At 38.7% G+C, this 70,630-nt stretch overlaps 4 protein-coding genes across 5 annotated transcripts in view; all 4 read left to right on the forward strand.

The window, feature by feature from the left end:
• The window catches only part of LOC140952123 (uncharacterized), a 57,476-nt gene extending 42,586 nt beyond the window's left edge, over positions 1-14,890 (forward strand). Inside the window, exons 1-12 of one of the 2 annotated variants that reach the window (XM_073401552.1) lie at positions 346-484; positions 610-810; positions 1,981-2,199; positions 4,378-4,652; positions 5,185-5,230; positions 6,847-7,073; positions 8,099-8,177; positions 9,242-9,667; positions 10,513-10,607; positions 11,070-11,123; positions 11,769-11,876; positions 13,374-14,890. In XM_073401552.1, coding sequence (XP_073257653.1) covers positions 481-484; positions 610-810; positions 1,981-2,199; positions 4,378-4,652; positions 5,185-5,230; positions 6,847-7,073; positions 8,099-8,177; positions 9,242-9,667; positions 10,513-10,607; positions 11,070-11,123; positions 11,769-11,876; positions 13,374-13,742 — 2,103 coding nt within the window. In that variant the 5' untranslated portion in view covers positions 346-480 and the 3' untranslated portion in view covers positions 13,743-14,890. Of the gene's footprint in view, positions 1-345; positions 485-609; positions 811-1,980; positions 2,200-4,377; positions 4,653-5,184; positions 5,231-6,846; positions 7,074-8,098; positions 8,178-9,241; positions 9,668-10,512; positions 10,608-11,069; positions 11,124-11,768; positions 11,877-13,373 lie in introns of those variants that run through there. The other variant, XM_073401559.1, reaches the window with a different exon arrangement.
• Positions 14,891-16,844: 1,954 nt separating this feature from the next.
• Positions 16,845-22,706, forward strand: LOC140952145 (hydroxylysine kinase-like). The gene is made up of 2 exons (XM_073401575.1): positions 16,845-17,426; positions 21,969-22,706. Exons 1-2 carry the CDS (start codon positions 16,881-16,883, stop codon positions 22,587-22,589), a joined length of 1,167 nt encoding a protein of 388 aa, XP_073257676.1. The 5' UTR covers positions 16,845-16,880; the 3' UTR covers positions 22,590-22,706.
• Positions 22,707-25,616: 2,910 nt separating this feature from the next.
• Positions 25,617-28,378, forward strand: LOC140938798 (hydroxylysine kinase-like). The gene is made up of 2 exons (XM_073388330.1): positions 25,617-26,356; positions 27,148-28,378. Exons 1-2 carry the CDS (start codon positions 25,811-25,813, stop codon positions 27,766-27,768), a joined length of 1,167 nt encoding a protein of 388 aa, XP_073244431.1. The 5' UTR covers positions 25,617-25,810; the 3' UTR covers positions 27,769-28,378.
• A 7,772-nt stretch (positions 28,379-36,150) lies between these two features.
• LOC140938808 (hydroxylysine kinase-like) lies at positions 36,151-39,712 on the forward strand. Its single transcript, XM_073388340.1, has 2 exons — positions 36,151-37,009; positions 38,747-39,712. Exons 1-2 carry the CDS (start codon positions 36,224-36,226, stop codon positions 39,389-39,391), a joined length of 1,431 nt encoding a protein of 476 aa, XP_073244441.1. The 5' UTR covers positions 36,151-36,223; the 3' UTR covers positions 39,392-39,712.
• Positions 39,713-70,630: the final 30,918 nt, after the last annotated feature.

The raw sequence follows: 70,630 nt of genomic DNA on the forward strand, positions 1-70,630 counted from the left end.
CCAGAGTCGTGTAGCACGGCAGACCTTGTCGAACTTAATTGTTCTGCCGCACTAAATTAAAAACTTTGATTCAGACGTCGTGCTTCTGCCGTGCTTATGTCGAACTTAATTCAAGAATTAAGTTCGGCACGGCAGAAGCACGACGTATGAACTGGGCCTAACATAACGTCGTGGTTTGCAACCGCGCTGGCTGAGATAAGAGAAAAGGCGCACTGCAAGCAGCAAAAGACCCCGCCTCCCCCACCGCCCCTGCCTCCTGTTGCCCAGGTAACTGAAGCCTAATGCGCGGATGCTAAGCTACAAAATATTTCCCATAGTGTCTTTCGGCATTACTTCCGAGTACACCTCCAAGTGACACTGGAAAAATATTCCATGTTTCTGCAGTTAACAGGAATTGTTTAGTTCGTTTCTCTCCAAATGTAGGCGTCTTTTACGGCTCTAATTCAGCTGCTGTTGTCTTTGTTCTGTTATTTTATTGATATGAGTAAGTATCGCTTTGCCCTAGGCCTTGTAATCTGTTTTGAGGATGTCGTTGTCGTAATGAACCGAGGCGGTTCTCTAACCGGTCAATGAAGAGTAATTGAATCGGAGATGGCTCTTTGTTCCTAGGTCGCACAGCTCGCGTAACCTTCAGCTACAAGGCTGAACAAGACGACGAACTTTCTCTGGAAGTTGGAGACGTGATTAAAAGTATAGTTGATACGGATGTAGGATGGTGCGAGGGAGAACTGAACGGAAAAAGAGGGATGTTTCCCAGTAATTTTGTTGAGGAAATAGTTGCGGAGTCCTCCGATAATAACACCGATTCAGGTGAGAAATTTTCACGGCTTTTGCACGTTGGCATTTTTCCTTAATCCTCAGGTCGACTAAGGTTTTGTTTGGTAAAAATAACATGGTAAGTTCACTTTACAGTCATGAGTTTATTATAACTTTATGTACATAGGCTCACGTATCCGCGGACTACTCAAGCTACAATGTGCAAGCCATTGATTTTCACGTAGTTGTTATTTTTAGGTTACCCAAATAATAATTGTACAGAAATCGTGAGAAGTCACTATAAAGAGCGTCATAGATTCTTCTCAAGTATTTCCTGTTGCTTTTAATACACACGTTTGTTAATATTGACAGCTCCTGTACTCACGATCTCAGATCGTGGAAGCCTTAAATATTTGCAAACGTATAAGGTCATTCTGTAGTTTCACTTTCCTATAAGCTGCGGCCGTAAGCTTTAAGCTGACTTATGTTTCAAGTAAAGAAGTCGCAGGTCTGGTGCATTGCAAATGTTTCTTTTTCACCGAGATTCAGATCTCTTCTGGTGATTTCTTGGATGTCAGTTATAAATTGAAACGTTGGTTGAGAATGATTATGATGTTTATATAAGCAACTCAGAAAAAAAAAATTCTTCCAAATTCTTCTAACAGGAGTGTCAAACTTATGAACTTCTGGTTACTGGTAAAGATTATAAATTCTATAGTACTGAGCTGAAGCTATCATGTTAAACTATATGTTACAGCCCAGTTAAAATGAGGCAGCAGTCGACAATTGTGCTGCTTTCATTGGAATATGTGCCACCTATTCAACACTAGGGTTGAGTAATATTTAATAAAAACCACACAGATTTAGGTCTTTGCCGCCTGTTTTTGTGGTTATCTTGCCAACTATTGTAAAAAGATCGCAAAGCATCATACAATCCTACTGAGTGGTCAGTGGATCGGGTTTACAATCCAGCTTCCCAGGTTTCTCTCACCACCAGTTGGATTTGTTTCTCAACTGGGGTGAATTCAAATTCTCTGCCTCACTTGTGAAAAGCCAACTGTCTCGCTAATGACTCCACTAACTACTTTGATTTTTGATTTTCACTAATTCAAGTCATAAGGGCTCTTTAAAACTCCAACTCTGACTCCATTGCTAGTGAAAGCCAGCCTTTAGAGCATTTGTTGGTCATTGGGCGCTATTTTAATTAATTAATAATCATTTTAGTTGCAGGAAAGAAGGCAAGAGTAACATTTGATTATGATGCCCAGGACAAGGATGAATTGACTTTAAAAGTCGGTGAAATCGTGAATGTTCTGGGTGAAGAGGAAGCAGGCTGGTGGAAAGGACAATTGGCCAACAAAACTGGAGTCTTCCCTTCAAATTTTGTAGAGCTCATTGATGAAAAGGATGCTGCACAAATGGAGACACAACACAAACATTCAGGTTCGTTGTAACCTGGGAAAACAGTCAACATTTTGCATTTCCACCATTGGTGTTCCTGCGAAATGAAGTCTGAGAAACAAGCCCAGAAGTTCCATACTGATGACGTGTCACTACTCACATCAGGTGCTTCTGATTGATTGAAGTTATTTTCCTATGTGGCACGACCAATCAGAAGCACAACCCAGATCTGGGTAGGGATGTGTCATCAGTATGGAATTTCTGCACTCATTTCTCAGATGTCATTTTATAGGGAAACCAGTGGTGGTGTCATGACAATGTCAGCTGTTTTCTCAGGCTAGGTTTGTTGTACTCGTATGTAGATTCTTCATTTGCTCACCCTTGTACACCATACATGTACGTGTACACTGTATACAACTGTTTGTTGGTAATTCCATTGTATGTCTAAAATAAACCATGTGTTTTTCGAGAAAATATCTGTACAATAACAATAACAATAACATTTTTTTTTTGTATTGCGCCTTTTCTATAAAATATTCAAAAGCACATCACAATAGTAAATAATAACTAAATTTTACAAATCTTTCTATCAAAATCATAAAAAATATTTACATTAAATGAGTAAAAGATAATTACAAATAAAGATATAGATATACTAAGATAACTGAAATGATTCCTTAAATAAAAAATGCCTTAATTAAAGTCTTAAAAGATTCTAAGTTCATTGCTTCGCGTGCAGACCTTGGCAGCTTATTCTATAGGAAAGGAGCAGCTACCTGGAAAGCTCTGTCTCCCAATGTTTTCTTGGTTTTCACACTTGGTCTTTCCAACAAACGACGATTGTCGTTGTACCCAGCTAATGTAGGGGCATTGGGGCATTGGGAATTCCAGGCGGCGAAGGGGGCTCTCCCTTTTATAAGTATTTAGAAATGAATTATCCCTTTGTCTCGTAGACCATATTATGGCAAAATATTTGTCATGCTTACTTTAAAATCTGTGGATAAAATCCTCATGGTATTACCATTCAAATGAGACCCCTTTGGCAGAACTTTTGCAAAGTGCTATTCATTTCTTAGGATTTTACAAAGAGGAATTTAAATGTTTCTTACTTTTTGTGTTTACAGTTTCCATAGAAACTGTAACACTAATAAAATAAGTATGCGGTCATGAAATGTTGTGTCCGTAATGTCCATTAGTACATGTAAGAAAAGCGATAATTCTTATGGCCAGATACAAAATACTGTATGATTCAGTTCGCAAACAAGGGGAGTCTATTATGCTTTAGTCATTACTTGTCTTTTTGTCAGTTTATTAAATTTTTCTCTATAGTCAAGAGAAAATTTTGCAAAAGAGGGGTAAGTGTGCTACATAACATGAAGGTGAAGTGTGACCTGTTGCGTGAGAAAAGTAAGTGTGACCTGTTGCGTTTAAAAAAAATATTTTTCCTGATGCAAGAAGTCAGGCTTCATTTTCTCTTTGACACTAGTCATGAGCATGCTAGACATGAAGGTGAAACATAACTTAACCCATTTGCTCCTGGAGATTTTGCCGAAAAACGTGTTTTGTAGCTAGTCAAGTGGTTTTCTAGTCACTGTCTTGCTATAAAGAGCTTAAACTTACCGGTCGGTCATTTACAGGTCATACACTTCACGGCCTTCTGATCCAGATGCAAAATATCAACTTGCGAAGTTCGGGCATGTGCAGAAAGCCAAATTTCAAGATAGTTTTTGGGTTTAAAAGTGACACAGCAGTCTTGACTTTTACTTTTCGCTTTCTCTCCTCCCCTCTTTTTTCGCTTTTCTTGCCTCATTTTTTTTTCTCTTGCTGCGTATTTAGTAGGCTTCATTTTGGTGGGAAGAGTTTTTAGGAAAGCTTTTAGGATCTTAGGATTAGGTGAAAGGAAAGGTAGGTGGGGAATGGAACAAGATTTTCATGGAGATTTTCAGGTCAATGTTACATGGTTTTTTGCCTCTTTCTCCGGTGGCCTTGACTGAATTGTGCTCATTCTGGTATGGTTTGAAAGATCTCTTCACTCTGCACAAGTTAGCCTACAAAGTTGTCCTTGACCGTTAAAACTGATGATGTCACAGGGGGTAGAGAGGATGCGTATCCGCACAGGCCGTTACGGGCGGTTCAGAGGCGAATGGGTTAATGCATCAGATACAGATATATTATTAATAATAGGTTTCTTAACAATACATTGTATATTTTTTTCTTCAGTGGAAGCTACAGCACCTAGTGTGGAGCATCTGGATGGTTTATTGGATGAGGAGGAACCTGAAATAAAAAGATCCTCCAGTGTGGGAGCATCTTCCAAGAAGTTACCTGGAGGGGGTATGGGATTTGGCAACCTCATCAGTGCTGACATTTTAGCTGAGAAGAGACTCAAGAAAGTCCATCACGATGACAAGAAAGAAAAGAAAGAGAAGAGTTCTGTCTTACACGCTGAACCGAGCAAATCACCATCCACAGTGAAAACCAAAGCACCTGTGACGGTAAGGAAACATTATTCCAAAGCTTCTTCATGTCCTTCTTCACTTGCTTTTGGCCTATCATAGAATAATCCATTCTCATGGTTAAAGGAGCTGTGTCACAAAATTCAGCCAAATTAGGTAATTAAAAAATGTGCGTTAAATTAAGAGAAACATAAAAATAATCGCTTAAAACTTTTAAGGAAGGTTAAAATAACACAACAGATACAACAGATGCCATGGATGGGCAAAACTGAAGAAGACTGAAACGGATTGAAATTAGGGTTTTTGAAAACTGTTCAGCCTAACAGTTTTTCAAAGTTTATCTCTGCTGTATGCAACCTTAAAAAAAATGCTCAGGAGACATATTTGTTTGTCTTGAGTCTCTGATTTTCTCATTTACATGTAATTTCCTTGCTTACTTTAAGTTCCATAGCAATTGAGGGCGAGTAATTGGCAAAATTTAAAACAAAATGAACCGGACTGCCGTGACACAGCCGCTTTAATATCTCGGGGTTTAAAGTCACTGACTTCCATTGCTTTTTCCTTTCTTTAGAGTGCTAAGTCAAGGCCAGCACCTCCTGTTCCTCAATGTCCACCAAGTAAGCACTTTAACCCTTCAAGCCCCAATATCAACATACAAATTCTCTACGCTGATCTCCACATACATATCCTCGAAAAACTAGTTGAGAGAATTGGTTTTAAGATCAAAACATTTTTTCTTGAGTGATCATTTTAATAATTCTGATAACCCATTCTCTTGATCATGTATGGATATTGTTGGGAGAAAATAGATGTTGGTCACTCCTGGGACTAATTAAGGTACACTGTAAATTTTTAAAAGAGCACTTTTAAGACAGCACATGTTTATTAATCCATTTATTTTATTAAATCTAGATCGAAGCACCAGCAAAATAAGATTTTCAGTTACTGGAGATGATATCCTACCACTACTGTATGTTTCCTTACCTCTGATGGAATGTTTTTAGAAACTCTTGACTAGTGGACAGTCTGGACTAATACAAATTTTCATTAAAAATTCCGGTAGCAGGAGGAAGGTGTAACACCTCAGGAGAATATTTTGAAAGAGGCTCCACATCTAAATTGAAAATAGTCATAATTTTATTCCACTAAACGTCAGCCAGAGAATTCTGCATAATAAATGAAGGTTAATTCTCTAATATCCGATGCCCAATGAACCATAGTTTTCAATAAGAGCCAGTGGCCGACAAAATTTGCTGGCTCTTTCACACGAACTTGCCACCTACTTTAAATACAGTATTCATGTGAGGTCACCGAATAAAAAAGCCAAAATTTGATGATGTCTGTGTTTTGTTCAAGCACTCCAGAATGCTGGAAATGCATTCTAAGAGGCCCAGATTTCAAAATTTTTACAGGAAGGTTGTGGTGGTGGTGGTGGGGGAGTTGCATGCCCCCGGAGCCCCCTAGAATCTCTTGCCTTCAGCACTGGCAAGTTGTGCCTTTGGTGCCAGTTTTTTCCTTCCCGGCCTACTGTAAAGCTTTTGCCACCTATTTATAACCTTATTGAAAACCCTGATGAACACCCTGCTAATAAATCATAAATGTCACTGTCTGCTCTAAGTTCAAACTATATGTGCATCTGTACCCCTGCATTATAAATAATTATTGGATGAGGTTTTTTATGATTTGAATAATCAAAGTGGAGGTATTATCAGCTGAGCCAAAGGCCAAGGCTGATAACACTTATTGAGACCTTGATTATTTGGGATATCACAAAAACTGAATCTACGAAATAATATTATTGTTTTGAAGAAAAGAATCTCACGGAACACGTTTTGAAATTGCTCTTTGAAATCATGCATAGTGCGTGCAATCTACAGATTAGTCAGTAATCTGCTAGCAAATAACTGACAAATGTGTAGGTTGGGTGGATTTCCAAAATTAACTGTAGGCTCTTAGCCATAATACAAAGACAGATAGTGAGTACAATGTATAAGAAGTCTTTTTTATTTTGAATTCCCACACCCTCTACAGGTTGCTCTTAATATAGGGACCATGCAATTAGGGTTTGAACCTCTGGATATTTGTTGTTGACACATCATGTGTTACACTGAAAATTTATTTTGTATGTTTGCCAATACACTGTTTCTTCCCTCGGTTAATTCCCATGGGATTAAATACATGTACATTGTACATGTATGAATTTCAAAACTTATGATTTTATTATCATTTTTAGGTAAGAAGCCCAGTGAAAGAGCCAAAGTTATGTTTCCTTATGAACCTGAAAATTCAGATGAACTTAACTTAGTTGAAGGTGACATTATCACTATACTTAACAAGGACGTTCCTGAGAGTGATGGTTGGTGGGAAGGAGAGATCAATGGTAAAGTTGGCATGTTTCCTAACAACTTTGTTGAACTGCTGCCTGCTGAGGAAGAAGATACGACGTCAGTGAAAGACAAAGTAATAATATTGATACTATTCATACCTTTTTGAACACGGGTATAAATTTGCTAGCAAGCATGACTGACAAAAAAATGATATTTTACCTCAGTTATAGTAGGATACATGCAACAGGGCCCTATTTTGCTTTCTTTCTGTAAACAATTCAATTTCACCAGCAAGTGATAAAATCCTTCATATTTGCTTCTCAACATTTTTTTGTTCACACGTTCAGAGCACTGGGCTTCCTTATCTTTTTTGTTGCTAAACCCTTTTCTTTTTCACATAAAATGCCGTGAAATGCAATTTTCACATCAGAGCTCCCAAATTTCAACTTTTCCCGGGGAATCCCCTCATGGAAGGGAGCTAGTGCTATAATGATCAGCTTGATCAGCTGTGCCATGTGACTGTCTTTTTTTTTTCCTCCTACTGTAAATTTTCTGGAGAACCCTGCTACAATTCACTTCTCAGTAATTGGTTTCGCTTTTAAGATTTTCAGAACAAAAAAGGGATATGCTCAAACCTCCATGAAGCTTCTACCCTTGAGGAAGAGATAACTGGCCTGCTAATAATAATTGTTTAATATTTAGTGAGAACCAGTTCTAGTAACTTGCTACTTTATAGGAGGACGCTTAAGGGCTTGTCATTTATTACCTGCAAGGTGGTGGTGGAGTAGGGGGTGTGGGGGGTAAAAGGGTCAGGCGGCCATTTTGCTGGGGAGTCATTTTCAAAATTTTGAAATTGGTTCTGGGGGATCATTTTCAGATAACAGATCATCACCTGGGGGATCATTTCATGAAAGAAGGTCAAAGCAGTAATGAGCAAGAATTGAAATTGAATGTAACAGCTGTAAATAGTTAACATGGATCATAAAAGATGGCTGTAGATAAAGTATGTGGTGGGGTGGTGAACGTCAGCTTGATTTGTAGCCGGAATATTTGTAGCAATCGAGTACTCGAGGAGATTCAACTGTATTCTTAATTCAAACTTTCTTCTTGCTATTATCATTATTCATAATTATTAATTTTATTGTTTTGTTTTTCCAGGCTCCTGTTGCACCTACCACAGCCAAGAAAGGTGTACCTGTGCTACCAGTCAACTTAGATGAACTTAAAAAATCACCAAGTGAGTATTCCTACACTCAGGAGATATATCACCAGAGGCTGGCTATTTTAGGCCATTTTCTCCATTTCTGGACATAAGTGACACTCGGAGGCAATGAAACTGATGTTAAAACTCTAATTATATTGTTATCACTTTGTCGGGCATTGTGGCGCATTTTGCGCTAAAATTTAATTTAACCCACTGAAATAAAACAATAAAAAGACAGGATCAAACAGTCATAAATTACAAGCAGCCAATCACAATGAGAATCCATTGCAATGTTCATGCCACCGTTTTCTTGCATCGTTTGTCAAAGAAATCATGCTGCCATTTTCAAAGCTCAAATCACGGCTGAAAACACAACCAATAATTTGTAAATTCTTAGTCACTTCAGCTAGAGGAAGAAGATCTACAAAAGTTAGAGAAGCTTATGATGCAAATAATGCCTCTAGTATGTGCATAGTCATTTCAACCAATTATCTCAAAACTGTTAGTTTAAAACATTTGTACATGTGCACTTATGTTTCTCTTCTGGGATAACTTTGAAAATCGATGCTTTTTAGCTTGAGGCTTCATGTTTGTGTTGTTGTGTTTGTTCACAAAAAAGAAAACTAGCAGTGTTTTCCCGCCCTCTCTCATGCCACTTTCCACCATGCCTTCATCATGTGCTGTAATGTATCACGAGTGGGATACATTGCTTAATGTATCACGATCGGATACATTTGATTTTAGTCAAGGCCATGTGACTAAGAATCAGCCAATGGCTGTCCCTGTTTAGTTGAGTAAAAGTCTAGGAATATAAGATTGTGCTTTATACCAACTGTCAAATTATGCAAAGAAAAATGGCTACTACAATTTTTCATTCGAGAATAGAATAACATGATGTATATATTTTTTGATTTTAGTTTTGATTTCCTTTATCTGCATTTGGGGGGTGGGGCAAAGCGACGGATGACATTTCCGACTACTTTTACGGCGCTTTTAATTTCTGGAACTGGCTGGTCGGATCAGTTATTTTGAAATTGCCCACAACTCTCTGTTAGCAGGAGTTTGACTGAGTCACGTTTGTTTCATTACCATGTTAGAAACACATAAAAAACCTGCTCCATCTGTCTCTGCAAAAGATGACTCCGACTCAGAAAAAACAGCACACAAAGTCACACCAAAAGAACCACCCAAGAAGCCTGTTTCATCTCACCCTGCTAAAGAAGAACCCAACGTGGATCATACCCCAGAAATGGCCCACCCAGCACCTGCAAAAAAGCCAGTGGCACCACAGAAGCCTACTCTCCCACCCAAGAAACCATTACCAATAAAGGCTAAGAAACCAGATATTATAGGACGAAAACCAGAGAAAAAAGCAGATACAGAGAAATCGGCACCTCTTAAGAAAACTGCTGAAGATGCCGTAGATGGTTCACACGTTAAAGAGATGTCACATGTACAAGAAAGGTCAAAACCGGTTGACAAAAAACCAACACCTGAGATTAAGACAAGTGATACTGGAGAAGGTATGTTCACTGCTTCATAATATTATAAGAAAAAATGCGCAACATATAATTTCACTGTTTTTGCTTACTCCAAGCAAATACCAGAGGCAGATTGCATAAATTTGTTGGCACATTTCCAAAGTGTGCAATGGCTGTAGATAAAAGGACAAAAATGAAAGGAGCGGATGATGCACCTAAAAAGAACTATACCAGAATCATTTATTATGGAGGCAGAGATGACTGGAAGTTTCTTTAATTTTGATTATAAAGCATAAAGGTACATGTATAGAGAAAGTATCCGTATAAAAAATGCAAATGTCAATCATTCTGTGTTGGAATATGGTCTCCTTTAGATATCAAATAAGCCGCCTCAGCCACGCCCAGATTGGTTTTCTTTTAAGAATTTTCATTCTAACTTTTAGACTATCCCCGTGAGTCACTATAACATGGGGTTCTACTCCCCCCCCCCCCCCCGTAGTACTAAGTGTTCATCTTTTAAAGGTCTCTCTTAAAGGCCGATTAAGACGGTACGTTTTTTTGCTTACGACTATCGTGCGCGTGTAGCATATATCATGACTTTCGACCATCCACACGCGCACAATTTATACTTACGACATCCACAATGTGTAGTACGGATGTCCTGGGTCTAATTTACCCCACACGATCTGTCGTAAAGTCGTGACGCATGCCAGTCGCGCACGATAGTTGTAAGCAAATATCGTGCCGTCTAAATCGGCCTTAAGACAAATGTCTATATATGATTACTTTCAAAACTGGTAATAATTCCAAACAGTGCTGTCCTCATAGAAAAAGACTTTGTCCTTTTGTTCAATTGTTGGTTGACTGTTTCTTGTTCTCTGTTACAGCCCCCATATCGTTTGATGATCCGCCAGAAACAGAAACGTTAAATCACTTGACTGCTAACAGAGCCAAGGTGCCACAGAAGAGGCCGCCATCTAAGGTTTTGCAGAGTATTATGTCCCATTCACACGAAAGCTTAAACATGATGTTTAAAAGCTGTTTTTTCTTTACTGAAGCTGCTCACTGTACTTTTATTGATTGCAAATTTAAGGCAATTGTGTTTTTTGGAGAATGGAGAGTAGACGTTTTGAAATTTTGAACTTGGAATTTTCTTGCAACTTTGGCGCTTGCTTCATGTGAGACTGGCGGCCAAAACTCTCACACGCGCAAAAACAGTTCCGCCAGCTACGCAGGCAAGTAAGTGGGTACACTTGAGTACCCGATATGTGACTGTGTACATAGTTACTTCATTTCACCCTATCAGACGTGCCCGAATTCTCGCGTGGCTACTTGAAAAAAGGGTGCGTCCACATTAATGCCAAGCGAGTACCGCAAGTACCAAGTGTGAACGTCGCCATATTCTAGTCCAAATTGATATGTAACTTATTCCCTTTTGTTACAGGAAGGGCGGTTAGATTCGGCTCGTCTCAGTGGAAATTTAGATGACCATCTTACCGTAAGTTGCAATGTTCATATGCTGTTGATAGTTAGTAAAGCGAGGCAGCCAACAACCGAATCTTTCCGAACACCTCAGATTTGACTCAAATGTGTTCCCTATGCTTGAGCAGCCTGTTTGTTTAATTTGGAGCTGCCTTAAAAACTAATTATCTGTTCGAGTTTCTTAGGGAAACTTTTGGTCGAATCGAAAGTTTTAGGTTGTTTTGTCATCCGAAACTGTTACCTACCCAGAAGGATGCGATCGAAAGTTCCAGGAAAAGGAGTAGCAACTTTCATTAGAAAATTTAAGGGGACGTTCTGTCTTTATACCGAGATTTTCAGGAGACCCATTTTTTAGCTATAATGTTGATATCTTGGTAATAAAATGTAAAAAACACAACCTCCGGTAATCGTAGGTAAGTTACTGTACGAAACATTGAATATCTTAGACGAATGGAACGGTAATCCAGAAATGCTTAGCCTAAATCTCGAGGCAATATTTGCTCCTTTGAAGAGTTATGTTACAGAAAAAAGTCTTTGGCTCCCCGTGAAAAGAAAAGAAGAAGAAGAACAGGTTACACCCCAGCCCTAGGACCTCATGACTCGTGTGCACCTTCACCCTTTAGATTTTTGAGGTAATTGTAATCTGCTGTATTTCTTGTAGGAAACAATCAAGCATCCTCCTTCACGTCCCAAAGAACCACCCAAAGAGCCTGCATGGAAACGTGATGCAAGAGAAGCTCGAGAAAAGAAACAGCCGCTAGAAGAAAAGGTGGGCAGGGAACAATACGGAAAAAAAAGAGACTCTCGTAAAGGCCGCGCGAGAGACCTCGCGCGTCTCTTCGACCCTGTTTACACGGGTCCGGACAAATTTTTGAACGGACCAATTTTCTACCTGTGCAAACCGTTTACACGGAGCCGTGCAAATTGTGGTACAGATTACAGTATTGTTTGTCGTTCAAACACTTACACGGTTCCGCGGGTTTATAAAGGAAAGCGGGGGCGAAGGGAATGATGGGAAAAGGAGCTCTACGCTCGTTCCCATCCTTCCTCTCTCGCGCTTCTCGCTTGTCTCGCGCGGCCTGTCTCGCGTGCCCACTTGTTCCCCAATCCCCTCTTAGCCTTGGGAAAGTGTGTGGAGGGGGCAGATACCATTCGTTTGCCAAGTGTGTTCAGCAAAGAACACTTACGAAAATTTAATTAAGATGGTTCATCAAACGAAGCCCAAAAAGTTTTACTGTAATATATCAAGCATGAGACGTCGTGTTTCATCACCAGATGAAACACCGAGAAGACTGTTGTAAATACGACGCGCAGCGGAGGTGAGATGTTTCATCGGTTGATGAAACATGTTTCGAATGCTTGATATTACTTCTTAAAGAAAATGATTTTAGAAGGAGAAATTAAGGATGCAAAAATGAGCAGTTTTTCTTCTGATTTCCAAACACTCATTAAACATAAATTTCCTTTGTTTTTTCTTTATGAATTATTAATGAGTTTGAGAAGTTGACTGTCATGAACGAGTAAATTAAACCTGCGCAGAATGATCTGGGATCGTGAAATTGAAGACTGTGTGTTTTTAGGTTATCTTTGGATGGCTTAGCTTGAAATTGGAAAGTGTTCGAAAGATTTTTTCAGTGTTGGGTAGCCTCCGGGACGCATCCCTCGAGGGTGAAATGATCACCGACCCAAGCATTTCAAGAGCTATTTGTGGTACTTTTAACTACATTGGTATTCGCTGGTTGTTTGCCATGTATGCATGTACTTGGGCAAAACGGTCGGTTCACGGTTTGGGCAAATGGTAAGCAAAACTCAGGCCTGGTAAATTTCGTACGGTAATCGCGTTTCCCTTTAAAACTGGTATCAAAGATGCGTTTAAAGAAATGGAACACTAATTCAGTTTTTGGAACATTTCGACCGGGAAAATAGCACTACCTCTTCAGACATCTCATTGCTCCCGGAAACGTTCCAATTGGAACGACCCTAAAGGTCATGTTCCATCCACTTTCCAACCGGAATCTGCGGAAACTTTTTGTAAATTCGCCACTTAAGAAAACGAAAAGGGAACTGGAGCCGAAATATGTCGCGCAATTGTTTCTGGGATTGTTACAGGCCACGCGCCGTTCATTTATTGGCCGCCAATCAGTATTTTCCCTGTCCATAGTAACAGTCCCAGAATTCAATGCGTATGTTAACTCGGCCCACACTCGTTCTTGTTCCTAAAGTGGCGAATTATTGATTCCGGTGTTTTTTCCTTTCCCTTATTAAGGCTGCACTGCCGATATTGGCCTCCAAAACTGACGCGTTAGAAAAGCGAAAGTCAGTTCACAAGGAGGAGACACATGAGCAGACGCCACCGGTGCAAAAAGTAGAGCCTTTTACGACAACGAGCCCAGCCGAGGTGGAAAAGTTACGAAAAGAGGTGTCTGGCCTGAGAGAGATGCTGGACAAAATGGAGAAGAAGTTTAATGAAAGTTTAAAGAAACAAGAAGAGAAATTTATTCGAGAGATCGAGGTGCTCACTAATGACTTTGATGAAGAGAAGAAGCAGAACGCAGCAGAGCTTGCCGCGCTGAAGGTGGAACTGAACATAATGAAGAGACGCCAATCTCGGTTGAATTTAGATGACACTCAGTGATAATAGCCGATAGGTTGTGCTAAGCGAAGTGAATGAGATTTAGTTTGATACATTCAAATAGGCGTTCATTCATATAGCTTAGGAAATTTTTAAAAAAATACTCTAGAATTGTTTCAAAATACATCGAATTGTCACCTGAGGGTCTTTAAATCAATACGAAATAGAGTATAAGTAAGGTAGCATCTAGACTTAATACACGTCGTTTTCACAAACTTCTTTACAGAATCTACAGTCAAGGTAGTCACCCTCTGTTAAGCCTTCCTCTCCTTACTCCGGTCCAACCTCCGGTCTCACAAAGGTGTTCAAGTTAAATACAAGAATCACAAATTCATAGAAAAGTAGAATAACTTGCTAAGTTTCCAAAACTAGACAAAGGATGAAAGAAAAAACAAATAGCATACTGGGAAAATTATGTCCTTTGCTACTAAAGAAGTCTTTTATACATCTTCGTTAAAAGCTCGAGGTGATTCCGAATGTTTTCATCGTCTCAGAAAACAAACCGAGCGGTCCGGGCATTTCCTTGGATCAGGTTGCCCAGCAACATTTCCACTTAATTCTTACATGGGTCTAACATGAGGGGCACCCAACGACGTTTTTCTTTAAAATAATTGTTCAGTGTTCGAGGAAGCAAATATTATCCAGAAATTTCTAAAGCTGTTAGTTACCTATCAGGGTAACTAAGAGTTTCGGAGAAGACCAAAAAACCACTTAGAACTTTCGAGAGAACCCAAATTTCCCCAAGATATCTAGCCTCCCACGCAGGCGTTTTTAGGGAGCTCGTTTTATCCTGTGGGGAGGGATGAAAGACGAACTTCCCTAAAAACGCCTGTGTGGGAGGCGATACTACAAGATATCCGAACAGATAAACAGTTTTTAGCTCAACTCCAAGTTAACCAAACTAAAGCATAGAGAAATTTATTTGAGACCTTCTGACGTATTTGGAAACATTTGGTTGCTGGGTGCCCCTGTCATCGTCACACAGAGAGGAGACGACAGAATTGTTGCAGGTTATTTGGTCTTCATCCTTGAAGCAAAAATTTAACTTGACGAGAAATGTCAGTTGTAGGAAGTTATCATTTTTATTATCGGAATATCATCTGTATATATATATAAAAAATGCAATTGAAAAGTATTTTGGTCTCTCGTGATTTCAATGTTGTTGTTGTACCTTCTTGCATACTGTGTGTATACAGGATTAGCATGCGTGCAGACGATAACTAAACTCTGATTAGTACCGTCTGCGAAACAACGCAGAGATCCTTGTTCTGGACCTCCAAAGGACTCAACGAATTACCGGAAGTGCGTTTCGAATTTCCCTTCAACCTGATTGGCGATCACGACAAACAAAACAAAGGCCTTTTTTAACTGGCCAATCGTGGTGCGTACTCAAATCTGGGTACACAGCTGGAAGTCCAGAACAAGGATTTCGGCGCTGTTTCGCAGACGGAGTTAACCAGAGTTTAATTTCATCTGCGCGCAGGCTAATACAGGATTGGCTGAAAAATATCTAGGGTTGCTTTCTCGACCAATCCTCAATTTTTTGTGTGATTTTTTAGCCTGTGCATCAGGTGATAGTTCTCTGGTGAGAGTGCGAAGCTCCGGGCACAAAGTGAAGAAAGAAAAGTACTCCTTACCTTTCGTGGCTAAGCTTTTTGAGCCAATAGTATCACTGCTTAACTGACAGACGACCAATAACATCGGGACATATCAGGTCATTGACTAGAGTTTAAAATCAACTGACGCTATACGACTCACTTAGACTCTGAAGATTACTGCCGCACAGGTTGTGGAAACGTCAGTCACTGTCAGTAACAGTCCTATCCAGGACTACGTTAACCCGGACGATCATACTCAACCTACTTATAAAATGACTCCTGGGTTCAACCTTTCACAAGATGCTCCTTCTTTTAAAGCCTATACGCCACTTGCACATCTTCCATAATGCACCTTATTTGCCCCCCCCAATTTTGCATAACCTTTTTTTTTTCACAGCCGCCCCAAGAGAAATTGAAACAATGCTTATGCAAAATTTTGAGGGGGCAAGAAAATGATTTTTCATTCTCACGCAAGTTAAACTCAATTTGCACTTAGCCTCGTCATGAAAGTGAGAGTTCTGGACCTCGCAGTACTCTGGCCTATCTTAGGGCAAAGTTGGGAGAATGGGGACAAGGTGCCCAAACCCTTCCTTAACTCTTTTGTCCTATTATGCATGGTTCACCTGGAATTTACCTGGAATAGGCGAAATTCGTATTCCCGGGTAGCCTGAAATTCATCCGACAACTCGTGTCTTTTCGGCGTTATTTTTTATATTTACACTATCGTAGATTGAAAAAAAAGGAGACGAATTTCGTAGGAAGAAAACATGGAAATTGAAAGCCACGGTGAGAAAATGAGAAATGCTAGCGCCAGCAAGGTGAAAATGAGCAGCAGTGAAAAATAAAAGCGAACGTGAACACAGGAAACAAAATATTGGGTAAGCACATACGACAATTCGTCCATAAAAATAGTGTGTAACTAGGAAGTTTGACGTTTTAGAGCCTGTTTACATGGAGGTGGGGGACCCCAGGTAGGTGAGGTAACCCGCTAAGGTGGGGTAACCCACCTGTCCATATAATCTCTCAAGGCGGGTAGCCCGGTCTGCCAGACCGGGTAACTCTCTCAGCTGGGGTGAAATTTTGCCACGTAAACGTTTCAAGGTGGGTAACCCGCCTATCAGTGGTCGGATTCGCGATATTGAATTCGTGCTAAATTCACTTTGGCGGTGGCTTTGCATCATTAGTAAAGGTAACAATAGAATGTCACAGCACTGAACCTTGCAGCAAGAGCAGCACGTGAGTGTAGAAGAGCATTAATCACAAAGAAACGTGGTTTGGCAGCATTTTTCTTGTTTACATGCTTAGCGACCATTCAATAATCTTGAGAAAGTGTACCCCGAGATGGCGGGGTTGTTAAGATTGCCTGTAAAGGAGCTAGAGTTACTCACCTGTCCGGGGTCCCCCACCCTAGTAAACATGTATAGGCCCTTACTCATATTTCGAGCTGGGGCTACCTGTGGAGAGAGACGTCTGGGTACGAGGCAGAAGGAAAATCATCGAACTTTACTAATGATAAATCCTCGTTCCCCGAGAACCCTGAATAATGGACAATGATCTAACTGGAGGGCAGTTAACACTAACACGACCCTATGTTGATAAACAAGGTGCGATCAAACTTGCAGATTTATTGTTTGGTCTTCGTATTTCCGACCTTTCACATGCCAAGGAGTTTGTCAGTTACGACGACCGAAATTTCTATTTGAAAGGTGTTTTGCTTAGCCAAGAGAACAAACAAGGGAGTTCCAGTGAAGATGAATTCGTGTTGAAAATATTAAACCACGTCGATTCACAAAACATGTCATATGTTAATGCACAAAATGCACTTTTGCTTCATTTGAAAGAACATGGCTTCGTTTGCCCGGTTCCAGTGAAGTCGTTAAGTGGTGAACTCACAATGGAATGCCAGTTGTCCTCTTATGGTTTAAGTGGTAGTAAAGAAAACGCCAAAATACAGGAGATCCCACGCGAAATTAACGCCGTTCGACTTCTGAGCTACGTGCCTGGGAAGCTCCTCAAAGATGTTCGTTGCACGAATGATCTCCTCTTCAGTCTGGGTCGTTACATCGCGAAGATGAATAAAGCTTTACAGGTAAAATACGTTTTTTATACGCAGTGCGGTTCGCTATAAAGTTTTGCGTCGATCAAATTGAAAGTTCAGCATCCCTCTCGCCCCAAAGTGGTGTTTTCTCACACCACGGGTGACTATTTAGCAATTATTTCTCGAGCGCGAATGGGCTCTGAGTGAATAGCCCGTGATGCCGAAGGCCTCAATAATGGCCCTATTTAATAGGCTATTTTGCTAAAACAATAAGCCATTTGTACTAATAGGTTATTGCCTTAGAAAAACGATTAGTGGGTCATATCTTAAATTAAATAACATTGATTTGGTTTTTCAAATCATTCTGAGAAACGTATCGCTCCAATTCACAGGAATTGTTTACCTTCATTTGCATTAATTTGTACTCTTCGCTTGCAAAAACGTGGCTTTCAATAGACCTTGTCACGGTTTTCGACGCCATCTTGACGAGTAGGCAAACGCGTGAGAAATTACAGTGTTTGTATGAGAATCTAATGTCGAATAATTTCCGTAGAACGGTTGTTCTGAAAAAAATTAGATTTGTAAACTAAAGCTTCACTCCTAAGGATTCTCCTGAAAAAGTTTGAGGGCGTTACATGCACTAGAAGACCTAGAACCACTTTGTAAAATTTTCTATACATTTGTCTGTAAGAAAGTCGCGGGAAAATTACAGACAAATATATGGAAAATCTAAAGCAAGCCTCTGGAGAAATTTAAGCACAGGTACGGCCCCAAAATTTTTTAGGACAATCTTTTGCTTTGTTCCTTTAGTTTACAATTGATATTTTTTTCAGAACAGCTGTTTTACGAAAATTATTCAACATTAGATTCTCATACAGACACTGCAATTTCTCACGCGTTTGCCTACTCGTCAAAATGGCGTCGAAAACCGTGACAAGGTTTATACGAAGCAGGATATCTCCCGGGCTTTGAGTTTTCCTCGTGTGTTCTTTAGATTTTCCTTCTGAATCCGATTGACTGCAAACAAAATAGCCTCCATCCGAGGGACAAACTTGAAACGTAGTTACTAAAACAAGGAATGACCTACAATGATCTACAATGACCTACAATGACCTACAATGATCTACAATGATCTACAATGATCTACAATGACCTACAATGATCTACAATGAGCTACTATGAGCTGCTAGGAGCTAAAATAAGTATAAAATGAGTTAAAATAAGCCCTACAATGAGCTACAAAATGACAGACAATGATGTTTGTCATGTGTCACGCTTGGACGTGACACTAAGCTCATGGTATTAAATTGCCAGGCACATTTTGAAAAGGCAAAACAAAAATAAAGCCTGATCTCAGGTAACTTGAGAAACTTGAACATAAATTATTGCAATTGCGTTTTTACCGGTAACACTATTATACCCCGTATCGATGGAAGTCATCCTGCGCCTGCGTGAATCCAGTGTATTGTCAAAGTACTGTTTAATTTGTTTGAAAAAAAAGACAACACAAAACACAACTAACGGGAAAGGTTGCAAGGGATGGTTTGGACAAAAGTCACAGTACTGTGACAATACAGGATTCACGCAGGCGCAGGATGACTTCCATCAATACAGGGTATAATAGTGTTACCGGTAAAAACGCGATTGCAATAATTTATTTTCAAGTTTCTCAAGTTACCTGAGATCAGGCTTTATTTTTGTTTTGCCTTTTCAAAATGTGCTTGGCAATTTAATACCATGAGCCTAGTGTCACATCCAAGCGTGACACACGACAAACATAGCTTAACATCATTGTCTGTCATTTTGTAGCTCATTGTAGGGCTTATTTTAACTCATTTTAGCTCCTAGCAGCTCATAGTAGCTCATTGTAGGTCATTGTAGGTCATTGTAGATCATTGTAGGTCATTGTAGATCATTGTAGGTCATTGTAGGTCATTGTAGATCATTGTAGGTCATTGTAGGTCATTATAGATCATTGTAGGTCATTCCTTGTTTTAGTAACTACGAAACTTGAAATCACGGCAAATCCAGTGATAAACTTACATACAAACATATTTACATCCAAGATAGCTCAAAAGCGGATGGCATTTGGCACAGGTAACCCAGGCTGGTCACGTACGCGACTGAATTAGTGTGCTGCGAAGCCTGGTGTCTTTGCAGCAATAAGGCTGGTTACCGGCTCAAAGTGGTGTTGTGTTCACACCTCAGGTACCCAATATGAAACTGAGTGCATGTATGCCCCATTTTGCCTTGTCAAAGGCTACTTCGAAATGTGACTAATTTGTATTCAAAGGAGTGGATTGGTTTTAAGCAGAAACACGGACATTCAGGTCCCTAGTGCTAGTCCAAATTGTGGAATGGGTATTTGAAGAAAGGATGTGTTCACATTAGTGCCTAGTGAGTAAAGACATGCCTGGGAACCTTGTGTGAACTACATGTTTCATTGAACTGTTAAGTGTCTATTTGTATTGCTAATAGCATAATTTGTAGTGATATTTGGCATAAAAACCACGAGTGATATTTGAAAATTGTTATACAAAATTATAAATTTGAAACAATTTTGAAATATCACGAGTGCTATTTATGCCAAATATCGCATGCAAATCGTGCTATTATTTGTTTATACTACTACCCAAACAAGGTTTGTCATTTTCACATGTAGGTATTTCAAATTAAGCTGAAATGCCACTGCTCTAAGCCAACCAAACTGCAGAAATTTCTAACGTAGCAGTATAAACAGTGGAACCTCAATATAACAAAGGGCCAAGGGACTGACAAAATTTGTTTGCTATAAAGAGGTTTCATTATATCAAGGTTCTTTTTCATATGTTTTACTATTACAGTGGTAATGAAAGTCATTCATTATACCAAGGACTTAGTTATATAGAGGTTCGTTATATCGAGGTTCCACTATACATGGAACAGGAAATGGTCAGCCAAAACAATTCTTCAAGGTCAGGGAAAAGTCAGGGAATTTCACTTTCTTGTCAGAGAAAATTTAAATATTTGAAAGAGGTCTGTCGTGGAAAAGTGAAATTGTAAGAGTACATCTTTTCCCGCCAATGTTATTTTGTTTTAACACTTAAAATTCTGAAAATGAAGAAATGATTGCCGCAGTGAACACAATTTATGCAATTGCGTAAAGAAGCCTGAAAAAAAAAATTCAGGACTTCAACGGGGTTTGAACCTGTGACCTCGCGATACCGGTGCGATGCCCTACCAACTGAGCTATGGAGCCACTGATGTTGGGAGCAGGTCAATTGCTGGTTCATATGTTCCCGTGAAAGAAATGAGTGTTAATGATATATGAAATAAATCATATATGAACTGTGGAAATGAAATGAAAATGAACAAATGATCGTTGCAGTGAACACAATTTATGCAATTGCATAAAGAAGCCTGAAAAAAAAAATTCACGACTTCAACAGGCTTTGAACCCGTGACCTCGCAATATTTTAGGCTTCTTTACACAATTGCATATAAAATTGCGTTCACTGTGACGATCATTTCTTCATTTTCATTTCATTTCCACAGTTCATATATGATTTATTTCATACATCATTAACACTCATTTCTTTCACAGGAACATATGAACCCACAATTGACCTGCTCTTAACGTCAGTGACTTCATAGCTCAGTTGGTAGAGCATCCTACCGGTATAATCTCGAGGTCACGGGTTCAAACCCCGTTGAAGTCCTGAATTTTTTTCAGGCTTCTTTACACAATTGCATAAATTGCGTCCACTACGACGATCATTTCTTCATTTTCATTTCATTTCCACAGTTCATATATGATTTATTTCATATATTATTAACACTTAAAATTCTTTTGTACATTTTATGAAAATAAATCATGATGTATTGTTAGTTTATTGTTCATGAAATTGAACAACAAGTCATGTTAAAGAACTTTCAATTCATATACACTGTAAATAACTTGCTGAAAGCATAAATAAATGGGTGCAAGGGATGGCTGTAAGGAAAGGGTTGAGTCCATTGTCAGGACTAATTGATAAACTGTTTATTCAGTTGGTTGGGGAAATTTTACATTTCTTAGGAAAAAGTCAGGGAAAAATCTTGGGATTTTCAGAAACCTCTCACCGTGGCAACCATGATTTAGTGTCTGTACATGCAACAAAAATGCAATAGAAATGGTTGTTGCATCATTCAATACATTTTCCAAAGATTTTACATTTTAATGATGGGCACTCAATAAGGTTTTTTCTGTCTGGTCGGTTGAAACCTGAGTTTTTTTTTGGATGTCGATCAAGTGCTATCATGGTTTTTCCCACCCTCTGCTGGTGAAAGTTCTCTCATATTGTTCTTCTCAAAGAACAAAGACAAAGAGCTCAGGATTCTCTCTGATAGCATGATGAATGATAAGAAGTTCTAGGAGTTAACACTGAAAACAGTCTTATTTCAAAGGACAACTTTTTTTGTTGTTCAATACTACAGAAAGTTATTCATGACAAACCTGTTCACTTCAAGCATGCCTTTAGGACCCTTTAGATTATAGTCATTTTATACCACTTTTGCCTTCTACTGTATAGTGATAAAATGTTTGACTAATGCAAGGTTTGTGGTTTCATCCAGAGTTTTCAACATGCGGGCCTTAGTGATCTAGTGAAACAAGAATGGGACTTGGCTCAGTTAACTAACCTTGAAAGTTACATATCTGTTGCAAGCCAGGGTGTTAAAGACTCAAAACCACTCCAAGATGTCTTCAACATATTTGTCAATAGAGTCATTCCAAAGCTTGTTAATCTAGATAAACATGTAATCCATGGTGACCTCAATGATGAGAACATACTGGTCGCTCCTAGTCAGCGTGGTGATATTCATGAAATAGCAGGTATACTTGATTTTGGGGATACCTCAGATTCCTACAGAGTGTTTGAAGTTGCCATATGTATGATGTACATGATAATGCTCCGAGTGCAACAAGGTGATACGCATCAAGAAGCAATCAGATCTGCCGGCCACTTGTTGAGAGGTTATCAAAGCGTTTACAGCCTCTCTCACTCTGAACTTGAGCTCTTGTATTGGTCAGTTGCTGCTAGGTTCCTTCAGTCTTGTGTAATAGGAATATATAAACAAACTCTTGAACCAGAGAATGTATACTTGAGCCAAACTTATCACTTAGGATTTAAAGTTCTTTCTTCGTACATTGCCTCTTCAGAAGAAGAAACGCTTAATTCTTGGTTTTCAACTTAAATTAATAGTAGGGATGTTTTAGCCTTTTTTTTGGTAGGAATACATGAAAGCTGATGACCTCATAGCCATTTGTCTTTATCTCATGAATAAATTGCGGTGTAATTTCATTAAGATTTAGTCATGTGCTATTTTTTGGTGGTCTAACCGGTTGGACAGGTTGTTTAGTTATTTTTAGGTCGATGAATATAAAGTAAGACAAGTGTTCATTGTTTTCCCACCACCACCGCCAATTAGATAGGTTATATAAATGGCCCGTAATTCCTTTTCTTCCTTTGGCCTGATTTTGTCTTGAATTGGGCTTTTTGGGCCTGGTTTTGGCCTGTTTGACCTTCTCTTTAAGCAGTCTATTTGATGGTGGTGGTGGTGGTGGTAAAGCAATAGAAATGTGGTGTTGGTGTTGGTGGAAGTTAAACTGAATAAGAAAAGGGTTGATGGTTGTGGAGGAGGAAAACAATAGAAATGTAATGGTGGTGGTTGTGGCGGAGGGAACACAATAGAATTGTGGTGGTGGGGGAAGTGAAACAAAAAAGTGTTGGTGGTGGAAATGAAATAAAATTAAGCAAGCTAACAGGCTCCACTCCACCATAAGATTTGCGGTTGGACTCCTCGAAAGACATTTTTTGACGGAAATAGGTCTCAAAATTTCATAAGACACGTCTTCTGCTATCCTTAATTCAGAAAGGGCTGAAACTAATCTCGTTTTACGACAGGAAATTGGCTCAAAAACGAAAGTGCATCAGACAGTATTGCCTTTTGTCACGCAGTGCAAACTCCCTGATCAAGCATCAAACATCAAGACAACGCTTGATCATTGAAAACTGGCAACTTAGAAAAGCGGGTGGAGTATGCTGTTTTAGTGTGGAGGATTCTTCGTTTTGACTGAGCAAATATTATTTTTGCCGACTGAGAAGTCATAGGCTGATGTGCTTCCTGTACATTGATTTCCTGTGGTTTTTGTCTCTGACAGAATTTGACCTCTGAGGCGGTTTAGAGAATTCTTTGACCTCTTTTGAAGCGTTATGCTTTTTATTGCTGCTAAACGACCGTTTAATAAAGGTTTTAGTTTCTTCAGTTTGGAGTTACTGCAGAATACCCCTCCTGGATCCTGAATAACTTGCTACATGTAGTTGTTTTGTCCGTGACTTGATTTTCGGCTAATGGTTTGTCATGCTTGGCCCGGCTCGTTTGCAGTTCAGTTTCGTATTACACCGCTCTTCCTGATTGGGCGATCAAATAGTTCCAACCAAGGTGACAAATGTGTGCGGCATTCAAAACTAATAAAATGTGGCAGGCGAGATTTCACCTTGCGGCTCCTTAGTAGCCACGTGACGGTCACTAGTTTCAACTGATCGCATGCTCAACTCTAAGTGGATTTCGTTGCGATGGTTACAAGATTATTGTTTGAAGTAAATTATAAATTTATCACGGGAGCTTCGCTTTTAGCCTTGGCTAATCTATATATTAGTGCATGCGTGTGGTTGTATACTCGGAGCCATTGCAACTTGACAATGTTTCTGCGAATTCTTAACAACTTTATTTGTATCTGGTTCCGGACTTTCAGATTGCAGGGACGGCGCGCAAAGAGATGTGATCAAGGAAAACATCAAGGGAGTGGGGTAGGGAGTGAGAGCGAAGGAACGGCTTTCCATAATATCGCCCTTTCCTTCTCCTCCTCCTTATGTATTTTTCACGCTCTCTGAAGGTCTGGAACCAACTACATACACCGCAGAACCAATCAAAATTCAGTAAGTTGTGAAGACAAAGTCGTCCAATTTCAGAGGCGTAGAAATAAAACCTTTCAAGAGCATGAATTCCCCTTGCAAATATCTTTGAATTTGATATGGAGTCAGAAGCCCCTTACTCGGGGGTCTCGGAGCGATCAACCCCCCGCACTAGGCTTCTGACAAGGCCTTTCCAGACACCAGTCTATTCTTAGACCTATTTCAGAGTACTTTATCCCACGAGAACAGGGCCTTTACTCCTTTATGTGGCTTATCGCAAATATAAACTGTAAAAAAAAAAAAAAAACGAAAGGAAATGTAAGTATCTGATAAGTAAACCGTCGAAAAAAGCCTTTTTTCCGGTTTGTAACTTTCGCTGACTAGTTTATGAAAAAAAATATCGTCTACGTAAGCGCCAAAATCGATCTTAAAATAACCTGTTGTGTGAAAACGTTGTGACACGCGAAACTTGTCCGGCAATCAAATGATACGTTGCTTTGTAAATGTTCGAGTTTTTGGACAGACGAATCTTGTGCGACATTGATATATCTCAGGGTGTAATCTCAAGGCGTAATCTCTCAATCTCCGTCGCGTGTTCTCTTTCTGTTTATGTGGGTCTTTTGGCGATAATCCCATACACATGGACTCATACTCAGTCCCTCCCACGATATGAAAGTAGGAAATGGTGCCACTTCACCACCAAACCTCCGCAATATCAGACAACGTGGACATCAATTGGATTTAGAGCCACGTGTACGAATTACAGAGGAATCCGTATTACAGAAGTTAGGAAGAGGTTAGGTTGAGATGTTTGGGATCAACAGAACTGTCAGCCAACTCGTTTACCACAGTACCTCGCATATGCAGCTAAGGCGAATGGCAAGTGAGATATTGAACTATGTTGAACCGGGAAATACTCGCAATGACGTCAGTGCTAGACAAAGCATCCGGTTATGCAATCAGTTTCTATCTTTCATAATTTTTCCCCCGAAAAAACACTCTTACTTGTTTGAATCTTTATATCGTGTTTCAGGTATGATACAGTATGTATTTTAAACGAGACGGTTATTGAAACTCGAGTAAAACCACAGACAACTTTGCTATATATGGTTCAAAACTGCAAAAATTTTTGTTACCCAGAAAATATAATCACGGAAGTGTGTGGTCTAATTTTAAGCCTTTGCAACTGCCAATATTGACATTTTCGTCACGATAAGGATCTTAGCATCTAAAATTATCTTTTAAAGCCAAAAAAAATCATAGAACCTTCAAAAACACTGCCAAAAGAGTGCTGCGTTGTCTGGTCTCAAAGTCAGGAATGTTTGGTGGACTGGACAAATAGTCCAGTTGTATTCGAGGGTTGAGCTAAACTTCAGGAAACTGGACCGGGTACTAACACGTTACAGAATAACAACAGCTGTGCTATTGTGTTAGCTTCTGGTCCGACATATAGTATGTAAAAAAGTGAACGGATATTCTGTAGTTTCTGTAAACGAAAAAATGGATGAGGAAAGTTGTGAAGGGCATTTAACTTTAACAAGACCCTACGTTGATAATCACGGTGCCGTAAAGCTTGCAGATTTATTGTTTGGTCTTCGCATTTCAGACCTATCGAAAGTGAAAGAGTTTGTAAGTTATGAAGACCGAAATTTCTACTTTAAAGGTGTTCTGCCAAACCAAAAGAACAAACAAGGAAATTCCACGGAAGATGAATTCGTGTTGAAGATATTAAACCACGTCGATTCACAGAACATTTCATATGTTAATGCGCAGAACGCAGTTTTACTTTATTTGAAAGAACATGGCTTCGTTTGCCCTGTTCCCATGAGGTCTTTAAGTGATAAACTCACAATGGAATGCGAGTTGTCATCTTATGGTTTAAGTGTCAGTGAGGGAAACGCCAAAATACAGAAGCTGCCTCGAAGAATTAATGCTGTTCGACTTCTGAGCTACGTGCCTGGGAAGCTCCTCAAAGATGTTCGTTGCACGAATGATCTTCTCTTCAATCTGGGTCGTTACATAGCGAAGATGAACAAAGTTTTGAAGGTACAAAATTTTTTTTTGGCTTGGTTGTTGTTGTTGTTGTTTTTTTCAATGAAGATAATTTTTACGAACGGAGCAGATGTGCTGAACAGATGCATTTGTGTATGCAGGGGAATGGTCAAACTTCAGTCCTCTAGAGGAAACAAAACCAAGTTGTTGTCGTAACAGTCAAAATAAATGCCAATGTGAAAAGATCCCCACACTCATAGAATGACCCTTAATGTCCATCACTCGTAAAAGTTTGTAAATGTTTGGTGGGGATTTGGCTGTGCAGGTTAAATATTTTTGAAAGGTGAAGGACAAAACGAAGCCGTTGAGGGCGTTTGACTTCTTCTGGAATCTGTGATTTCCTTCCTGCTCGTAATATAGGGGTGCGTGGTATAGCAAGGTGGTCTGCAATAAAGGACCAAGGGCAGGTTTAGTCCTTACTGTCGCCTAATGATTGTGAAGGAAACGATCTTTTTTTTTCCATTTACGAGGGAAATGGAAATGAAAAATTGAAAAATTTTCCCTTTACACCCGCTTCCTATCATCCATTAAACCACCTTCACCTCTGTAAGTAGCACTAAGTATAGCTCCATCCTTCTCCTGCTCAGTTCAGATTAGGATCGGAGGTTGAGGCTTGAACCTGGCCGACACGTCACTTTGATTCTGAATCAGTTGTGAACAGGATAATTTTGCTGGGGTCGGGAACTACAACACGTATCAATACTTCTAGGAACACATATGTTTTTTTAGCTACAGATAAGAGTGATTAAATATTTTAGTAAAGTAAGGTTGCTGTCTTTACGCAGAATTTTCAACATGCAGGCCTCTGTGATCTTGTGAAACAAGAATGGGACTTGGCTCAGTTAAATGTCCTTGAAAGATACATATCCGTTGCAAGCCAGGATATTTCAGAATTTAATCTCCTTCAACATGTCTACAAGAAGTTTGTCAATGGAGTAATCCCAAAGCTTGGTGATCTAGATAAACATGTTATCCATGGTGACCTTAATGATGAGAACGTACTGGTCGTTCCTACTCAGCGTGGCGATAGTCATGAAATAGCAGGTATACTTGATTTTGGGGAAACCTCAGATTCCTACAGAGTGTTTGAAGTTGCGATCTGTATGGCGTACATCATTATGCGCCGAGTCCAACAAGGTGATACACATCTGGAAGCAATCAGAGCTGCAGGTCACGTTTTGAGAGGTTATCAAAGCGTTTACAGTCTCTCCCACTCGGAACTTGAGCTCTTGTATTTGTCAGTAGCCGCTAGGTTCCTTCAGACTTGTGTAATAGGGAGATACAAACAGTCTCTTGAACCTGAGAATTTATACTTGAGCCAAACTTGTCAATTAGGATTAAAAATCCTTTCTTCTTACAATGCTTTTTCAGCAGAAGAAACACTTAATTATTGGTTGTCAACTTAAATGCATAGTAGTAGGCAACTACGTGACATGGAGGCAGCTTTCTGATCATTTTGTATATCACATGTACGTGGATACATATAGTTTTGTTTGTTTCGCACCGCGAGTTTTGATACTATTGGATTTAAATGTATACTAGGAAAAAACGGCCCACAGGAACGTTACACTTTTTGCACTAGTTCAGTATTTGGTGCAACTTCTAACTCCCACCAAGAACTGTTAACGACTACTGTAACCATTAGTCAACTGAAAATAAAGGTATACATATCGGTCTACTAAATATAACAACTATAAATCAGAATTAATCGAAATGAAATCGACAAGCTTTGATGTGAAGTATTTTGAAAAATATTTTAATTTCTACCTCATCTTTTAAGTTTCGTTTTTGTTTCATTAAGTGGGTCAAGGTTAGTCTTGATTTGTCCACTTAAGTGTTTCCTGTTTTGATCTTTTGTTTTAACTTGTACTGGAATTTGTTTTAATCTTTTGTTTTTACTTGTACTTGAGGTTTTGAGTTTACCTAATGCCATTTTAGGAATATTCTTCGCTTGCCATTGTCAGATGTTAGTTTTTCATAAGTGGTCGTGTTTGTGATATTATAGCTGACCTTGGTTCGTTAGAGCGGTTTGCATTTGAGTGTCGAAAAGTAATTGGTTTTGCACTTTCTACACGATGCGATTGGCTTAAAAGATTCGCGCCACCTTTTCATCCAATCAGAAGTAAAACCAAAGCCAATTGTGACGCGCTCGCATGCATTTTCCCGCGCTTTGCGTCAGCCACATGTAATTACTTCGAGTTTTGATTGGTTCAATGTATTGTCTGTGTCCTATGTGATTGGCCAGAGTAATTACTTTGGTTTTGGTTTTACGACACTCAAACGAAAACCACTCTATTCTCGTTGAAGTTCCTGTTTGGGTTTCTTAACTAGCGTTTTAGTTTTTCATTGGTTTGTCTTCTTTCCGATCGGAACCATGTCGGTTCAGTAATCTCAAAACACTACCCACACCGAGTTCACCTTGATTTTATTCCCACGGTCAGTTAACCCAAACATGTCCAACACTGATGTACAGCTTTGGCTATGAAAACCGCTATACTATACTAGAACTAGCTGGTTAGGATTGAGTAGAAATGAAGAGTAAGAAGGTTAAGATTAAATGATTGTTAGCAGAAGTCAAACAAGAATAAAGACAAAGATATAAATCAGATTCCTGGTCCCTTACGTGTAGCGAACGAGTTGCTCGAACACACCCCTACAGCTTTCTGCCTGCATCACTGAACATACTTACAATTCTGTTAGGCGTAATCCAGTTTAGTACGAGTTATTTTAACCTACTTTCTGCAAGGTCTAAATCGCACTGTTTTCAATGACACAGTTCTTTTTCTATTACTGATTGCTCATGCTAAGCACACTAAGTCACTGGTAAGCTTTAATCTGACTGCCTACTTGAAATCTTACGTGTCCGATTTTCTCACTAATGAAAACAAGAAAATACAGTCAACTCTCTCGTAACGGACACCTAAAGTTGTTCCCTCTATTTCTTTACTCCCTTTACTTGACTCTCTACGAGACGGACATCTCTCTTAGGCGGAAAATTATAGTGCCGTTCCCAAATTGCCAGGTACTATGATCTTGACAAGGACCTACTCCAAGCAGACTAACGCCTGTTCAGTCAATTCAACACAATACACTTAGAGAAAAAAAATCAAAACAGCTGCAGAAGTAATTGAAGTATTCAACAATAGCCTTTTGGAAATGATCGCCGCAGAGTAGTTCTCCAAGGTCAGATCTATTCTGGCCGTCATTCCTGCAACATCATCGAAGCGTTCGTTCAGCAGCCTCCGGCCCTTGAAGACCTATCTCCGGAGCACGATAGGACAGAACAGACTTAATAGCCTGGCTATCATCTGTACTGAGCGGTTTTTCATTGCGAACAGTATGGACAGGATAATTAAGATTTTCGGAGAATGCCACTGGAGAAATAACTTTTTTGACAAGTGTCTGATCTTGCTACATCGAGTAGACTGTCGATAGTGATCATAGAGACAGTATACGAGGTTTCAAATAACTACATCTGAAATTACAACCGTTTTACTTAGCGTGATAATTATAATCGCTTTTTTCCTTTTTATACAATATTAGTGCTCTTGTATCCCGATTACAAAACTCAAGAATTCAATAAGTTAGATAATCTACAAGGAGTACTTATTTAACGCGGAATATCTAATACACAGGAGTAAGTATTTTTAGCAAAAAGACAAAAAAAAACACAAAAGGCGCACGTGGTAAATAATAATAAGAAAAATAAGAAAAATATACAACTAAAAAAATAATCCAACATTACTTGCGACATCCAAAACAAAAAAATTACTGGCGAGGAGAAACAATTCTTTCTGAGATTAGCCCGTTGTTAAGTTTCATGCAAGTATTTCGGCTTTCATTGTTTAGTTACTTTGTGAAAGAACTCATTATAGTTCACTGGTACCTGTAAAATTTTGCATTAATAAAAAAATAATGTTCATACCTGGAGAAAAAGCTTACGCAATTTTTTCTTAAAACAATCCCTCCCAAAAAGTCGGCAATTGACTATTTTACCCCTGTCAACCAACCCTTTACAGAGTTCTCAGTGATCAAAGAGCTTCTGAGGCGATCAGAGGAGGCCACTTAGGAGGTCGGTCAGGCATATTTACTGAACATGACCGGGTTGTTCAAAGCTGGGTTACGATAACCCAGGGTTAGTGCGAAATTTGAGTTCAGATATGAAAGCTTATAAAAGTAAATTCTGTCAGTTTAATTTCTTTTTGTCAACAAGTTGATGATTGGATGCTCTAAAAAGAAGAGAGAAAATTATCCGGGAAAATGCTTTTGAGCAAAAGAGAAAGAAACCCGGGTGAAAAATTAACCCTGGGTTAGCGCTAATCGGCCTTCAAACAACTGGGCCCAGAACACTTTCGACCTTGGTGGTTGCATGAAGACCCTTCCCCTCATCTGGAAATTTCCAGATGAGCTACAAGAAGCATGTAGTGATTGCAGGGTCATTCCATACTAGAATGAATTATATAGGCATGGTGACTGGCAACAAATGCAGAGGCTCAGGCTACTCTGAGATCTTAGTTGAGGCTGAGCTCGTCACCACTGGTTGCTCCGTTTGTAGATGGGGAGTACTCGATCACCCTTTGTTGCTGACATCAAACCCCGGTTTCACATCCTGTATATATAGATTTAGCAAGGGCAAAAAGCGAAGCTCTCGATAACATTTATAGTTTGCTCAAACAAAATATAAAATCGTGTAATGCTAAGCGGAGGCAACGAGAACGGCGAAAAAAAACAACAGTAGGTCTAATTGCCCGTGCAGCACACTTTTTGTGTACATTTCTTTGCCGTTGTTTTGAACGACTACAACGTGAAAGTTCTAGAAACGTCCTAGTTACACGTTTTATGGAGGAAAAGTCGTACGTGTTCTTGTTCACTTTTTTTTTTCAATGCCGCTCATTCTCACCTAGGTGTTCTTCCAACAAAAAATGTCTCCTATGTTTATTATTTCTTGCTTTAGCCCTCTGTCGCTCTTTTTCTCGTTGAGCTTCGCTGATCTGCCCCCTACTTCCTCTTTTTCTCTGTCTTTCTCTTTCTCTATATTACAAATTTGTGGACAGGACAATTAATTTACGCTTAATACTTTAGACAACACGGATACAGAAACAATTTCCGCTTTAATTTTCGTTATCGTCTTTATTGACTCTTTAGTTGTCCCTGCTTCACAAGACGCGGGTGGCTATGCCATTTCCGGGCAAAATAACCTCGAGTTGCATTTGGGTTGACCTATCTGCTGATTGAGTTATTTTACATTGGTATGCCTGTGGTGCGGACGGACGGGCGGTGCGACGTGCGGTCACGTGATTACCAAAAGTTCTCGGATGGGTAGATTACCACATTTTCTTAGGTATGGGGCTACGCCCACGCGCGCGAACGTGGAGCTCCGCTATCATGATCCCACCGGCACTCTTCACCACATTTGAGCCATGGATGTTTGTCGTTATTTTGTTCATATTGTCCCACTCAAGATGAAAACCTCGTTGCCCTCTCCGGTAATTATCAGGAAACTAAGGGAAATAAAAACCTCATCTAGGGCTTTGGCCAGTGCTGTTTCAAGCTCCAAGCCGAAGACATAGTTCTCACAGTGACGCAGCCTACTGAATACGGTAGTAAGTTGTTTACTGCTATATAAGTGTCGTACAATAGTACATAAAAGGATGTGTTCTGACAAATTCCACTCTCTCCTCGTTACACCACGGCAGATGTCCTGAAAAAGCTTTCAAAAACTCATTAACAATTCATAAAAAACTAAAGAAATTAAAGTTAAATGAGTGTCTTTATATCTGATAAAAACACGGTTAAACTTGACGTCCATTTTCTTAGACCAAAATAACTCCAAGTCTAAACATTAGTGCAACAATGAGTTGTGCTATATCAGAGAGTTTGAAGCCGTTCAAAAATCTCGCAGTTGTGTATTATTAGGTTTAGAAACACTCGGCTTTGCCTCGAGTTTTTTAACCTAATAATACACTCCTGCTGGTTTTTAAACAGTACTAAACAGTGATTAGCTCTATATAAAAGTACCTCAAAATTAACAATGGTTAAATAGTAATCTCTGGTCACCCTTTTTACAGAAGAACATTGACGCTCTTGAACGAGTCCAACGTAGGGCCTCGAAATACGCTCTCCCGATGTCATCTAGGGACTCTCCGTACGGAGAAAGACTGGTAATGCTTGGGTGGTCCAGTCTTCAATCAAGGGGGTCTTATCTATCTTTGCTAGAGTGCTACAAGACTATTTCATGGTCTTAATGGCCTTAACTGTAATGATTATTTTGAATTTAACTGTCATGGTAAAACAAGATCAAACCATTCATTAAAATTAACACAGCTATTAGCTAGAGTAAATTGTTTTTTGCACTCATTCGTTGTTAGAATTATTAAACATTGGAACTCTCTTTCTAAAGAGATAGTGCACGAACAGGAACTTCAGCATTTTTCGAAGTAAACTTAGGAAGTATTGTGAAATTTTTTTTAGCCATTTCTTAATTATTCTTAAATTTCACATTGTAGTATATTTATTTTATATTTTATGTAGAAAGGGTCCTCGATAGGGATAACTTCTGACGTTTCCTAAATTTATGTATTCTTACATAATAAATGTTTGATTTGATTTGATTTAAATATGGCCAATTGACCAATCACAGCGCCCGATTTACTTTTGTCATATTTTATAAAGCTAGGTGATACTTGAGCATGTAATGGACAAGGAATATCTTATACCTGGCCTACCGTATAGATAGAACGAGGCGTCCAGTCTTTTCACACCTCTCCACATCTGCATCACCAGGAATGACATAGTACAGGGACTTCACAAGTTCGACAGGGAGAAATTCATCTGGTGACTTTACATCCAGATCGTCGGCTGATGGAGGCTGTGGAAGAGGCTTCGACTCCGCTGGATGAAACTACGAAGGAGCAGGGCGACATCCTTGTACTTGTCTGTGGACCCCAGCTTATAAGTGTATGCTACCGCATATCTGCAACGCCGCGGGAGATGCTGGCACTGTAGACCAGGTTGTAAGTGATACAACCTTTGTCATCCGGATTGACCTTGGCAAAGGCGATGAACTGGTTAATCTCATGGTTCTCAAGTCTTGCTTTCAACTTCTCATTGCTGTTACTCTGGGTTGTCGAATCCGTGTTTTTCTAACTCTTGAATTTATAGAAGACGCAGAGATGCAAGCAACACGACGGTTTTCTGCCTAATTACACAGTCTTGAATGAAACCAAAAACAACCGTGAATGCGTTCAGATGTACAGATGCCTTACGATTCTTACAATGATCTGTATCAGTTTTCTTAAAGCTCGTGGTTCTGGCAGGCTATATCACGCAGGTAATTTGCGTACTTCAGGTTAAGTGATTTACCACAGGACGGATGAAACTGGGCTTCTTTTGCAAACAGATCTTCGTCTTGTACCATGCGATGTAGACGGCTATTACCTAGTTCAAGGGCTCGAAGCTCAATCTGTTTTCCAAGCAGGCTCCTTTAGAGCTCCATCCTCATCCTTGAACATTGGGAACTTTATGCATCGCGGTGTTTTCCCACACAATTTTAATTCAGGCTTTTCACAGAAAATACGCTCTGGAGGAAACAGCCGCGTGGCAGATGAGGATGATATCTTACGGGGGAAAGTGTTTTCTAGATTATTTCACGAGGTGTTAGCGCTACCCCTAAAACGATCCTGGTTTTTCTTAAACTTTTGGTAACAGCCTCGTTGACGACCAAGAGCCTCTGGAATCTCATTACAAACATCTTCTATGCTATAAGAAACTCGAGACCCTATGAGACTCCTCTGATGAATATTCTGTAGTTGAGAAAGCTTCTCAATGGCAAATCCCTTGACGTTACTGATTGGCGTGAAATCGCCATGCTAAATGTTACTCAGTCAAATGTAAAATACAACGAACGGCAGGATGCTTTCGAAAAACTTCTTGATCATCAGAGTTATCTATTTTTCGTTTCATTTGCTTTTGATTTTAGTCTTGAACGATACACAAGTGTTTTATACAGTCTTCAAAATCCAGTTTCAAAGATCTTACGTACGGCTATTACCTAGTTCAAGGGTTCGAAGCCATGTTAGATTTAAGGCGGAAGACGGCGCATGTTCGGTTGCTCTTGTCACCAAGCCCCATTTAATTGCGTGCGTTTTTAATTTACCGGAATGCTTGGCAGCTTTTTTGCCATCTTTTTTTAATACTTTTTAAAATTCTCTAGGTTTTGGGTTTTTTGGAAAACATAACTTCAAATTGTCCTTAAAAAAAATCACTTTAAATTACTTTATTTATGGAAATGGCATCAGATTAAAATTGTAAATCAACCGAATCATTCTCATATATATAATTCTTATTCATCAAGTGTGTTAAAATAACAAAATAACACACTTGATTGATTTCTTCTAGAAAAAATTGTTTGAAGTCAATTCAAAATTGAATGTCGACGAAAGACTTTGGTTAGAAATCCAAGATGGCCGCCAAGATGGCCGCCATGAAGGGCCTTGGGACAATAGGTTCATTTACACGCCGAGGAAAAAAAAGACGAGTCTTAAATAAGACGCGAACTTTCCGTATAAACGGCACATTTCGTCTAAAATAAGATGCGACTTAGCTAAGACGCTTCCTATTTTAGAACAGCCCTTAGATAAGACGCGTCTTAGCTAAGACGAGAAAAACTTCGTATAAATTACCTTAATATTTCAAGATGGTAACATACAAATTCGTCTACAAGACATAAGGATTACGAAAAAGTAAGTTAGAAAAATGCGTCATATGGGTGCATGGGAGCCCCACCTTCCTACTAAACTATATCTCTCCTTTGGACGATACGATTTTCTGCTTCTTGGTCAGTTACTTTTGTTTTTTAAAAAGTCTGGTTCATCGGGATTCAAATTGGATATAAGTGGGTCCTCCTTTTTTTTCGCTATGAATAGAGCTTTGTTGATTCTTCTTGCATTTGACACATGACGTCCCGTCAGCTTCCTTACAGTAATTTGTGTGGTGCCATGCTCTTAAGCACTTTCTACATCTTTGGTATCGTCCGACGATTTCCCAGTTATCTTTGACCGTTAAGACTGACTACACACTGAACATGAAGCAAATAGCTGTTAGGATGCGCACCCGAGGAGACATGACTCATCACCGTTCGAATTAGCATCTTTGGCATTAATTACCGTTTGTCTTTCTTCCAGCCACTGCCCTTGAAGCTGCTGTTCTCAGTTTCCCTTTTACTCTAGATCGAAATTTTACCTCTTGTGAAACAAAGTGACTAGATCGATCACCTTTGTTAATTTTTTTCTGTCGTTGCATTTCTCTGTCGAATTCTGCATTATCCTGGCTCTGAGTTTTGACGGACGTTTTGACATGAAAAATGAAGCTTCAGATGCTTCATGGATAGGAACCGTCACTTCCATATTACTCACAAACGCCAAAACTGTAACGAATTATACGTACGTAATGTTATTAAGGGTGTCGATTACAGTTGCTTTGCTAAATTCATTTAAGAGTATGTACCTTGACCCCGTTGCAACGGGTCCCGACAAATGTTTCAACGTACAAAACTTGCAAGGATCAACCTTTCGGGATTTCGGGACCCGCGGAAACATGCAAGTTTTTGATCGGCAAATTGTGCAAAATTTTGTGGCAGAATTAGCACGGTCCAGAGTAAACGGGTTGCACAGGTAAAATTCATCCGTTCAAAACTCTCTCGATCTAAGACACTTAAAATGCAAAATCAGCTGTAAATCAGTCATGTGTAAAAGCTACTCTTCAGTGGCTTTGAAACGAATGCCTGAAGATCATTAGTCATCATAGTCAAATAGTGAAATACTCAAAACCTCTGGTAAGTTCGAGGTGTTCAAGGTACTTGAAATGATTGCCGCATGCTCTGCAAGCAAAATTGCTGGCTGGTGGAGTGGTCAAGCAGCCTGGAGGTGTTCTCGGGCAACTAAACTTCAGAATACTCGGCCACTTATTAGCATATTAGCGAATAACAACAACTCTGCGTATTGTGTTAACCGCCAGTGTTCAAAGCGTTCTAACATTGTGTATAATTGGGTGGCCAGGTATTCAGAAGTTGTTGTGGATGATAACAAAATGGACGTGAATTCAAACGAGACGGAAAGCGGTGGAGGGCATTTAACTCTAACACGACCCTACGTTGATAAACAAGGCGCAGTTAGACTTGCACATTCATTATTCGGTCTTCGTATTTCAGACTTTTCAAAAGTCAAGGAATTTATCAGTTATGACGACCGGAATTTCTATTTGAAAGGTGTTCTGCCAAGCCAAGAGAGCAAAGAAGGGAATTCCAGTGAAGATGAATTCGTGTTGAAGATATTAAACCACGTCGATTCACAAAACATTTCATATATTAATGCACAAAACGCGCTTTTGCTTTATTTGAAAGAACGTGGCTTCGTTTGCCCGGTTCCAATGAAGTCGTTAAGTGGTGAACTAACAATGGAATGCCAGTTGTCCTCTTATGGTTTAAGTGGCAGTGAAGAAAACTCGAAAGAACAGGGGCTGCCTCCAAGAATTAATGCTGTTCGACTTCTGAGCTACATGCCTGGAAAGCTTCTCAAAGATGTTCGTTGCCCAAAAGAGCTGCTCTTCAGTCTGGGTCGTTACACGGCAAAGATAAATAAGGTTTTGAAGGTAAGATCCGTTTCTTATACGCAATGCGATTGGTTTTATAGTTATCGCAGATGAAATCAAAACATTAATTCCCTCGTGCATACGGAGCATTTAAAAGGCAATGTTCATACTTACCCAAGTACTAGTGCCTTATAGGTACCAGCACAAATTGGTGTTGTATTTACACCTCGAGTGACCTATAGGGCATTGCCGGTTCACACTTGCCTAAGTACTAATGCCTAGGTACCAGCACAAAGTGGTGTTGTGTTTAAACCTCGGGTACCCAATGTATAACTGAGGGCATTTTTGCCCCACTTTGCTTGTTAGAGGCTACTTTAAAATATGACCGATGGGTATACAAAGCAGTGGATTGCTTTTAAGTAGAAAACGTGGGTACACAGGGCGTTGGTGGTACTCAACAACAACATCATAAGCTTTATTTGCATGGGTATTGCAAAAGCTTTAACATAAAGTTACAATTTATAACAATGATAATGCAATGCAATGATTACCACAGTCAACAAATTAGTACGTAAATCATTACCTGAATGAGACAAATTTCAACAAATGTGAATTTACGGAAAAATTCTGTGAATTCATCAATTTAATTATTAATTCTGTGTAAGATAACTGATTAAAGTCGACAAAAGTTTGTTGGATTTGATTGTAGAATTTCTCCCTTGGGATTGATATTTTGGACAATGGAAGAGAAAACGAAATTCGTCTTCAATTGACCACCCCAGAAAATACCATAACATACCATAATGCTCTTTCTTTGTCACCCCAAAATTTTGCATAAGCATTGTTTTCAGTTTCTCTTGGGGCCATTTTAACTCCCAAGAGAAATTGAAGACAATGCTTACGCAAAATTTTGGGGTGACAAACAAAGAGCATTATAGTATGTTATGGTATTTTCTGGAGTGGTCAATTATACCAGAGTTACAAATAGGGCAGAATCTATCGTTACGGGAAGTTTGATTATATCTTCCCGTTTCAATCATGAGTTTGTGGTTACTTATACGAATTTTCATAAACAAAGTCTTTCCCATTGGTTGAATTTCAAATTAAGTCTAGATAACTTGAAATTTTATAATCATGTTTAAATAAGCTGTAAAAGTGCAGTTTCTTAGAATGATGGATCAGTATAATAAAGTGATCTTGGGTACATTGGGCACTGTCACCAAGCCGAAAATCATACCGTAAAATTCCGAAAATAAGCCCTCCATGTATAAGCCCCTCCAAATATAAGCCCCAGGGGGCTTGTACTTGGAAAATTGCCCACAAATACAAAGTAAAACAAAGCAAAAACGGTAATTATACTTCCAACTGTAAGGCTAGCCCAGTCGATTTGGAAACGCAAATTTCCCTCCGTAGATAAGCGCCTCCAAAAATAAGCCCCTCAAAAAGGGCCTTTGAAAAATATAAGCCCTGGGGCTTATTTTCGGAATTTTACGGTATGTTATTTTAGGCAACTACAGGTGTACTGGTGCCGTTTTCTATGGTTTGTGACTAGAATGGATGACTTAAAATCAGGCTGGACAGCTTATGTTTATTACACAACGCTATACTCCTCGTAACGAACCATTGATGCGAATTTATTAGGTAGATTTGTGAGAAAAGTGGGGAAATCAGTCGATTTCCAATTAGTACCCGGATCTTAACGTCAGGTGGTAATACTGCTAAAGGTAGGTGATTTATAGGCTACAAAAACTGGTGATGAAATATCATGTGAGTAATGCGGTTGTTCTCTTTATCCAGAGTTTTCAACATGCTGGCCTCAGTGATCTAGTGAAACAAGAATGGGACTTGGCTCAATTAAATATCCTTGAAAGATACATATCTGTTGCAAGCCATGATTCTTCTGAATTGGAACTTCTTCAACATGTCTACAAGAAGTTTGTGAATGGAGTCATCCCAAAGCTTGGTGATCTAGATAAACAGGTTATCCATGGTGACCTCAATGATAAGAACATACTTGTCCTTCCAAATCGGCGTGGTAAACGTCATACAATAAGCTTTCTTGATTATGGGGATACCTCAGATTCTTACAGAGTGTTTGAAGTTGCGATTTGCATGATGTACATGATAATGCTCCGAGTCGAACAAGGTGATTCACATGAGGAAGCCATCAGAGCTGCTGGTCACGTGTTGAGAGGTTATCAAAGTGTTTACAGCCTCTCTCCCTCTGAGCTTGACCTTTTGTATTGGTCAGTTGCTGCCAGGTTTTTCCAATCGATTGTGATTGGAATGTACAAACAGTCCCTTGAACCAGAGAATATATACTTAAGCCAAACTTGCCAATTAGGATTAAGCATCCTCTCTTCGTATATTTCTGCCCCTGAAAAAGAAATCCTTAACTCTTGGCTGTCAACTGACATGCTTGGTCCAGTGCATTTCAAGTAAAATTCGATTTTGATATTATAATCTTTATCAAGTTTGATTCTGTCTTGAAGGTTCCTTGAAAGACAGGCTCTCTCAATTTTTTTGTAAATATACTATGGATTTTCTTATTTTGAAATACAGATGGAGGAACGTAAAAAGGAATACGAAACAGTTTTGCTGATTATCAAATTGAATTATTTCAGCCTTTTTCATTATAGAACCTTGGACATTCATAGGCTTCCTAGGATGAATTATATCATGTAATTAAAGCTAAGGGCAGCGCTGCCTGAATGAAATGTATGAAGTATGATTATAACTTACAATACTATCAAAAAACAATAATCTAAGACGCTTGATGCTTTATCAAGAAAAGTCGATTGGGAAATGAACCTTTTCTTGTCTTTCTTTACTGATTCTTTCCTTGTTCTTCTTCTTCCTTGTGCACCCTCTTTTGACTTGCTCTCCATTGATAATGATCACAATATTATGCGCGCTCAATTGCATTATCCCCACTACTGTCGACTGATCTTCTCATATACAGTTGAACCCCGGAACTCGAACTCTGAAGGGAAACGAAAGACAGCTCGAGTTAGCGAGGGTTGTAATTATCGGGGTCGATTGCAAAATTCCTCCGGCAGTGTACAGTGCTGCTGCAGTCCAAGTTTAACTTATTTTATCAGAAATGGTAACTTGAAAAGGCATTTTTATGATGAAACATGTCATTTGTTCCTTGCCCCAAACTGAATTAAAATCAAATTGCTTTAAGTGTCAACAAGTCTTTAGTGTTTTTACTGATAATACAACAAGAAGGGCTAATGGAATGGCATTCAAGTACAGTAACAAGAACCAGAATTCCAGTTATCGAGGTAATTTTCAGTGACCATGCTTTTTGATCAAGGGAAAGGAAATTAGTTCGAGAGAGCGAGGAATTCGAGTTATCCGAGTTTGAGTTAACTGAGTAAAAATGACTGAAAAGTGGGGTATAATCCAAGCGTGGGCGGCGAGAAGGATCGAATATGTCGTCTATATAAACCAATGGATGTCTAACTGCTCTGACCTTCACAATTTTAACTTAGGAACAAAAATATGGTCCACTGCAGATGTTCGGTCCTGCAAATGGAGTAGGTAACTATCTAGCACTGGAAAAGATTTATTGTATGTTAGTTCTTCGAATTCTTGCCTTTTCGCCACCTGAATTATGGAGACAAGAAAAAAATTATCTCAAAAAGGGGAGGGGGGAGGTCACGGGCACCCCAGGACTCCCCTAGCTACGCCACCGCAAGCAAACATAACTGTAAAAAGGGTTCACTTTACCGTAGCTGAAATATTCTTTGTTTGAAAAATAGAATCCAATTGAAAGTACTTCATACAGAGCAGCGGTTTAATCAAATCCCAGACTTCATAAAAAAAGGGGTACAAGAGGGTTAGTTGCAGGAGCACCCTTAAGTTTTGGTGACAGAGTATAGGTAAAAGATGGCCGGATAAGTTATATTAAGTGCATATTGACTCGCTATTCGCCATAAAGGAGCGAAAAGCTGGGCACAATATGCGACCGCAAAGCTTCTTGGGATCTTTAGGAGGGACAGCGTGAAGGTCAACAAACATGGCGCACTACAAAGTACTTTGTTCGAAACTGAGCAATAATAGTTTCAGAAATGCTTCACTTCGCTATGTTTTTGCTGTCCTTTCAGGTGATCCCTAGAGCCATCGTGGTCATAAGCCGTACCAGTTCTCCGCTCGTTTAGAACATGACCGATAGCACAAGTTTGATATTCACCATTTCATATAGACCCCTCAAAACTTTGCGTAATCATTATCTTCTTTTTCTCTTAGGACGATTAAATATACCCCGCAGGCTAAATTGAAAACGATGAGCCTTATTGAAACTGTAAAACTTCGCCTCACTGAACCCAGACGCGAAAGACTGAGTCTTTATCAGCTGTGACAAAAACCGTAGATAGACGTTACGACCTGAGACCATATGCAACTAAAGGTGATGTTACACTAGACGATTCGCAACGACGATTTTCGAGCGCAACACAGCGTTGCAACATTATTGCGACATTGTTTCAAATGGTTGCAACACTTTTCAACATTGCAACGCTGTGTTGCGCTAAAATCGTCGTTGCGAATCGTCCCGTGTAACATCACCTTAAGGTACGGAAAAACGGGCGACAAAAAACACGCAACTTGTCTTGCAATATTGCTAGAACAGGAGTAGAATACAGCGATGTTGCGGGTTTTATTACCCACATCAAGCCTGTCTGGCAACAAATCAGGTTGTCAACAGGTTTGAACGTGGGTTGAAAAAGGTGCAACATCGCTTTTCAACTCCTTTAGCTTCGTTTTCCAGCAATGTTGCAAGACATGATGCACGTTTTTGTTGCCCGTTTACCGAAGCTTAAGGCAAGTGGCAAAGATGATATTTCGTGTAGTGGTTCAACAAGCTGCAATATGGTGCTATATTTGTTGAGCGAAAAAAAAAACGACGTTGAACCGTTAATTTTTTGCAATGATGTACGGGCTTGACGAATGCTCCACCACGGCAAAGTTGCAAAATCCATTCTTAATGTTTTAAAATTCTTCTCTCTGAATGTATACACTCTTACTTTTGTTTAATTCTTTACATTGTTTTCCAGGTATATGCTATTTTAAGCGTGGCAATTAATTATATTTTAATGAAATCATGCGATCAGAGACAACTTTACTAAATATAGTTCAAAACTGTTAAAAATGTTGCAACCCGTAAAATATAATCACGGAAAAGCCGGCGTTCAATTTTAGACCTTTACAGCCAACACTGGCCGGCGATTTTGTGCATGATAACGATCTTAGCATCAAATACATGTATCATTGATAGAACGCTCAAAAGCCACTACCAAAGATTCGTGTGATACACTGTTTTTTTATATATAAGAAAGTCGTTTTTCCGGACCAGGCTGAATATTCTTGTTATTGTGCCATTTTTAGGCTGAAAATATTCTTGTTTTATTCTTAAAAAGAAAGAATTTATCCTGACTCTCTTTGTACCGTTCATCAAACTGTCATTAGCACTGAACATTTGGTTAAAGCTAAATGCAGCTTTTTTCAGTTTTTTTTGCTAATTTTGCCGTTTAGGCAAATGAAACACATAGTTTTCTTGGCCAAATCTCCGCGAGGATCGATAGAAAATTTAAACTTAGACAGGAAACTTTGACGTGTTGTACTGACATGAAACGTTTCCATTAGTTCCATACACCAAGTATAAGTTTATTCTCGCAAGCTCTCAACTCGCAAACCCGAGCCTGTGTTCCTACCCCTTACCCTCTTTCCTATACTTTCCATTCAAAAATGGGACCCATTTAACATACCTGCATGTATATAATAAGAAAAAATTGTCTTCTTGTCATTTTCGTGTAACTTTTAATAAATTAAAACAAGAGAGGATGAAAGTACCTCTCTTGATCAAAATGAGATAGCAATAATGTGCGTCTATTCGAAATATTTTAATGAAGGAACTTTTAAATACTAATAGATTATCTTGCCCTTTCACAGTTAACTCGTGAATTCTCCATAATAATAATAATACACTTTATTTAATGAGGGTAGCACGGAATAGTTACAGAAACTAGTAAACTTGTGGCCTATTTCGGTCTTTATAGGGCCAAGACGTTTAGTCCATAGGTGGCGTAAACTGAAATTTTTTTGAAGTTAGTCGTAAACGCAGTCAAAAGGAAAAATCCCCGGCCACAGTTTTCTATTAAATTAAGAAGTATCGACATTACTTATTAGGACCAGTTCTTTGTCTCGGTCTCATAGCCATTGGAGAGCCTACTTTGCATTGCATTTAATTTCTTTTCATCTGGAAAGGTCCGGAGAGACATGCAGACCTTAAAAATATGGTTTGCGGTTATAAAAAATAATTCAGTTGAACTTTTGAAAAGCGCTGACGTTTGGTAGTAAACTATAGCAGTTGACTATCAGACATTTACAACTACATTAGCTTTGAACGTAAATGACTCCACTTTCCACTACCCCTTTAACACTATCATTTTATAATTCGATTTGTGCCATATACTCTGTCTGAGGGATCAACGACCAAAGAACTGATGAGTTTGTTGTCATATCCCTCAAGGTTTCGACCTTTTCGGTTACCCCACCACTTTGTCCAAAGTAGTTTATATGCCGCCTTGCTAGACTGAGCTGTTCACAGTCCCCTATTTTTTCGTGAGATCGTTGAAATATAGCTCGTCTTACCGTTAATGACGGCCATCGTGATTTTCAAATGTACCGAGGGGGCGGGCGTCGGGGATTAACCGATCCCGCCCCCCTAAGTAGTTTTGACACTCATGCAAGATGCAGCCCGAAACGCAAAGCGCTCGATCTCGACGATCTTACGGAAAAATAGAGGACTGTGAACAGTCTACCGCCTTGCCTGCATCAGCCACAATTCACTGCCCGTAATTCACTTCCCGTGAGCGTCTTGAAAATTTCAGTAAGCTAGTTGATAGCCTGCGCGGCAAGCCCCTCGGTGTACGCCGTTTGAAGTACACTTAACGTAGTGAGACAATGTTTTACTTGCGTTCAGGCAAGTTGAAAGTAGGGCGAGAGTTCTGAGTTTTCGATTTTCAATCTTACTATACAAATTCCCCATGGTGAGTTAACAGGAAATTGCACTGTTCACAGTCACCTAGTTTTAGTAAAATCGTCGCCATCGAAAGCTCTCCGCTACGCTGGCGGCCATCTCGGTTAAGTTTCAAATGCACTGCGGAGGCGGACTCTTGGGTTTATAGCGGTGGGGGCAGAAAGGCGTAAAAATTTCTTCAAAATAACCAAACATTAACTGTCAGTTTGAGAAGAAACGTTCTTTATTTTGGCATTTGTTTTTCTTTGGTTTTCTGTGTTAGTCAGTTTGCACAAATCAAACTTTGTGATCCGAATATATCATAAAATAAGTGCTTCGGGCATATGGAGTCATGGATGCACTTGTGAAATTTGAAGAGCAATCAAGGAGCGCTTCTCTAGTGCTCTTCAAACTTAACGAATGCATCCAGAACTCGATCGATATACGCACACCAAGTACGAACCAATTTTTGATTAATATGGGATATAAATAGCCCTCGGAAACGTGGCAGATATAGAAATAGTATGAAAATATCTAGCGAGTTACAACATTGATTTGCAAAATAATTCTGTTCGTTGTGCCGGATCTGCTGCCCGTTTTTCGGACAAAGGATGGCTGTTAACCGCGAACGGTAATCAGACAACCACATTTTTCGTTCACCGTTGCCTTTTTTAAAAACTGACATTTTTTTAAGCGAGATGTAAATCATGCGCTGGGGCACTCTGATTAATTACGATGGTTCTCATTTGCTTTCTTGCTCGACCTTCTTCTTTCCTTCTGGCATCATTAAGCCTGTTTTTTTTTTTCGCAGGAGATGCACCTGGCTGAGTGAAATTACTTCTTACAATTTCGAACTCTATATTTGCCCTTTTTTTGTTATCAGTCTTGATCAGTTTCAAAGGAAGAATCATAATATTACAGATACATTTCGCCCTGACCCGTTCGTGATTTGTTTGTCTCTTTGTGCGACTCACCGTTGTTATATCCAGTGAAGTGATATTCAATATGCAGTGCGGCTTTTTTGTTTGGACAAGAATGTAAGAGCATATACACGGAATCTCGCGGTTTGAAATTGGGAGTGCTTGGTCAGTTGGGGAGAAATTTCATCGTCCTCGTCTTCGGTACATTTTTCTACTTTCGTCTGATCTCTCTACTTTCCCTTGACTCCATGTCCTTTAACACCGATATTGCTCGTTAGTACTTTCGCCATAACTCTCCTCGGTGCCGTCTCGTTGACCTCCCTTATTACTTGAGGAGTTTTCGGCTTATGGTCACATCACTCCGTTTTACTTTGAAATCGCATATACTTTACAAGGTCCAGCACCTTTGAAAAATAGCCCTTCAGTGTATGATCGTTCTCGTGTGTAAAGCCATCCATGTTTTTTTGCATTTATTTACAGCCGACTCATGTGGGGTTACTGAGTAAATACGTGCATGCTCCCTCAATATGGGAAACAGTTTTCCTGCGAAATGACATCTCTCAAAGATAGCTTTCAAAAATGCCCTCCTTCCCATTGTCTAGGCTTCCTTCTGAACTAAAAGTTGCGGTGAAAAAACGGCCGCAAACCGTTGGAAAAACGTTCATCTCTCCTGGGCGAATTCTACCAGTAATCATGCATGTGACAAAAATGGTTCTTCAATCTTTCTTTCTCTTTTTTATTCACGTAACCAGCAAAACTGAAAATAAAGTCCATAATTTATACTTTCTTTTTTAAAAATATTAATCCAAAATGTTGCTGTTCTATACTGAAATTCAGAAATCAACCGATACTTCGCTTTGACGTCATACTACAACACGATTGGCCAATCGAACAATGCCTTCTCCGTATAAGGGTTTTCTTTGGCGGGAAAACAAAGAGGCTATGTTTTGATCTTTTCATCCATTGGCTCATAAAACATATAACGAACACTTACCGAAACCATTTTTCAAGGCCATACGAAAATCGCTGTATGTGGATAAACCAAAACCTGGCGACAATAAACAAGTTTTTAAATTTTTGAACGGCTTGGAGTCTAAATTCATATACGGTTAAGGTAGCTCCGTGAGAACCGAACACCTAATTCGAAAATTCAACCGGTCAAATGGGTGAACTGACATATTCCACAGCCCAAGAGAACTGTCTATTATATTGAGTTTGGTGAGGCAGCAAAATTATACATGCCTTACTTTTACTAGTTTTTGCTCGTGTGATTGGTTCTAAGACTAAGACTCAGATGTCTATTACGGGAAAGAAATAGGCGATGCTTAACTTTACCATTTTGTCATTAAATATTAATTAGAAATTGACATTTCAAGAGCGCAAAGGAGTTAGATATCGTGACATGAGATTTCACGGCAATGTAGACAAAGTCCGAGTATATTTATGATACAACATGATCTAACTGCATGTATTTTCTTGGGCTAAATAAGGTGAAAGAACGTGCGATTTTGTAATAGCGGAGCTCTAGCGCGCGAAGCGCGCCAGTGGAGCACCGTGGGTAAGAAAATGAAATAATCTACCCATCCGAGAAAATTTGGTAACCACGTGACCGTTCACCGCCCGCCCGCCCGCCCGAGAGACCGTCCGTCCGAACCACAGGCATACCAATGTAAAATAACTCAATCAACAGGTATGGTAACTCAAATGCAACTCGAAGTTATTTTGGCGGGAAATCGTATAGCCACCGGCGTCTTGTAAAGCAGAGACAACAAAAGAGTCAATAAAGACGAAAACGGAAAGCGGAGATTGTTTCTGTATCCATGTTGTCTAAAGTATTTTAAAGCTTAGATAAATTGTCATGTCCACAAATTTGGAATATAGAGCAAGAGAAAGACAGAGGAATAGAGAAAGTAGGCGGCAGGCCAGCGAAGCTCAACGAGAAAACGTTAAGGGCGACAGGGATTTAGAGCGAGAGATAAAAAACAAAGGAGACATTTTTTGTTGGAAGAACAACATAAAAATTTGGTAGCGGCGGTGACAAAATGAGAAATACTAGTGGCCACTAATGTAAGGTGAAAATGAGCGGCAGTGAAAAAAAGTGAACGGGAACTCGTACGACATTTCCTCCATAAAAAGTGTAACTTAGGCCCGGTTCAAACGTCGAATTTCACATGTGCCGAACTTAACGCGAGAGTTAAATGCATGTGAAGTGCGACGTTTGAATCAATTAAATTCGACTGTTTAAATTAAATGCAACGTTTGCCGTATCTGCGACTGATACAGTCGAAGATTCGACTTAGGTTCGACTTTTGATTCAAACGTCGCATTTCACATGTGCCGAACTTAATGAATGAATTTTAGTAAATTATTATTATATTACTGAGAATATTGACAGCGAAGAGAGTTAAATTCGACAGAATTCAGTGAGTTAAATTCGACGTTTGAATCAAATGCCGTATTTAACTATTTTAGTCGACTAAAATAGCAATTAAATTCGGCACATGTGAAATTCGACGTTTGAACTGGGCCTAAGAAGTTTCTCGAAGTTTCACGCTGAAGTCTTGCAAAACAAAACAACGGCAAAGAAATGTACAAAAAAAGTGTGCTGCACGTGCAAAGTTGCTTTTGCTGATTAGACCTATTGTTGTTTTTCACCGTTTTCCGGCCTTGCATGCCTTCGCCGCTTAGCATTACACGATTTTATATTTTGTTTGAACAAACTATAAATATAATAGACAGCTTTTAGCCCTGGCTAAAACTATATATTAGTCTCTTAATTTAGATACATTACAATGGGAACTTTTACTGTACATGTGATTAATATAAAAATACTGCCTTACACAAAGATAGTAGAAAAACCTCTGTATACTTAGAATGTGTTAGTTTTAGTTTTAGTTCTAGTTTTTGTTTTGATCGTTGTATGTGTCAGAATGGTACATCGCAGTAGATTGTTGGATTGGATTAAATCGTGTTGTTACATCGAAAGATACAGTCCGTTGATTTGTTTGAACCAGCGAGCGGGGTTATAAGAATTCTGCAACAATCTACAACTAATATGAAGCTTTATTGACGCTGTCACTAAGCTACGTTTTTATTGATCAGTTACATGATATGTAAAATGATTTTAATCCTTTGAATACGTCCTCGTATTGTATTAAAATAACCAAGAGACTTCGGATACCTGTCAAATTTGAGGATTGTTGTAAATGGCCTTCCAGTTCTCTTAGGCAGCTAGACACTTTTACTTGTACCTCGGATCTAAACTACAGCTGTCAGCAGCGGCCACGCCACTTGTTCTGTTATAAGATTTTACCGTATTTTGTTTTCATTCCACGAAGTTCTTCGTTTTATCTACCTTCTTACGATGTAACATCCGAATGAAACATGTTGTTGCTCAATTCTTTGAATTCAAAGATTTCTTGATTGACTGTTAAAAATCATCGTCTTTTAAGACTTATCTTTATAAAAATAGTCCCCATCCCGTAAACGCACGCAATGCCCTCTGCCTCCTCTATCACAAGTAAAAACGCCTTGGGAAGGTAGGACACATTTTACGAAGTATTCACACAAGTCGACATTTACCTAGCAGAAATAGCGCTTGTTCTGCAGGCAAATATATACGCATATATCCCAAAAGACATTCAAATTTACATGATATTTTGCACGATTTTCCGTGATCATCCTTATCCGTGTTAATTCTTGTTTCGGAAAGCTGCTCAAAAAGTGCTTAAGTTATTTTTGGATTTAACAAATACCTCTCTGAGTCTCAGAGTTAATTAAGGAACATGCGTCATAGCAGCTATTTAGATTTTGTTGAATAGCTGTATGAGGTCACTTCTGACTCATTTTGTTCTCTGTAGAGTTCTTTTTCTTTCTACTTATTTTTTAATTAGTGCCGTCTTAGATGAACATGTTTGATTACACTGTTAGCAGCTATTATCCTTGAAGTTCATCAGATAAGGTCTTGTGTGTGGGATTTTCCGACCACTTTTTTGGCTATTTTGAACTTACCGGAACCCTGATACAATGATTTAATGACAACGACTTTCACTCTCACTCGGAGTTCACTCTTTTATCCGTTTCAGCAAATCATATTGATTTAATACCGATTAACGTCATTTGGGTCCAAAGAGACAGTTTTAAAAATAATTCGTAAAGGAAGACTATCTGTGACTAAGGAGCTGTTATTGCACAACGCCCTTTTCCTCGTATTTATCATATTCTAGAAAACTGAACTTAATGAATTAGTTTAATACTGCTATGATACCATTATGTAAAAGGTGTTAACTGACTACAATCATCGTCAAAAGTGTTGGGCAGGTTGCCTTTTTTACCTCTTCTTTTCCTTTCTCCCCCCGCTCCTGGCCCAATGTTGATCAAAACGTTGATGTTTTTGTGCGTAATTGTTCTGTTATATCCCAACATTGAATAGGGGGGACGGGGGATATTTAGCAAAAGAGAAAACTCTCTTTCTTCGGGATTAAAATGGACTACTGTTAAGTTGTACAACCTTCCCGATTACTTTTGTCTGTGATTGTAATTTTCCCGTTTTTTTAATGTGATCAAGTAGAGTGAAGATATACAGCTCATGCATTGGAATCTTAAACTGCCTGATCGTCTTCGGACGCCTACAACTGCACGCTCTCATTGATTTATTTCTTTAATAATAATACATTCCCATCCGGTATTACAATCGCCCATTAATTAAAAGGCCGACTCTACATTGTCAAGGTCGAGAATTGACGCCGTATTCCGTGGCCATTTATAGTAAACTTCCTCGATTCTTCAAATAGTTTAAATTCATTCAGGGTGTCGATTGGTTGAATCATGGACTGATTTAATATGTCATGATAATTCATGCATAAGATCTATTAAGAACAACGGAACAGCTGACGGAAGCCCGCACCTTACTGAAATGTTTGCATTCTAAACAATCTGAAATGAGCATTCAGTTTAGCAGTCTTTGAGTTACAGCTACGTGCTGAATTAACATCTTCGTAGTTTTCAGGGATAATTCTCAAGTTTTAGTTGTCTTTTGCCGCCGGAAATTACCCTTTTGCCCGGCGATATGCACATACTTGATCTCATTCGAATTGATGTATAATCTGCTTACAAATGTCCCCAACTGGATTGTTTAAAAATAGCCTTACAGACAGAACGATATACAAGGAACAAATGAACTTTAGTCTTTTTAATACCCCTTGGTCTTATACGGAAGGAGTGGTAAACGACGCTTTTGTTCTCATTACATTTGTTCGAATTGCGGTCCTCTCCACATTTTACGTTAGTGACAGATTTTTCTACAGTTCTTCCTGTCGCGTGTTATATACCTTAGGAAAGTAAAATTTTTGGACTGACCAAGGATAGTTTCGATTTTCATTCACTCTTTTTACAGAAACATGAAATGGAACTATAAATTAAAGCTGTTTCTTATGGCATTTACCGGATGTTTCGAGAAAGTTTTTTTTTGCTTACCGGGTATTTAAGGCGAAAGTTCACGCGGCAATCGACCACTCTGGTACACGTTTCATCATGTTATGCCCGTTGTTGATTGTTGATAAAAGTCATTGTTTAGTTCAATGAAACTAAAAAATACGCTCTTTACAAAACCTCAATCAGTTCTTGTCAATCAGTCTTTTAATGATGGCAAATTGTTGTTTAGTACTAAAAAAAGTTCTCGGCGATATCCAAATATTTTTGTACAAAGGACGAATGTTACTATTTCTTCTTTCTTATGAATTACATCTCTGATTGACTACACCCGAAAGGCAGTGCAAATTCAAACCAATGAGAACCTTACCGTCTTTTCCTTTCCTAGCATTGTTTGTTTTATTTTATCGTGATTGGTCGCTAGCTAACGGTTATAGTACGGCTTCGGTCTGAATCTTCCCTGACCTTACATTATTATTTCACCCCTCGAAATGAAATCAGTCATCAATAATTGAAATAATAAAACCTCAGGAAAAAAAACAATAGGACAATTATAATAATAATAAGAAGAATAATAAATAGATAAAAACACATATATAGTATTACAAAGTCGACAAGAGGAAAGCTACATAAAATGGAGAAAAAATAATAAGTGGAGGAGAATAAGACAAAAAAATATATTAAATAATGAACAAAAAGAGTTACATTTAAAAACAACGGAGTCTTTTTGTATAAATGTTTTCTTAGAAAGTTGCGAATATTTCTTGGACTTATTCTAAATCAAAATAGGAGAAGAATTAATAATAATAATAATAATAATAATAATAATAATAATAATAGTAAACAGTTGTTATCTGGTATGGTACAGTTGTTTGACATTCTCACTTGTGTTTGATCCACGGCTAATTGAACTATAAAAGTCTCAATAACTATTTTATATTATGCCCAGGGTAGTTTCAGAGGCGTTTCAGGCCTTCAGACGCCCTGATGTTTAAATATATCTCATTGTTTTGCTCAAATGATAAAAATAGTGAGATACCATATATCAACAAGTTAAATCTATTACGTAATAAATTGAATTATATTGGGAAGTCTTTCGATAAAAGACCGCTTGAAATAGACTTTTATTAACTGTAACAACTAAATAGCAGGGAAATAATACTGAAGTGTAATTGTTAAATATCACATCAAACTTTAGGAAAGGATGGATATACTTTACTGCTACACTGATCCTATCCATTTCGATCGAAAACGAATATTCGAAACTCATTTATCGCGTCCCTGCATGTAGCGTTATGCGCTTCAAGGGGGACCTAGAAATTCAAAAACTAAGGGTTAGCCGAGACACTTGCCAGCTGTATAGATACTTAAGTTATTTTTATGTGATTCTTTACAAAATAATAGAAAATATCGTAGAAAAAAGGGTATCCCCTTGGCTAACTTCTAAATTTGTTTGAAATACGGATTTTTTTTTTCTCCATCACTTGCTAAAAATAAATGTTGTCTACATCTTTATGTGTATATTCTTTTTTAATCCTTCGATTATTAGAATTCGATCTCCCTCCTGATTACATTTGGTTTTCTTGAGTGTCTATTGTATGTCTTATTGAACAAGCTTAAAAATAGAAAATTTAACTCAAGAATTAAGCTCAAGTTTGTGGCAGCAAAATAAGCTTTTGTGGGGGAGAGGCTGGAAGGAAAGAGATTTGTTTGGCGTCGTCTTTTACCAAGAGTTCCGTTTTCCTTCTACTTTATATAATCCGCGGACATCACTGCTAGTTCGAATTAGAGTGCGGTTTTTTTAAAGAAGCGTTTATGGTTAACCCTTAAAACATACATTCAGTGTTCAAGGGCCAACGAAGGATCAAAATCAGTTTTCGAACAAACAACGGACACATTTGTAGAAGACGAAGCCATAGTCAGAAAACAATCGTATTATCTGTAACAAAGAAACAATAAAGAAATGATGAGGCAATATATTTTGTTTTGCCTGATAAATAACTGCCCCCGTTGCCAGAACTGGATACGAAAATTAAAATGCTGATCGCAGCTCTTTTTAGTTGCCGATCTTTAAAATTTAAAGGAAAGGCATTTTCTGGTATTGTTGTGAATACCTTGAAGTAAAAGGGGTAATCGAAAAGAGTTACTCCGTTGTAACGTGTACAACGGTCAACACGCAACCAACAAAGGTGCCGAATCTTTCTAACCTAGTCAGCAACGTTTTGTTAAGCAACGAACCAATAGAGTAACAATATAAGACATATAAATAATTGCCTATTTCTGGATATGTTGATTAGAACTTTATAAACTTCGTCCTAATTTGAAGGCTAAGTTATATACATTTCTATGACAAGCGTGCAAAAAATTTATCTCGGTTCTAAAATACGGTAATAAAGAATCCTTCTGGAAAATTTGATCGTCGATCAATAACCCAAACAAAACCTACAAAAATAATCTTCCCCTGAGGCTTACTATTATAACTTGAGAAAAAAACAAGAGCGTACTCAATTCGTTTTTAAAAAAGAAACGACAACGCTTCAATGTCAAACGTTTCAAGCGTTTTAGGTTATTGCAGTTTTATTGTGTCAAGTTGTTTCATTTTGTTTTAATCATTCAATTATAATATATTATTTTTCTTATAGTTGAACACGCTTTCTCGTTTGAATAACTTCCTGTTGTTGTTCATAGAAACACTGATCAGTTATTGACACACCTTCCTTAGACCTTTTTTACCAAACAAACTAAGAAAGGAATTTTCCGATGTTTTTCGCGATTTAGGCAATAGTCATGTAACGGCTTGTTTTAACCGATACTCGCTCAATCATACAACGGATAAATATAGATATCATGATCAACACATCGACCACAAAGTCCGATACATGCCTCAACCTCTCTTCCGGAAACCTTGTGATAATATAACTTGTTTTTCTTTCCGAGAAACTCAAAAATAGTTTGCTTTTATCTCGGTAAAATTTCTTAACAAAACATCGCTCGGTATGGAAGAGTTATCAAAGACATCTCTTCTACCAAAAATTGACATTTGAAGGTGATATTCATTGAAGCAAGTCAACATTATGCAGAAAAAACAAAAGGAGATGAATGCGGACAATTGATGTTGTTCAAGGTCATGCCGCTGTATTGAATTCCGTAGTTTTTTATAGCATTACTGGCGTGCTGTTAGCCGGTCTATTATTATTATAATCACAAGTCTCCTCAACAGTCACGTAGTCCACTATTTTATTCCTCTAAAATTTACAATATGTACATGCATTTAAATAACTTAAGTTTTTTGAATTATATCTACATTATATAACATATTTTGATAAAAAGTCATTTCTCAAAAAGACGTCTATTTGATAGTTGACTCCGAGCTGACAAACTTCATAATTTGTTATTTTTAGTACGAGTAGTTGTACTGATGTTGTCATAACAGTTTCTCGTGTCTTGAGATCTCTTTAATAGTAAAAAGAAATGTGTTCTTCTATGAAAGGTTATTATTTAAAAATAATAATTTATTATAATCAGTGTTCCGCTCATGGCGATGTTGCTGTTCAACAAATCTGCCATCTCCTTCCATATTTTACTTGATGTAGTTGATTCATTCTTCAGCCTTTCAAAAGCCAAATGTCTTTGGATTTGTTAATACACTGTATTCAAATATTTTGCTGGTGGTATCCAAGCGGTTCGTCCAGTACATGTTTCTTCGTTTACGAGACCATTTATCACCGCGTGGAAATCTAACTTGACCCGTTATTAGATAATTGACTCAACAGCTTGAGGTCTTCTTCTTTAGTTCTATCTGAGATATCCGAAGCTACTGAAGCAAGGATCCGTAAGATAAGGCATTTTAAAGACGTTTCCATCCGGCTGACTTGAAAAAACTGCACTTTCCATGCCACAGTGCTGACCTGGGTTTGTTCCATACACATACAAGGCTGCCTGTTCATATCTCTTTTTGAACAAACTTTCCTGTTGAATTTCCTTCGCGCAAAGATCAAGAACTTCGGGAGTCAAGACCTTGGAGTTTTTTCTTCTGATGGTTCGAGGCAAACCGTCTCTTCGCTCGCTCTCCGTAGACCTTTCCGCAGCGCCTCTGTCGCAATCTTTGTTGACATAACCCTCTGAGTTCTCTGTTTCACTGTCACTAAGATTCATACTTCTTCGGTTGTACATGTTCACTTCAACTCCACGCTCAATAAAATCCGTAAGCTGCTCTCTGCTTCGTTGTTATATGCTGACAACAGGGAAACGTTTTGATTGTCCTTGCTTGGCTGCCTAAATTGGGATTTCCAGCGGGTTCTGGCTTAAAGCTTCTGTCACCGCAGCTTAAAATACTTTCATCACTCGACTTAACACCAAAGGAAATGCAACAATGCACGTAGAGGACAGCAATTTAGCGGAACCAAACAAACACATACGACAGTGAATCGTCCAATCACTATCAATCACTGCTACATTTATTGCTACACCCTCTGCTCTTTTATGCTCCTACGCCATCTAAGCGTCCATCTTGACTGACGGCTGTAAGCGCCGGAAAACGATCATCTGTCATTGGGCACGTGGGCGCTAATTGTGTTGTTTTCGTTGTTTAGCGTGGTAATACGAGTTGAAATGCGGTTGGGCTAAAATTAACAATAATTTCCCTATCGATGTGATTAGGCAGTTTTGTGTTTTCTCTGTTAAGTGTTTTGAAAGACTTTGTCGAGTTAATCTTTTGAAAACAGTTAGGAACATTTTATCAGCTAAAGCGTTACGGGAAAACAATTTATACGTGAGCCACTAGAAAAATCACGCAAATGTAATATTTTTGAGCTCATTTTTCTGTTTGCACAATACTTTGTTAATTTAAACTTAGATGTACTTTTTGCTTAGTTTTCACCTTTGGAAATATGACAAAAATAGTCAGAGTGTCTACCTTTTTTTTGGAATTGAGATGTTTCAATATTACACATGATCCTATAATAAACTTTGAAAAACAATTTCATTGAGTATGAGTCACACCAGAGAAACGAAAACGAAATACAAGATCTATTTCGGTCTACTTCAAATTCGGTGAGAAGTGATGTTCTCTAAGTCTTAAAAATAACGATTTATTTTCTGCACTTTGTTTGGTTTCCCTGCGTAAATTTAGCTGTCTATATTTGATTTTATCTTGCTCGTTTTTTTATCAGTTGAACAGAGCACTAATACTTATTTTCTTTAAAGAGGGGAGTCACGAAGACACATTGAAAGCTTTCACTGGGCGACTGAAAGTCTGAAAGAGCCACTAAAACAGCACTTGAACATTCAGAGAGCAACAGAGATTTGATTCGAATCAGTGGCAGTCTATTGACTCCGTTAAACGGCTGACTGGCTTCGTTTCCACAAGATTCAACCACGTTTACGTTAGTAAAGCAGTGGTAAAGAGCGGCTTTAGAGAAGAAATTATAGCATCCAATTTTGAAGGTACGGTCGGAAATTAAACTTGGAGGCTTGATCAGCAAAGATTCCAGAAAAAAGTACTTAAGTATTAAATTTACCAATCACGAGCTGGGGCATGCAATCACTCGCATCAGTAGAGTAGACTTTTCCTGAAGCAAAAAAGCCTTCATTATTATTTTATCATTCAAGAAATTTCCAATTTAAAAGATCAATGAATTAACCGACTCAATGTTAAATGAACCATTTTAACAAAGAGCGCCACTGAGTTAATCCCTCGGAATGCATTCCCTCTCCTCCCCCTCCCCCACTAAAATCCTTGCGTAATACGGCGGTTTCCTTTTCTTTGATTTCCTTCAATGTAACTTCTTTCGAGCAACATCATTAGTGTCTATTTTTCTGATTTTACTCCACTATACAATGACGTTGATCAATCAACGGACATACCATGCTGAACAGACAAAGAGTCAAACAAATAATTATCTTAAACTTCCGTGAATAATGTGCAAAAAATTCAACAATGCGCGATGCGTGAAGATCTGACAGTCACGTCTGTACAGATGTCCAGCTTTCTCCAGGATCTATTAATATAACTTTTACATGTTTGGCCTGTTTACTGAGTTTTCGGAGTGACATGTCAAGATCAACGAACAGTTATTTTAATACTGAGTAAACATACATGAAGGAAAGTCAGAGCAGTGCATGATCGGTTTCTAGCCGGTTAACGAGGCTGCAAACCGAGATGCCAGTGATGCTGGCTCTCAACAAACTAATTCACCGGCCTAGGAGGTGTCGTTAAAGAGAAACATTAATATTGTACTTACACAGTCAATTAAAATTCGCAATGACGCAGCTCTGTAATTCCACTTTCAGTTTCCGTAAACACCAAATAATGGATCATTCAGCAGTCTTCAGAAAATCGCCGAAAATATCTATCTTCCTCTAAAACACGTCCGTTTGAAACGATTTTCACCAAAAAGCGTGCAGTAATCTGACAAACGTAAAATTCGTTGTTGGTAATAATATATAATCCATCATTTGCCTCAATTTTCGAATTCAGTCTTGTTTCAGCACTTTTTGCTTTATAATGTAACATCCAGGAACAAAACTGAGAATATAGTACTGACATGGCTTCATGGATATACTTAGTCTACTTACTAAGGTTTACTAATGTTTCGTATTAGGGGCTCATGATTTTTAAGTGATTTATCTGATGAATTTTAAAGGCCTCGGCCCCATGTAGGAAACTTAACTTTTATAGTTCTGACAAATAAAGGGAACGCGATTGCCGACCAAGCCATTACAAGAGACTCCTAGGCCGGTGAATTAGTTTGTTGAGAGCCAGCATCACTGGCATCTCGGTTTGCAGCCTCGTTAACCGGCTAGAAACCGATCATGCACTGCTCTGACTTTCCTTCATGTATGTTTACTCAGTATTAAAATAAACCTTTTTTCCAGTTAAGCAATTTCAACAAAATCAGCACTCCAAAGAAAATGAACCCAAAAAGAAACAAAACCGGCACCCATCAGTCATAACGTAATGTAACATTCACTGTACGGGAATCCGCGCATGTAAGATACGATTTTTATCATGCAATAGTTGTACTAACTTTTCCGCACTTAGTTAAGGTCCGAAACGGGGAAGTAAGGCGTTCATTTGATGGCATGTTTCTGGCCTCCTTTTATAACTGCAGAATCTTGAATCAAACCGCACACCAAAGTAAGAATGACGTTGAATTGAAAATAAACGAAATCAAGTAATATGGAGAACAGCTAGCCTGACAGCAAAATCCGTAAGAGTCGTTTTTGAAATTCGAACGCAGGGAGCTTCTCCTCACGCCAAACACCCGCGTTCCTAAAATTCAACGTGGATGATTTATCCGGTGAAGGTTTCAGTATTTTTCCACAGCGATGCCGTTTATTTTTTGTTACAGTAGGTATGTTGGACAATGAAGGAAATCATCAAAAACAGACTGAAAATGGCACTTTACACACAAGTATACACTATTGTACAGTAGTTGCGATGACGCAGCTTGATTCTACTTAAGTTTAAGTAATCTCGGAGATTTACACTCAGGGGAATCCGAAAATGACGTCAGAAACTTACAAATATCATGAGGTCCTCTGAGTCTTTAGTACAGTTTAAAACTCGTGCAAGCGCGAAAAGCATACAAGCGAGAATCCAGATGTTCATCGTCGCTTAGTTGCAATGTGGAAAGTAGTAGATACAATGTGCGTTTTGTGGTATGTATATGTGTGTATCAGTCATGTTGGGGGCCCGGGGTTGAGGGCTGAAGCCCGAAGAAGGCGTTATTCTTGAATAAGCTGACATTTAGATTTAAGATTACACAGTTTGAGTTATACCAGTTACACCTGTAATATCAAGTTTACTTTAATAAGGAGACGATTTGGTCATATATTTTTTGAAAGATCAATACTTGACAGCATAAATGACATGGCAGTATAACGGTTCTGGAAAACCTATTTTAAGATATGAAACTGCCCACCATAAAAACGGCCGGAAAAAGCCACTGACGGAATTCTGTTCATGTCCGGCAACCTTGATTTTGACCTTGCTGTTTCAAAAGTCAATTCTTAAAACCCATATTTGTCGATTTCAGGAAAATAGTGGCATAATTTTGTACAACAGCAAACAAAGCCAAAAATTCTAAGAACTGACCAACAACACGACAGCGGAAGTCGGGTGTAGGCTTCTACTGTTAACAGTTGTAGTCACACGGAAATCGAGAGAAGCTATAAGCACTCAGGAGAATCTGGAAACCAGACTCGTTCATTTTTGACTGAAAAGCCAACTGGTGATGCAGTAATTCTCTTAAGAACGTAAACTAAAAGGGGTCATTGCAATTTTACATCAAATACACTGAAGGAAGTGAGCCAGTTAGTATTGAACTCACGTAATGACGTAGCACAGTTCCTCCGATTTTAAGAGTTGTTTCAGTATTCCTTTTAAGAGGATGGAGTGACGTTAGATAACACGTTCCCTCGATACCAGGTGTTAACAGATGTTCTCTCTCACCGGTTTTTTCTCTTTCGATTCACCATTTTCACATAGATCATAATGCGCTTTGTTTTTCCCCCCAAATTTTTCATAACAATTGTCTTCAATTTCTCTTAGGACGCCTGTAATAACAGGAGAAATTGAAAAGAATTGTTATGCAAAAGTTGGTGGGGGGGGGGGGGGGGGAGAGGGGGGTGAAACAAGGTGCACTACTATGGTTCATGTGAAAATGGTGAATAAGGAGAGGAGTGTAGCAGATCTAGATATTTTAATCTTCTCTCATGGAAGATTTTAAGATGTAGCAGATAATGCTCACAAACTTTATTGATTTTTTGCTTCTCATTAGTTTACCAAGGATAGGCAGATAGAATTATAAATTAGAAGACTATGTGCATGCAACAACAACAACAACAACAACAAAAACAGTTTTACAGATAGTTTGCAGTTTAAGGGTGAGTATCTTGCATTACAGTGAGAGTTTTTGAATACAAAGGCCATTCACATGTACAGTACCTGGGAGAATTTTTTAAAAAGAAAAGCCGGACAAGAAATCAAAGGGCGGGTGAACTTAATTCAATTTAAATTAAAATTAATTCAAATTTGAATTATGCTTTAGTTATTAAATTAAATTATGACATACCACAGTACAAAATCTACTTCCCAAATGTCAGAAATGTTTCTATGAACAAAGATTAATATCTTCAAAAGATATTTTAAATCACTGAATACGCCACAATGAGTCAATATTGTCAAACTGAGCACCCTCTAGTCTCTAGAGCGCATTAGATCATATTTAAATGCTATTTTGCGCCTTACAAATAATAAGTTATTATTATTTTAGAGGTTGATAGTTTTTTGTTGAAATGAAATGTTTTTTCTTAATTCGAATAATTTTTGTTAATTAAATTAACTGTTTCTAAGCTAAATTAAGTGCTTTTTAAATCGACAGTACTTGTAAATAGTGTTTTGAATGAATAGTTTTTTCTTTTTTTCCAGCGAATTAATTGTAAATAGGATTTTAATAGTTAGCATTGTTTTCAATTTTATTATTATTATTATTATAATTATTATGATTATGATTATGATTATTATTATTATTTCTCAGGGAAAGGTCCTGAGGATGAGTTTGAGAAGATGGTATCGATCCCTTAAAAAACCACCTAGCCCACCAACGGTTGACCGCACCACCGGGCTCTATGCCCCCTAATCTGTGGGTTGTTAAGCTTAAGAAAATATGGGCTGTGATTTAAACGCGATGTAATTTTCCCAGTCTTTTAAGTCTATTTAGCTGATTTGGATATACTCTGTAGCGGTCCGTTCTCCCACCACATCAAATTTAATACTTTGAACTGTTTATATTCACAAAATTTCCACCAGGGTGGTCTATGTAAATGGTAAGAACCCCCCTGCGTTTATTGTCTTATGGATGTTGGTCCGGCCGGTAGTCTTACCCGAAGTAGGGTACCTGTGGCTTAACCAATAGAGTTACACTAGATCCTCGGTATAACGAAGGGTCGAGGGACTGGCAAGTTTGTTCGCTACAACGAAGTTTCGTCACATCGAGGTCCTTTGCCATATATTTTACTCTTACTGGGGTAAAGAAAACCGTTCGTTATACCGAGGACTTCGTTAGAAGTTCCACGTAATCGGGTAGCGAAAAGCAAAAACGGTTGCCTGGATTGCCGCGATTGCCTGGATTAGTCGTCATTCCAATCCTCATGAATCGTTTTGCAAACGAATTCTGTCCAAGAATGAGAAAATGGGTGAATTAGAACACATTTCTAAAATCTTTTCTTTCAAATTCTTGTGCTCTGTTTGTGTAATCCGCTTTCGAGTACCCAGAAAATGCAAGCGAAATAATGGCAATGGTTGCAGAAAATTCTAACTTATTCCTCAGTTACTTTTATGTAATCAGACCAATGGTGCTTTTATCCTAAGTTCACTTGTGATGAACAACGTTTGGGCGAGAATACGGGGAAGTAAAATTATGGAGGAGACGTGCGGCTCCAGTCTTCCCACCCGCTAAGGCTTGAACTCGTCCTCATTTTAAGTATAAGGGTTTCCTCTAGTAAACGTGACTTGAACATACATAACCCAAATAATATTACTTCACTGCCTCACAATGATCACGTAACACGACAGGCCAGGGTGAAATATGTCAAATATCGATCCTTCTTTTGGCAAAAGGTAAAATCTGATAACAAAGAATTATTTTTGGCGATACACGAAATGATCTTTTAGTACAAAAAAGCACATTCATTCAAACGTTGTCCTGCCCAATCAAGTGCATCTTCTGTAAGGACATAAACCGTTGGTATTTGCAAAGAGGGTGTTTGGGGAAGTAAAGACCAGTGATTTTTCTTGAAACTTGTATCGAAATTTTGGAAAACTAAGGAGACCCTACAACGCATTAGAAGTTTTGAATTTGCACGTGTGGAACTGGGTCGGTGCTATTGTCGAATAGCAGTATCGGACTGTTTGGGGACGCTCTGTCTTCTTTGATTGGTTCCTGCGTGGTTGCGCCGAAAACTGGGACAAAATCCCCCCCCCCTCCCCCCAAACGGTCCTACAGTGAAATTCGGCTCCCTCAAAATGACACATGCCTTTTCACGTTCCGTGTTGCATGTTGTTTCAAGAAACGCTCAGTGTTCCTCGAAAAGAATCAAGTTCTGCTTCTAGCAAGAATTGACGCAAAAAAGATACAATAATTTGTATCGGGTTAGAAGAAAAATTACAGGGGCTATATCGCTACGTAACCTCACAAAATCCCGGAAAACCTTTCAGGAAAAGTTGTCAGCTAAGGCAGGGCCTTAGAAGAGTATGTTTATTTTAAGCTAAATCACGAGATAGTTTCATATTACCTATTGTCTTTTTGTTAAACTCTGCAATGCTTTAAGTTACTGAGGAAGTGAAAAGTGAGACTAAACCGTAATAATATCAACAGGAAGGAATAGTGTGTTTCCGGTGCGAGTATTTTGAAAGTGCACAAGTACTGATAGCTGGTTTTGCCAACGCGTTGCATTCTTTGAAACGTTTACTCTTACGCCCATGTTGGCAGCGGTGTGCAAACGGATGCCACAACTCTCAACAATATCGGGATTTGTAGTGCACCGTGGGAAGGATACAACCCATAAGACTTTGGAGACCATGTGGGCCCCAACGATGTTGGAAGAGCTGAGCCCGGGGGGGGGGGGAACTTTAGGAATTTCGGGATGGGATGTGCCGCTGGGACCCTGGAACCCTTAACCTATACCAGAGCTAGTTCAGCTGAATTTTGCTGCCCTATATACTAGAGTAAACTCCCCAAATCCCACCTATCCTAGAGTAGCTGTTTCCCTAGTCTAGATAAAATCTTCAACCAACTGATCAGTTTCCTGAAAAATGATACCCTATTCTAGACGCAAACTCTCTGATTTATATACCCTATCCCAGAGTACCCTTCACAGCGGCACATACCTATATAGCCCATATATGGCAGTACCCCCCCCCCCCCCCGCCGGGACCTGAACAAACAGATCCAACATTATTGCGCTACGCTTCGACGATCACTGAACAAAAGAAATGTTGGGAGTTGTTGGCTCAAACGGTTTGATCGGTTTCAAACTTTGCGCAACAACTCCCAACAACACTGAACAACATACAATGGCCAATAATGTTGCGTTCGTTTGCAAGGGGCTTTACTCTCGCAACAATTGGAGGGACTGGAAGCAAATCTGGCCGCAGTTGTTCAAACGCTGGATAGCGATAGCCACTGGATAAATGACTATCCACTCGATAAGTATCTGGTGGGTAGAGACGGATTTATCCGGTGGATAGTGTTATCCACCTTTTGAACATCCGGGGTTTCAACATGGCTGATACCCGTACAATACTGATTACCAAGGCCGGGCACTTGTTCAGTCACAAGAAGTTCCCACAAGGTGGCGGGTTAAAAAAGAACGTGCAGTGAGTTAAGAGGATGGAAAAAACTTACTGAGTGTAAATATAAGTGACATACAATAAAACTAATCAAAACATTCTCACGCAATACAACCAAGTTTTCCTGTCTTAATTTAAATCCGTTATTGATCTCTTCAATCATTGGTGGAGGCAAAATTGGGTTTGATAAAGAGGTAATGAAGAATGTGGAATGAGCAAATATCACAAACTACCAATAGGGTTTCAGTAGTGGCTAGCCCTTTTTGAGCGTTTTAAGTTTCAGGTGTTTAGATCGTTATCTTACATAAAAATTCCAGTATTGACTGAAAATGTATAGAATTTGACGGTGGCTTTTCTGCCGTGATGATATTTTATTAGGGCTTAGTGCTATATTTAGAAAAGCTATCTAAAACTAAATTTATGCCACGCTGGATGTAGCACATTTGAAAAACAATATAGAGATTTACATAAAAACTGAAAATCAAGGGAAAAGTGGTAAGATAAAGCTAATCTGCAACACATTTTAATTGAACTCTTCATTTGACAAGTGAAGGATTATCGCAGTTATGCACGCAACTCAAGTAACTGCGAAAAGATTAAAAAAAAAAGAAAAAATGGTTTGAACGTGATTTCAATCGATGACTTCTGCGATACCGGTGCAGTGCTATTACCTGACTAACCTATCAAGCCAACTGCATCCTAGTGTGCATGTATTTGTGAAAATTTGGCCAAGTTGTGTCCACTCGCCGACTTCCTTCACCTGTTGGTTTTAACAATGTCTCCACTGTTTAGAGTGGCCCAAATGGAACGGAAATTTCCACAAGAAATTTACCGCGCGAAGTAAATATATTAGCCCCAAAAGTTAGCCACGTGGGCAGAACTTACTCGTCCTTCAGCCAACAACCAAACCAGAGAGAAAAAAATCTGTCTAGAGCTATGTTTAAAATGATGAATGTCTTATTGCGACATCGAAATTACAATCACGTACTTTCAAGTAAAGAAAAAAAACTGAAAATTCCACAACATGGAAAATTGATTTTAAATTAAGCCAGTATTAAAAAATACTGCAGCGGAAATAACTTTACCACCCACATCCACACTAAGACAGATTCCATCTTGTCTACACTAAAACTAGCTGCAAAAAGGGCATTCAAATGAACTACAATCATGTAGTTCCAAGTAAACAGAGATAAGAAACACAAAAGGTACTCTTAGCAATAACAAAATACCTTAAAATAAACTAATTTAAATCTGTATTGTCCATTAAGGGATGGAACTACATAACTTAGTTTCGCAACTCTTGCTTGCAACTTCGACAGAAACATTTGGAACGACATATTACAGAACCTTTACGGTTGGAGTTAAACTACTGTTAGATACTGAATAGAGTTGATGATTGCACATCACAAACAAATATGTCTCCCGAGCATTATTTTTGAAGTTGCAAGCGGCAGGGATCAACTTTGAAAAACTGTTAGGTTAAACAGTTTTCAAAAACCCTACTTTCAATCCATTTCAGTCTTCTTCAGTTTTGCCCATCCGTGGCAACTGTTGTTTCTGTTGTGTCATTTTAACTTTCCTTTAATGTATAAAGCGGTTATCAAATTGATCATTCTATGGTTACTAAAACTTTAAAGGAGAAAGGTCTCCGCTGTGTTTATGACCCCATCATGTCTCGTACAAAAAAACACCGTGCTGACAATAGCGGTCAGTGTCATTAATATTACGCCGACACGTCTACCTACGAAATGTATTGACCTGCGCGAGCAAAAACGCGCAACAATCTGGTTACTTTGTTGGTGTAACAGTTATTACATACTGAAATTATGATTACGCGCCTTTAGTACAATCACACATCGCACACAGAAATGAATGCCAACTTTAGGATATAATCAGGGGCACTCAAAGACTTGCATCTGCAAAATAACTGTTTGAGGGGCAAATATTGCCTAGAAAACTCTAAAGGTCAAGGAAGGCTGAAAATTTCTGAATAACCGTTCATTTGTCGAGATTTGTCTACAGTTTCGAGAAAGGTTGTCGGAAAAAGTGCACGCGACAATATCGAAAATAAAAATACTATATCCGAAGTAACAATTATTAACTGCCAATTAATGATAAACAGCCACACCAAGAGAGCTTCTCTCTTGTCCACACTAGCTTTTGTATGTCAGGAAAAGATAAAACACTCACGCACGCTGAATCCTGCCAGCCATACTAAGGCCGGTTCACACTTCCTTGATACGCGCAAGAAGGATAATTGGACACAACAACACGTATACATGGCAGAAAAATCGATAGAGAACAGGTTTTGACATAACGGAATTAAAACGATAGGAACCAAGTCCTAGCCATAACAAAATCTCGTACCCAGATCTCCTCGTCAAAAGGAGGTCTGGGCACGAGATTAAGCATAAAAAAATAAGCATTAAAAAGTCCAGTGAGAACCGGCTTGACATATGCACAAGAAAAACTCTTAGCATAAGGCTCAAGCAAGAACCAGCGTAAGATAAATACTCATGATCGCTGACAATAGTGAACCAGGCTTTTAAAACTATTCAGTTCTATTGACCTTAACTAAGCTATACAACAACAACATTTTATTCAATTATCAAATAATTATCTAACAGATTTGCATCCACATTGTGTTTTGGTTTGTCAACTGTGGTCGTGCATTCTTTGCTGCTCCTGTTTACTTTCTCCAAACTTCATAGAAAGTCCAGCTAATAAGGATCCGCGTCAAGGAAGAAAACAAATTATAGCAAAAAAGGCAAAGAGAAAAGAAAAGAAAGGGTAGCTTTGTGATTGGCTAATAAATGCCGTGCTATGTTTTTCGACCAATGAGAAGTAGAACCAAAGTGAGATTTTGGAAACATGGCTTTTCCCGCCTTTTTGGCCGTTACACAATTGGCTGATTGGATTGGCTAGACCCATTTTGATTAATAGAGAGGAGAAGTCGTTGCGTCACGTTGCCATCGTAGCAAAACTTTTGGATGACAACAAACCGAAAACGTCTCTTTTAAGTTTACTTTTGAAAAAAGTAAAATTCGCACGGTTTCAAACTTCATCGATGTCACTTAATTTCATTTTTATTTGTCGAATAATGTTGGCGAAATTTTATGGGGTTGAATCTAAAAGGAACGTATCTAAGTTTAGAAAAAGAAAAAATAATCTGTGTTGTGTTCTCCTACTCCATAAAGAGGGCGCGTGAAATTAGGATATAAATGTTCATATCGCAGTCGTGCAACGACGGTAAACAAATGTAGAAAAAAGCATGATGCACTTATGTTTTTCTAATATATACCTATTGCTTTTTTGCTGTTCTCGTTGCTGACGACACACTTCTCCTCTCTATTGAATAAACCTTCGATGCAAAGAAAAAGAAAAAGTTGTTTGTTTTACTACGAGTCAAAGTTTCCAAAGGATACCTTTCCTCGAACGATGGAATAAAAGTAAATTCCCTTTTAAACTCAACTGGGAAGCAAAGGTTCCTGAGGTTGTCTTCATATTGTTCTATCTCCTTTTTGCACAGAGAACCATTTGTGCCCTGAAAAAAGCACTACGTTACTCACGGTTCAATGTATACTGCCGTTAACTCAGATTTCCTCCAGAGTTACGAAAGGAGCAGACAAGCCCATGGGAAGCAACGAGGCAAGAGTTACACCGATTTCAGCTATGCAGCACCTACAGTAGGCCTGTCCTCGTGTGAACCGCGCTAGGGATTGTAGTTTAAATAAATATTCCTACAAACCGTTCAACTTCTGAAAGCTTAATAGTTCCAGATTATATATGGTAGCCTCCCACGCAGGCGTTTTTAGGGGAGCTGACTTCTTTAAAAAATCTAAAATGTGAACGCGTTTCCGAAAGGTGTTTTTTTGCGAAAGTATATGTATCTGTAAGTTTTAAGTCCACGCAAGCTATCATAAATCGAAGAAACCGAAGGAGATCGCAATGAGTTCTTGAAAATTTGGACTAAAAAATTGTATCTCAGATTTTTGTCAAGTGCGTTTGTTCTTTTGTTATAAGCAGAAGAAGTTAGGGATAACAATTTAAGTGTACGCTCAATTTGGCCCAATTTTCATTGAGAAGAAGACAGGATTTTTCTTGAAACAACTTATTAACATACAAAATTTTTTTCGCTTCATAAGATTCTGCAAAAATAATTTTTTGGCTGGAATTTTTTCTTAAAAAGCGAGTTCTCAATGTGTTCTATCTAATCGTCTAAAAGTTGCAAGTTTCGAAAAAAAAAATTATTAGATGAAACCTTTTAAAAATGGGATGACAGTCAGTTACAAAGTTAACCCCACAATTATAGTAAACCTGCTCTAGTTGTAATACCCTCCTGCTCGTTTTTTGAACAGTACATAACGCTATCGATAGCGTAGGATAAAACACTATCCAGTGGATATTGTACGTAGTTTACAACAAAAAGTTTTTTTTCCAAATTTTTTTCTCTGGCGAATATTAAGAGTGAACGGACTATCCACTACGCACGATCTGCCTCAACAAGAAAGCATTCACCCTACGAGTAGAGGATCCTTTTGTCTTCTTCTTGACTAGTGTCTATTTTTCTGATTTTACTCCACTAAACAATGACGTCGATCAATCAACGGACATACCATGCTGAACAGACAAAGAGTCAAACAAATAATTATCTTAAACTTCCGTGAATAATGTGCAAAAAATTCAACAATGCGCAATGCGTGAAGATCTGACAGTAACGTCTGTACAGATGTCCAGCTTTCTCCAGGATCTATTAATATAACGTTTACATGTTTGGTCTGTTTACTGAGTTTTCTGAGTGACATGTCAAGATCAACGAACAGTTGGTGTCGTTAAAGAGAAACATTAATATTGTACTTACACAGACAATTAAAATTTGCAATGACGCAGCTCTGTAATTCCACTTTCAGTTTCCGTAAACACCAAATAATGGATCATTCAGCAGTCTTCAGAAAATCGCCGAAAATATCTATCTTCCTCTAAAACACGTCCGTTTGAAACGATTTCCACCAAAAAGCGTGCAGTAATCTGACAAACGTAAAATTCGTTGTTGGTAATAATATATAATCCATCATTTGCCTCAATTTTCGAATTCAGTCTTGTTTCAGCACTTTTTGCTTTATAATGTAACATCCAGGAACAAAACTGAGAATATAGTACTGACATGGCTTCATGGATATACTTAGTCTACTTACTAAGGTGTACTAATGTTTCGTATTAGGGGCTCAAGATTTTTAAGTGATTTATCTGATGAATTTTAAAGGCCTCGGCCCCATGTAGGAAACTTAACTTTTATAGTTCTGACAAATAAAGGGAACGCGATTGCCGACCAAGCCATTACAAGAGACTCCTAGGCCGGTGAATTAGTTTGTTGAGAGCCAGCATCACTGGCATCTCGGTTTGCAGCCTCGTTAACCGGCTAGAAACCGATCATGCACTGCTCTGACTTTCCTTCATGTATGTTTACTCAGTATTAAAATAAACCTTTTTTCCAGTTAAGCAATTTCAACAAAATCAGCACTCCAAAGAAAATGAACCCAAAAAGAAACAAAACCGGCACCCATCAGTCATAACGTAATGTAACATTCACTGTACGGGAATCCGCGCATGTAAGATACGATTTTTATCATGCAATAGTTGTACTAACTTTTCCGCACTTAGTTACGGTCAGTAAACGGGGAAGTAAGGCGTTCATTTGATGGCATGTTTCTGGCCTCCTTTTATAACTGCGGAACCTTGAATCAAACCGCACACCAAAGTAAGAATGACGTTGAATTGAAAATAAACGAAATCAAGTAATATGGAGAACAGCTAGCCTGACAGCAAAATCCGTAAGAGTCGTTTTTGAAACTCGAACGCAGGGAGTTTCTCCTCACGCCAAACACCCGCGTTCCTAAAATTCAACGTGGATGATTTATCCGGTGAAGGTTTCAGTATTTTTCCACAGCGATGCCGTTTATTTTTTGTTACAGTAGGTATGTTGGACAATGAAGGAAATCATCAAAAACAGACTGAAAATGGCACTTTACACACAAGTATACACTATTGTACAGTAGTTGCGATGACGCAGCTTGATTCTACTTAAGTTTAAGTAATCTCGGAGATTTACACTCAGGGGAATCCGAAAATGACGTTAGAAACTCACAAATATCATGAGGTCCTCTGAGTCTTTAGTACAGTTTAAAACTCGTGCAAGTGCGAAAAGCATACAAGCGAGAATCCAGATGTTCATCGTCCCTTAGTTGCAATGTGGAAAGTAGTAGATACAATGTGCGTTTTGTGGTATGTATATGTGTGTATCAGTCATGTTGGGGGCCCGGGGTTGGGGGCTGAAGCCCGAAGAAGGAGTTATTCTTGAATAAGCTGACATTTAGATTTAAGATTACACAGTTTGAGTTATACCAGTTACACCTGTAATATCAAGTTTACTTTAATAAGGAAACGATTTGGTCATATATTTTTTGAAAGATCAATACTTGACAGCATAAATGACATGGCAGTATAACGGTTCTGGAAAACCTATTTTAAGATATAAAACTGCCCACCATAAAAACGGCCGGAAAAAGCCACTGACGGAATTCTGTTCATGTCCGGCAACCTTGATTTTGACCTTGCTGTTTCAAAAGTCAATTCTTAAAACCCATATTTGTCGATTTCAGGAAAATAGTGGCATAATTTTGTACAACAGCAAACAAAGCCAAAAATTCTAAGAACTGACCAACAACACGACAGCGGAAGTCGGGTGTAGGCTTCTACTGTTAACAGTTGTAGTCACACGGAAATCGAGAGAAGCTATAAGCACTCAGGAGAATCTGGAAACCAGACTCGTTCATTTTTGACTGAAAAGCCAACTGGTGATGCAGTAATTCTCTTAAGAACGTAAACTAAAAGGGGTCATTGCAATTTTACATCAAATACACTGAAGGAAGTGAGCCAGTTAGTATTGAACTCACGTAATGACGTAGCACAGTTCCTCCGATTTTAAGAGTTGTTTCAGTATTCCTTTTAAGAGGATGGAGTGACGTTAGATAACACGTTCCCTCGATACCAGGTGTTAACAGATGTTCTCTCTCACCGGTTTTTTCTCTTTCGATTCACCATTTTCACATAGATCATAATGCACTTTGTTTTTCCCCCCAAATTTTTCATAACAATTGTCTTCAATTTCTCTTAGGACGCCTGTAATAACAGGAGAAATTGAAAAGAATTGTTATGCAAAAGTTGGTGGGGGGGGGGGAGAGGAGGGGGGGGGAAACAAGGTGCACTACTATGGTTCATGTGAAAATGGTGAATAAGGAGAGGAGTGTAGCAGATCTAGATATTTTAATCTTCTCTCATCGAAGATTTAAGATGTAGCAGATAATGCTCACAAACTTTATTGATTTTTTGCTTCTCATTAGTTTACCAAGGATAGGCAGATAGAATTATAAATTAGAAGACTATGTGCATGCAACAACAACAACAACAACAACAAAAACAGTTTTACAGATAGTTTGCAGTTTAAGGGTGAGTATCTTGCATTACAGTGAGATTTTTTGAATACAAAGGCCATTCACATGTACAGTACTTGGGAGAATTTTTTAAAAAGAAAGGCCGGACAAGAAATCAAAGGGCGGGTGAACTTAATTCAATTTAAATTAAAATTAATTCAAATTTGAATTATGCTTTAGTTATTAAATTAAATTATGACATACCACAGTACAAAATCTCCTTCCCAAATGTCAGAAATGTTTCTATGAACAAAGATTAATATCTTCAAAAGATATTTTAAATCACTGAATACGCCACAATGAGTCAATATTGTCAAACTGAGCACCCTCTAGTCTCTAGAGCGCATTAGATCATATTTAAATGCTATTTTGCGCCTTACAAATAATAAGTTATTATTATTTTAGAGGTTGATAGTTTTTTGTTGAAATGAAATGTTTTTTCTTAATTCGAATAATTTTTGT

Source organism: Porites lutea, chromosome 1 (assembly GCF_958299795.1).
Source record: "Porites lutea chromosome 1, jaPorLute2.1, whole genome shotgun sequence".
Taxonomy (NCBI): Eukaryota; Metazoa; Cnidaria; class Anthozoa; order Scleractinia; family Poritidae; genus Porites; species Porites lutea.

Excerpts from the sequence above, each read along its gene's own strand:
- LOC140952145 (XM_073401575.1), top strand. The coding sequence starts at position 16,881 with ATGGACAATGATCTAACTGGAGGGCAGTTAACACTAACACGACCCTAT. Across the intron at positions 17,427-21,968 it reads AGATGAATAAAGCTTTACAG|AGTTTTCAACATGCGGGCCT; the intron begins GTAAAATACGTT and ends GGTTTCATCCAG.
- LOC140938798 (XM_073388330.1), top strand. The coding sequence starts at position 25,811 with ATGGATGAGGAAAGTTGTGAAGGGCATTTAACTTTAACAAGACCCTAC. Across the intron at positions 26,357-27,147 it reads AGATGAACAAAGTTTTGAAG|AATTTTCAACATGCAGGCCT; the intron begins GTACAAAATTTT and ends GTCTTTACGCAG.
- LOC140938808 (XM_073388340.1), top strand. The coding sequence starts at position 36,224 with ATGATTGCCGCATGCTCTGCAAGCAAAATTGCTGGCTGGTGGAGTGGT. Across the intron at positions 37,010-38,746 it reads AGATAAATAAGGTTTTGAAG|AGTTTTCAACATGCTGGCCT; the intron begins GTAAGATCCGTT and ends CTCTTTATCCAG.